This window comes from Neophocaena asiaeorientalis, unplaced genomic scaffold (assembly GCF_003031525.2).
Source record: "Neophocaena asiaeorientalis asiaeorientalis breed wild unplaced genomic scaffold, Neophocaena_asiaeorientalis_V1.1 scaffold204, whole genome shotgun sequence".
Classification (NCBI taxonomy): domain Eukaryota; kingdom Metazoa; phylum Chordata; class Mammalia; order Artiodactyla; family Phocoenidae; genus Neophocaena; species Neophocaena asiaeorientalis.
The window spans coordinates 6,659,936-6,731,604 of record NW_020173922.1 but is presented as its reverse complement, the minus strand read 5'-3'; the positions used below and the strand labels follow the sequence as shown (position 1 = coordinate 6,731,604).

General features: G+C 42.2%; 2 protein-coding genes across 9 annotated transcripts; one reads left to right on the top strand and one right to left on the bottom strand.

The window, feature by feature from the left end:
- Positions 1-31,857: 31,857 nt before the first annotated feature.
- Positions 31,858-42,151, top strand: GNPDA1 (glucosamine-6-phosphate deaminase 1). Of its 3 annotated transcripts, none has more exons than XM_024752284.1 (7): positions 31,858-31,987; positions 32,861-32,990; positions 35,070-35,171; positions 36,381-36,563; positions 37,592-37,776; positions 39,582-39,756; positions 40,675-42,151. In XM_024752284.1, exons 2-7 carry the CDS (start codon positions 32,867-32,869, stop codon positions 40,773-40,775), a joined length of 870 nt encoding a protein of 289 aa, XP_024608052.1. In that variant the 5' UTR covers positions 31,858-31,987; positions 32,861-32,866; the 3' UTR covers positions 40,776-42,151. The 3 variants fall into 3 exon arrangements, with proteins under 3 accessions (XP_024608052.1, XP_024608053.1, XP_024608051.1); XM_024752285.1 differs by lacking the exon at positions 31,858-31,987 and adding an exon at positions 32,217-32,331; XM_024752283.1 differs by lacking the exon at positions 31,858-31,987 and adding an exon at positions 32,322-32,441.
- Positions 42,152-42,263: 112 nt separating this feature from the next.
- RNF14 (ring finger protein 14) lies at positions 42,264-70,731 on the bottom strand. Of its 6 annotated transcripts, XR_003004078.1 has the most exons (9): positions 70,307-70,545; positions 66,735-66,904; positions 65,524-65,675; positions 61,817-62,344; positions 60,652-60,880; positions 56,361-56,533; positions 55,262-55,392; positions 53,155-53,300; positions 42,264-42,352 (listed from the first exon to the last, which is right to left on the bottom strand). XR_003004078.1 is itself a non-coding variant. In XM_024752279.1 (8 exons), the coding sequence occupies exons 2-8, from the start codon at positions 66,886-66,888 to the stop codon at positions 53,243-53,245; spliced, it is 1,425 nt and encodes a 474-aa protein (XP_024608047.1). In that variant the 5' UTR covers positions 66,889-66,904; positions 70,638-70,731; the 3' UTR covers positions 52,781-53,242. The 6 variants fall into 6 exon arrangements, 5 of the variants coding, with proteins under 5 accessions (XP_024608047.1, XP_024608046.1, XP_024608048.1 ...); XM_024752279.1 differs by lacking the exons at positions 42,264-42,352; positions 70,307-70,545 and adding an exon at positions 70,638-70,731 and having other exon boundaries at positions 52,781-53,300; XM_024752278.1 differs by lacking the exon at positions 42,264-42,352 and having other exon boundaries at positions 52,781-53,300.
- Between the last annotated feature and the right edge of the window lie 938 nt (positions 70,732-71,669).

Genomic DNA, 71,669 nt, shown 5'->3' with positions numbered 1-71,669 from the left:
GCTTCATGTGTCATCCCTCTGGACAACACATTCGCAGTTTAAGAAAAGCTTCCCGGAGATACAATAATACATTATTCAGGACACGTCCACATTCAAAACATCTGAAGCAGAAAGAGGATTTATTTGCTTATGTAGCTGGGAAGATAGCAGAGCAGCTTACAGACTCTAAGGGGGTTACAGGAACCAAAGCTTCAGCTTCACGGTGAATCAGTAAATCTCTCTCTCTCTCTCTCTCTCTCTCTCTCTGTTTCATCACCCCCACCTTTCTGAACCTCCCTTTTGTTTCTTTGGTTCCCTCCTTCCGTGATACTCTCTCCATATCTCATCTCTGTAGCCTCAGCTTGGCCTCATTCCACAACAGGTTCTTTCCATGTACAAGAATGATGGCTGCCAGCAGTTCAGACTTACATCCTCCCAGCTTAGTAGCCCCCAGGGATAGTTTTAGATCTGAGGACAGGGCCCCTCTCTCTCCCAGCAATGTGTGTCATGCCCATCTGGATCAATCATGTGTCTAGGAAAATGAAGGCTAATGTTCGGTCTACACTAGCTACCACACCTACATCTGTGGCCGGATCAGAAGAAGGGGCATAGGTGGACTAGGATAGATGGTGAGAGGGACATGCTGAACAGCCAAAAATAATCACTGCCAAAGACCTTAATTCAAAGGGGAGGAGCTAGTGTTAGAAATTTCTGACATCATGGACATTCCAAAATCATAGGCAAATAGAAGGCCATTGTGGGGCAGGACAGCAACCCCAGAGCTTATTCTGTCTGTGTCTGGAGCCAGCCCTGGTCTGGACAGTCTCCTGGGGTAACAGAGGACACTGAGTCCCTGGAAAGCCAACAGGCACTTTTCAAATTATAGGGCAACACATATCACTGCAGCGCACGTGGGGACTGGAGCAGACCCACCACCTAACTTGATTACTGCCTCCTTAGTTATTTAATTCTGTTGCAGTTTTACTTTTTCCAAATGAGTGGAACGGAATCTTTCTTAGAAAATGGAGGAACAACTTCAGTAATTGAAAGCATTTTCTACTTTACTCTCGGTGGGTTCCAAAATCTGAAAAGGACTCTCAAGGGACTTCCAAAACTTCTCAAATAAGGTTAAATGGCTAGACAAAATGAGCTGAATCCTTAGATGTTAGAATTGGAAGACCCTGTGGGGACCACCTAGTCCCCCCACTCGTTTTACACAGGGAGCAATTGAGCCCCAGGGATGGAAGAGGCCTGTCTGGTCACACAAATAAGAAGTGGCAGAGCTACTAAATCCAGACTTCCCAGTCCATCATGCCCATTCTTCTTGACCAGGCCTCTTCTTGTCTGTACTCTCCCTTATGAGCACAAACTTAAATTAAAAAAAAAAAAAGTAAATACGGCTCCAGATACATAGTAAGGGCATAAGAAAGAGGGGCTGAATGGTTGCAAAGACTTTCCAGTTTAATTCACTCTTTGGGCATTGCAGGAACCCAACCTATGCCTGGGGGAGGATTTCTTGCTGAAATCAGCACTGCGGGTACCATAATCCAGCTGTGAGCCACAAACTGCAGAGGAAGCATTTTAATGAGATTTTTCTGAGTGAGAGAGGAGAGTCTTTACATGTGAGGAAGGGAAAGAGGTGCAGACAGTTTTGAAACTGCAATAAACAGCTGAAATCAACAGACTCCACCTGAGTACTTACCATGTATAATGTCCCGTGGGCAGAACAAAGACATTTCAGACACAATTCTCTCCTTGCACATTTACAGTCCAGTCTCCCAGGAGAGAAGACATGCTTCTGGGACGTGTTTTGGAGTGTGTGTGTGTGTGTGTGTGTGTGTGTGTGTGTGCGCGCTCTCACGCACATGAATTTGTAAGAGCTCTTAGTTCCTGTCTGTCTCAGAAGTTGCAAATATTTCTCTCCTGCTTTCATTTGTCCTTTAACTTGTTTTTCTCTTCTGAAGTATTTCCTTTTCATACACGATCATATCCATCAATCATTTCTTTTGTGTTGCCTAAGCTTTTGTGTCATGACTCAGTATCCTGCTCTACTTCAGTTTTCTTCTAATTTTTTTAAAATAAATTTATTTATTTATTTTTAATTTTGGCTGTGTTGGGTCTTTGTGGCTGCACACAGGCTTCCTCTAGTTGCGGTGAGGGGGGGCTACTCTTCTTCTCCCTTCACAGAGCAAATATCCCACATAAATGGATGGGGACCGATGGGGGGTGACTGGGGATGTGGATTATCAGCATGAACAATGCTCTGCTAGCCCCATCCCTTTTTCTAGACCTAACCTGAGAGCATGTCTGGTCTCTCTAACTCACCTAGTTAGCACGTGCCTTCTCACAGATATAGCTTTCCCATCCTTGTTCCAAATATCTCCTCCTTGGGAACCCAACAGCTCTCCCTCTGCCCCAGAGGAACGAGACAATGGGGAAAAGACAGTCTTCTCAGCAAGTGGTGTTGGGAAAGCTGAACAGCTGCGTGCAAATCAATGAAGTTAGAACACACCCTCACACCGTACACAAAAATAAACTCAAAATGGCTTAAAGACTTACCTATAAGACATAACAACATAAAGCTCCTAGAAAAGAACATAGGCAAAACATTCTCTGACATAAATCGTACCAATGTTTTCTTAGGTCAGTCTCCCAAGGCAATAGAAATAAAAGCAAAAAAAAAAAAAACAAATGGGACCTAATAAAACTTTATAAGCTTTTGCATAGCAAAGGAAACCATAAATAAAGTGAAAAGACAACCCATAGAATGGGAGAAAATACTTGCAAACGATGAGACCGACAAGGGTTTAATTTCCAAAATATACAAACAGCTCATACACTCAATGACAAAAAAACAAACAACCCAATCGAAAAATGGGCAGAAGACCTAAACAGACATTTCTGCAAAGACATACAGATGGCCAATAGACATATGAAAAGATGTTCATCATTGCTAATTATTAGAGAAATGCAAATTAAAACTACAATGAGTTACCACCTCACACCGGTCAGAACGGCCATCATTAAAAAGTCTACAAATAACAAATGCTGGAGAGGGTGTGGAGAAAAGGGAACCCTCCTACCCTGTTGGGGGGAATGTAAGTTGGTGCAGTCACTATGGAAAACAGTACGGTGGTTCCTCAAAAAACTAAAAACAGAGCTGCCATATGATCCAGCAATCCCATTCCTGGACATACATCTGGAGAAAATATACATGCACCCCTGTGTTCATAGCAGCACTATTTACAATAGCCAAGACAAGGAAACAACCTAAATGTCCATTGCCAGAGGAATGGATAAAGAAGATGTGGCACATATATACAATGGAATACTACTCAGCCATTAAAAGAACAAAGTAATGCCATTTGCAGCAACATAGATGCAACTAGAGATTATCATACTAAGTGAAGTAAGTCAGAAAGAGAAAGACAAATCCATAGGATATTACTTATATGTGGAATCTAAAATACAACACAAATGAACATATCTATGAAACAGAAACAGACTCACAGAAATAGAGAACAGACTTGTGGTTGCCAAGGTGGTGGTGGAGGGGGAGGCTGGGGAAGGGAAGGATTGGGAGCTTGGGATTAGCAGATGCAAACTATTATATATAGGATGGATAAACGATAAAGTCCTACTGTATAGCACAGGGGACTATATTCAATATCCTGTGATAAACCATAATGGAAAAGAATATGAAATAGAATACATATATATGTATAACTGAAGCACTTTGCTGTACAGCAGAAACGAACACAACATTGTAAATCAGCTATACCTCAATTTTTTTAAAAAAAAAGAATATGGGGATTTATTAAATTATGGCACATCCATAAAATAGAACATTATTTACCTTGTAAAACTGTGCTGCTGTAGATGAATACTCATAGACATGGACAGATGGGTACAGTACAATAAACTGTTAGAAAAAAATATAATTGTAGTATGATGCCATTTTTGCCAGTATACATACAGATAAATGTACAGATGGATATACGTATTTCAAGTGTTAACAGCAGTTGACTTGAAATGGTGGGTATGTTTATTATCTTCATTTTGCCTAAGTGTAGGTTCTACATATCTTCTAGGGGTCACCTTTAGAGGTGGTATTGAAGAAAAAGGAACATGAGGAAGATTTCTGGCGTGCTGGGAATGTTCTAAATCAGTGCTATCCAAAAGAAATATAATGTAAGCTGCATATGTAAATTAAAATTTACAGGTGAAATTAATTTTAAGGATATATTTGTATTTAATATAATATATCCAAAATATTGTCATTTGGGTATTTAATTACTATAAACAAACCACCAATGACATATGTTCCCTTTTATTGTACTAAGTTGTTGCAAGTGTATCTTACACTCACAGCACATCTCAATTCCAACTAGCCAGACTTGAACTGCTTAGTAGACAGAGTGGCTAGTAGTTACTGTATCGAATAGTGCAAGCCTGTATCTTGATTTGAGTGGTGGCTTCATGGATATTTATATAAAAATTCATCATGCTATACATTTAAGATATAAGCGTTGGGGACTTCCCCGGTGGTGCAGTGGTTAAGAATCCGCCTGCCAATGCAGGGGAGCCGGGTTCCAGCCCTGGAACGGGAAGATCCCACATGCCGCGGAGCAACTAAGCCCGTGCGCCACAACTACTGAGCCTGCGCGTCTGGAGCCTGTGCTCCGCAACAAGAAAAGCCACCGCAATGAGAAGCCTGCGCACCACAACGAAGAGTAGCCCCCCTCGCCACAACTAGAGAAAGCCCACGCGCAGCAACAAAGAGCCAACGCAGCCAAAAATAAATAAAATAAAGACTTGACCTTTAAAAAAAAAAATCTTAAAAAAAAAGGTATAGGGCTTCCCTGGTGGCGCAGTGGTTGAGAATCTGCCTGCCAATGCAGGGCACACGGGTTCGAGCTCTGATCTGGGAAGATCCCACATGCCACGGAACAGCTGGGCCCGTGAGGCCCAACTACTTAGCCTGCGCGTCTGGAGCCTGTACTCCGCAACTTGAGAGGCCGTGACAGTTAGAGGCCTTCGCACCGCGATTAAGAGTGGCCCCCGCTGGCCGCGACTAGAGAAAACCCTCACACAGAAACGAAGACCCAACACAGCCAAAAATAAATAAATAAAAAATTTAAAAAGGTATAAGCGTTGTATCAATACTTCAATAAAATAAATTTTTAAAAATTTAAATGAACCTGTAAAAAAGAGGGTTAGGAGACATATCAAGCGAAGAAAAGCAGCCTCTGGAGACTCAGCAGAACTGAGCATCCCTCTCTGGGACCGAGGACACCATTCAGAGTTCCAGGGTCAGCCCCCTCAAGTCAGCTGATTTGCCTACACAACAGAGGCTCAGCCCAGGGCCAGGCAAAACAGGGCAAATCAGCTCCACTAAGAGAAGGAAGAACAGAAACTTGGGGAGAATGCCCTAATGCTAGTAGGAGTGTGGAGTGATTCTAAAGGTTTACACACAGCACCTTCTAGCTGCCTTTGCCCCCCCAGAGATGAAGAGAATGTTCTGGGACTCATGTAGAGAAGAGGCGGGTGAGATCCCAACCCACTGGCCAGGAAGGCTCCCACGGCCACAGCTGACCCGTGCTCCATGCAAGCCTGAGAGAATCTACCTCCATTCTGCTCTGAGCACTGCAGGTTAGGTCAGTGCTCCTGAGGTAGGGTACATGCACCCGATAATTTTAGTGGTATGTCGGAAAATTTTTTAAATTGTTATGTATTTATTTAAAATTGTGTGTGTGTGTGTGTAAGTACATGCGTGTATAATGGAACATAAAATCCATAACTTCATAGATAACAATTGGTTAGGGTAATGCTAAAGTTAAAAAAATGACCATAGGGAGTCCCCTGGTGGTCCAGCGGTTAGGACTCTGTGCTTCCACTGCAGGGGGCCCGGGTTCGATCCCTGGTCAGGGAACTGAGATCCCACAAGCTGCATAGAGCAGCCAAGAAATAAAATAATAAAATAAAATAAAATAAATGAATAAAATAAAAGGTGACTGTAAATAAAAATATTAAGTATGTAACAACACAGATGGTACATGGATATAGCAGCAACAGCAACAAATTATAAAGTGGTAGGCAAATCTTTGAATTTTTGATAAACCACTGTCCCTCCATGAAATGATCCTGGAGACCCAGGCTTTTTGGGGTGGGGCAGGGGGAGGTACTTAAGGGACTGGTCTATGCAGGTGAATCAGGAGGAAAAGAAGAGCAACAGTTAGTTCAGAATCTCTTCAAGAGGCATCAGAAATTGGCTGGTTGGAAGTCAAGAGACCATTTGCTAGAAAAAGCAAGACCTTGAAGGAAACACAGTGCAGGTTTCTCCAAAGGGACTTATATTGCGGCCACAGTAGAGATTCTTCTTCTTTGTTCCCCTGGGGCAAAGGGGAAAGGCCCCCACTCCTCACCCATGCGGCATCCCAGAGCCATGCACTCCTGGGTCAGCAGATCTCCCAAGGGGGCACTTCCTGTCTGTGGGGTTCACAGGCAAGTGGCTGCCTGCAGGGCTGACCAAGGGCCGGGACAGCTGCCAGGATGAAGGACTGACAGAGAGGAAAGCCGTGGGGAAGTGCACATCCGTGAATACTGAATTTGTTGAACAAAAAAAGATAATGGACCAGTTCCCTAACTCTGGGTGGCGCTCTCTTTCTTAGGTCTATGAGTAGATCTGTTTTGGGAATTTGTCTTTCCTATCAATATCCCCAAAGTCCTTTCTTTCTTTCCTTTTTACCTGTTTCTGACCAGAATGCTTCCCAACTTGGATAGAACTACCTTTGGACGCCAGAGCTAAGGGTCAGGGTCCTGCCAGCAGAGCAGGAAGTAAGGGCTTTGTCTGCTCTTGAGTTCCTGGGGGCCCCAGGGCCCACTGAAGAGAAGCCACACACACACCCATTCAGCAAGCATGTGGGTTTCCCACTATTTCTTTTGGGTCCTTTGAGCCTAAAGCCTGTGTGTGGCACCTGTGGAGCGGACACAAAGATTTCACCATCTTGTTCTTAATGTACTCCGTCCATCTGGGAGTAGAGAGGAGCAAAAGCATTAAAAAGGTAGAAGGAAGCCAAGAAGGAGGGATGCCTAGGAGTGCACTGAGGAAGAAACAAGCCAGGCTCACAGAATGGGGTGGGGGGGGAATTATAACCCTCCTCAGAGCTCCCAGCCATATGGATGGGCCCATGATGGTAATAATTGTTTCTACTTATGGACAGCTGACAACGTGCCAGGACTGTGCTGAGCTCTCTCCATGTGTTACCCCACTTAGCAGAGTGGCTGACAGCACAGGCTTTGGAGTTATTCAGTCAGCACATTTTATTAAGAGCCTACTATGTGCCAGGAGCTGTTCTAGGTACTGGAGAAACAGCAGTGCCAAGTCCAAGTCCCTACGCTAAGAAGTTACCTAAGCCAGAGGCTTCACTTGGACCAGATGCGGGTTTTAAACCTACCTTTCACTAGATGATCGACCAGTAGTCCCTGTGGGCCTTAGTTTCTGCAGCTACGAAATTTAAAAGGAATTTACCTTAAGGGTTTGTGTGAGGATTAAATGAAACAAAACGTGTCAAGTTCTTAGAGCAGTGCACAGGACCCAGTAAAGGCTCAGTAAATACTGGCCGTTATTTGTAATCCTTCAGGTAGGTACCCTTATTGTCCCCATTCTTTCTTTTTTTGCTGTGGTGGTAAAATATACATAACATAAAATTTATCATTTTTACCATTTTAGAGTATATAGTTCAATGGCATTAAGTACATTCACGTTAGTGGGCAACTATCACCACCATCCATATCCAGAATTTTTTCCACCTTCCCAAACTGAAATTTCATACCCATTAAAAATAACTCCCCATTTCTCCCTTCCTCTGGTCCCTGGCAACCACCATACTACTTTCTATGAATTTGACTACTGTTAAGTACCTAATATAAATGGAATCATACAATATTTATCCTTTTGTGGCTGGCTTATTTCACTTAGCATAATATCCTCAAGGATCATCCATGTTGTAGCATGTGTCAGAATTTCCTTCCTTTTGTTTTTTTCTATTTCTATTTTTTTAAACATCTTTATTGGAGTATAATTGCTTTACATTGTTGTGCTAGTTTCTGCTGTATAACAAAGTGGATCACCTATACATATACACATATCCCCATATCCCCTCCCTCTTGCCTCTCCCTCCCACCCTCCCTATCCCACCCCTCTAGGTGGTCACAAAGCACTGAGCTGATCTCCCTGTGCTATGTGGTTGCTTCCCACTAGCTATTTTACACTTGGTAGCGTATGTATGTCAATGCTACTCTCTCACTTCGTCCCAGCTTACCCTTCCCCCTCAGCGAGTCCTCAAGCCCATTGTCTGCATCTTTATTCCTGTCCTGCTCCCAGGTTCTTCGTGACTTTTTTTTTTTTTGATTCCATATATATGTGTTAGCATACGGTATTTATCTTTCTCTTTCTGACTTACTTCACTCTGTATGACAGACTCTAGGTCCATCCACCTCACTACAAATAACTCAATTTCATTTCCTTTTATGGCTGAGTAATATTCCATTGTATATATGTGCCACATCTTCTTTATCCATTCATCTGTCAGTGGACACTTAGGTTGCTTCCATGTCCTGGTTATTGTAAATAGAGCTGCAATGAACATTGTGGTACATGACTCTTTTTGAACTATGGTTTTCTCAGGGTATATGCCCAGTAGTGGGATTGCTGGGTCATATGGTAGCTCTATTTTTAGTTTCTTAAGGAACCTCCATACTGTTCTCCATAGTGGCTGTATCAATTTACATTCCCACCAACAGTGCAAGAGGGTTCCCTTTTCTCCACCCCCTCTCCAGCATTTATTGCTTGTAGATGTTTTGATGATGGCCATTCTGACTGGTGTGAGGTGATACCTCATTGTAGTTTTGATTTGCATTTCTCTAATGATTAGTGATGTTGAGCATCCTTTCATGTGTTTGTTGGCAACCTGTATATCTTCTTTGGAGAAATGTCTATTTAGGTCTTCTGCCCATTTTTGGATTGGGTTGTTTGTTTTTTTGATATTGAGCTGCATGAGTTGCTTGTATATTTCAAAGATTAATCCTTTGTCAGTTGCTTCATTTGCAAATATTTTCTCCCATTCTGAGGGTTGTCTTTTCATCTTGCTTATGGTTTCCTTTGCTGTGCAAAAGCTTTTAAGTTTCATTATGTCCCATTTATTTATTTTTGTTATTTCCAATTCTCTAGGAGGTTGGTCAAAAAGGATCTTGCTGTGATTTATGTCATAGAGTGTTCTGCCTATATTTTCCTCTAAGACCTTTATGGTGTCTGGCCTTACATTTAGGTCTTTAATCCATTTTGAGCTTATTTTTGTGTATGGTGTTAGGGAGTGTTCTAATTTCATTCTTTTACATGTAGCTGTCCAGTTTTCCCAGCACCACTTATTGAAGAGGCTATCTTTTCTCCATTGTATACTCTTTCCACCTTTATCAAAGATAAGGTGGCCATATGTGCATGGGTTTATCTCTTGGCTTTCTATCCTGTTCCATTGATCTATATTTCTGTTTTTGTGCCAGTACCATACTGTATTGATTACTGTAGCTTTGTAGTATAAAGTCAGGGAGACTGATTCCTCCAGCTCCGTGTTTCTTTCTCAAGATTGCTTTGGCTATTCAGGGTCTTTTGTGTTTCCATACAAATTGTGAAATTTTTTTGTTCTAGTTCTGTGGAAAATGCCATTGGTGGTTTGATAGGGATTGCGCTGACTGCTTTGGGTAGTACAGTCATTTTCACAATGCTGATTCTTCCAATCCAAGAACATGGTATATCTCTCCATGTGTTTCTATTACCTTTAATTTCTTTCATCAGTGTCCTATAGTTTTCTGCATACAGGTCTTTTCCTCCTTAGGTAGGTTTATTCCTAGATGTTTTATTCTTCTTGTTGCAATGGTAAATGGGAGTGTTTCCTTAATTTCTTTTTCAGATTTTTCATCATTAGTGTACAGAAATGCAAGAGATTTCTGTGCATTAATTTTGTATCCTGCTACTTTACCAAATTCATTGATTAGCTCTAGTAGTTTTCTGGTTTTTTCTTAAATTTACCAAGGCTTGATTTGTGACCCAAGGTATGATCTATCCTGGAGAATGTTCCACGAGCACTTGAGAAGAAAGTGTATTCTGTTGTTTTTGGATGGAATGTCCTATAAATATCAATCAAGTCCATCTTGTTTAATGTGCCATTTAAAGCTTGTGTTTCCTTATTTATTTTCATTTTGGTTGGTCTGTCCATTGGTGAAAGTGGGGTGTTAAAGTCTCCTACTATGATTGTGTTACTGTCGATTTTCCCTTTTATGGCTGTTAGCATTTGCCTTATGTATTGAGGTGCTCCTATGCTGGGGTCATAAATGTTTACAATTGTTATATCTTCTTCTTGGATTGATCCCTTGATCATTATGTAGTGTCCTTCTTTGTCTCTTGTAATAGTCTTTAAAGTGTATTTTGTCTGATATGAGAATTGCTACTCCAGCTTTCTTTCGATTTCCATTTGCATGGAATATCTTTTTCCATCCCCTCACTTCCAGTCTGTATGTGTCCCTAGGTCTGAAATGCACCTCTTGTAGACAGCATATGTACAGGTTTTGTTTTTGTATCCATTCAGCCAGTCTTTGTCTTTTGGTTGGAGCACTTAATCCATTTACATTTAAGGTTATTATCAATATGTATATTCCTGTTATCATTTTCTTAATTGTTTTGGGTTTGTTATTGTAGACCTTTTCCTTCTCTTGTGTTTCCTGCCTAGAGAAGTTCCTTTAGCATTTGTTGTAAAGCTGGTTTGGTGGTGATGAATTCTCTTAGCTTTTGCTTGTCTGTAAAGGTTTTAATTTCTCTGTGGAACCTGAATGAAATCCTTGCTGGGTAGAGTAATCTTGGTTGTAGGTTTTTCCCTTTCACCACTTTAAATATGTCCTACCACTCCCTTCTGGCTTGCAGAGTTTCTGCTGAAAGATCAGCTGTTAACCTTATGGGGATTCCCTTGTTGTTGTTTTTTTTACCTTGTATGTTATTTGTTGCTTTTCCCTTGCTGCTTTTAATATTTTTTCTTTATATTTAATTTTTGATTGTTTGATTAATATGTTTTGGCGTGTTTCTCCTTGGATTTATCCTGTATGGGACTCTCTGAGCTTCCTGGACTTGATTGACTATTTCCTTTCCCATATTAGGGAACTTTTCAACTATAATCTCTTCAAATATTTTCTCAGTCCCTTCTTTTTTTTTTTCTCTTCTTCTTCTAGGATCCCTATCATTTGAATGTTGTTGCGCTTAATGTTGTCCCAGAGGTCTCTGAGACTGTCCTCAATTCTTTTCATTCTTTTCTCTTTACTCTGCTCTGCAGTAGTTTTTTCCACTATTTTATCTTCCAGGTCACTTATCCGTTCTTCTGCCTCAGTTATTCTACTATTGATTCTGTCTAGAGAATTTTAAATTTCATTTATTGTGCTGTTCATCATTGTTTGTTTGCTCTTTAGTTCTTCGAGGTCCTTGTTCAACGTTTCTTGTATTTTTTCCATTCTATTTCCAAGATTTTGGATCATCTTTACTATCATTACTCTGAATTCTTTTTCAGGTAGACTGCCTGTTTCCTCTTCATTTGTTTGGTCTGGTGGGTTTTTACCTTGCTCCTTCATCTGCTGCATATTTCTCTGTCTTCTCATTTTGGTTAACTTACTGTTTTTGGTGTCTCCTTTTCACTGGCTGCAGTTTCATAGTTCCCATTATTTTTGGTGTCTGTCCCCAGTGATTAAGGTTGGTTCAGTGGGTTGTGTAGGCTTACTGGTAGAGGGGACTGGTGCCTGTGTTCTGGTGGATGAAGCTGGATCTTGTCTTTCTGGTGGGCAGGACTGTGTCCAGTGGTGTATTTTGGGATGTCTGCGAACTTATTATGATTTTAGGCAGCTTCTCTGCTAACGGGTGGGGTTGTGTTCCTGTCTTGCTAGTTGTTTGGCATGGGGTGTCCAGCACTGGAGCTTGCTGGTCGTTGAGTGCAGCTGGGTCTTAACGTTGAGACAGAGATCTGTGGCAGATCTCTCATCAATTGACATTACGCTGGGTCAGGAGGTCTCGGCAGGCGGACTCTCAACCACTGCGCCACCAGGGAAGCCCCCTCCTTCCTTTTTAAGGTTGAATAATATGCCATTATATGTATATACCATATTTTGTTTATCCATGGACACTTGGGTAGTTTCTACCTTTTGACCATTGTGAATAATGCTGCTATGAACATGGGTGAACAACTATCATTTCGAATCCTTGCGTTTGGATATACACCCAGAAGTGGAATTGCTAGTTCATACAGTAATTCCATTTTTTATTTTTTGAGGAACTGCCATACTGCATTTCCACAGCAATGCACCATTTCACATTCCCACCACAAGAGTTCTAATTTCTCCACATCCTCACCAACACTTATTATCAGTTTTCTTTTTTTTATAATAGCCATCCTAATGGGTGTGAAGTGGTATCTCATTGTAGTATTTATTTATTTACTTACTTACTTAGTTATTTATTTAGCTGCACTGGGTCTTAGTTGCAGCACGCGGGGTCTTCATTGTGGCATGTAGGCTCTTTAGCTGCAGCATGCGGGCTCTTAGTTGTGGCACCCAGGATCTAGTTTCCTGACCAGGGATTGAAGCCGGGGCCCCTGCATTGGGAGCACAGAGTCTTAACCACTGGACCACCAGAGAAGTCCCCTCATTGTGGTTTTGATTTGCATTTTCCTACTGGTCAGTGATGTTGAACATCTTTTCAGGTGCTTCTTGGCTATTTGCATACCTTCCTTGGAGAAATGTGTATCTAAGTCATCTTTGAATTTGAGCTGTTTGTGCTGTTGTTGAGTACAGCAAGGTGTTTTACACGAGTTTAGTCCTTTCTTCCCACAATGCTACCAGAGCCTCCTCTTTATTTATTTAGTTATTTATGGCTGTGTTGTGTCTTCGTTTCTGTGCGAGGGCTTTCTGTAGTTGTGGCAAGCGGGGGTCACTCTTCATCGCGGTGCGCGGGCCTCTCGCTATCGCGGCCTCACTTGTTGCGGTGCACAGGCTCCAGACGCGCAGGCTCAGTAATTGTGGCTCATGGGCCCAGCTGCTCTGTGGCATGTGGGATCTTCCCGGACCAGGGCTCGAACCCGTGTCCCCTGCATTGGCAGGCAGATTCTCAACCACTGCGCCACCAGGGAAGCCCCAGAGCCTCCTCTTAATGCCCCCGCCAGGCATAGACTCAGGCCCCGCCTCCTCTGCTGGCCTCCCAAGGCACCTCAGCCTGATAAATGAAACCTGCAACAGCAGCTAGACAAGAAATAACCAAATGCAGAAAGGAGGGAGGGGAAGGCCAACTAAGAGGATAAACAAATAGCCTCCAATTCTCTCAATCCGGTCCTTACTAAGTTGGGCACAAAATTTCAGTGCCTCAAATCCAAATGTGAAGTGATTCATATGAATTTCACCTTTGAACTTCACAAAGGGAATGTGTCTTTGCACATTCTAGGAGCATCCTCCCTGCATCCCCTCACAATGGAACGGCAGCAGCAAGGACCAGAAGACATAAGAAAAAGAGGGGCCTGGAAGGATTGTAGGTCCTGTGCAAGCAGCCTTTGGGGAGCAGAAACGTGTCTGGGGGAAGAAGCAGGAAGAGTGATTGCTCCCCCAGCACATTCTCCAGAGGTGGAATTTTAGAACAATAGTGTAATAAGTAAGTTGATGTTAAAAAGGCAACTGCAGCCATGATGAAAAGTTGTGTAGGGAAGACACGTGAGAAGCAAAATCAGGAGCCCTCCTAAAATGGCAGCCATCCATGAGCCACTTTTTAAGCATACTTGCTCCTCTGACAGTGACCCCAGCCCCATCCCAGGTTCCTTCCCCTAGACATTAGAATAAGACTATAGCTCTTCACCAGGAAACACTACATGCAGGTTCCCAGGCGCCATCTCTGGAGATGTGCCCTCAGTGGGTCTGGGGCAGGGCCTGGGAACCTGAATTTTGGCCCCGCTGCCCACGATGATGGCAATGCTAATGGCTAGAGCCCATACCTTGAACCCCGCTGGCTACTCTCAGTGGCAGAGACTCCCCTGGTCTGTCCCCAGTCTGTGAGACAGCCACCATAGTCTCTACTCCCCCTTTCCCTTCCCCAATACTGGGAATGATTCCTGAGATGATAAACAGAAAAATTAGGGGTCAATGACTTATTACCCCAAGACAACAGGATTCTTCCCTCCCCAAAAGAATTTGCTAAGGGATGCTTTCACTTTTCAGGTGCTCGCTCTTAGGTGTTTGTTTGCCAGATTAAGAGTTTGAGAAGTTTGGCAGATGGCATTCAGGGGAGAGGTGGAGAGCATTTAAGATCCATGGCAAACTGAACATCACTGAGCAACGAAGATAAAATGAGAATCACAAGCTAAAGTTACAGAGAGATAGGATTTGGTTTTTATACTTGTCAAGAACACACCCATTTGTAACCATAATAATAATGGCTCATGAGCCAGGCCCTGTGCTAAGTGTTTTATTCATTAATTCATTTTAAAATATATTTACATAAGTAAACGTGTACAAAAATATAAACAGAGGCTGTATTTACAGATGGTTGCAAGTCAGTCAGGCAGTATAGCCTTCTGTTTTAGCACCTGAGTTCTAGACAGCCTCAGGTTCAAGTCCTGGCTCTGACCTTCATTAACTGTGTGGCCTTAGCAAGAAGGATATCCAGACCTCAGTGTGCTCATCTGAGGAATAAGGCAGCACGTACCCCACAGGACTGCTGATCTGATTCAAGGAGATGGTACATGCAAAGCCCTTAGCACCGTCCCCGGCATGCGGTAAAACAGCTTATGAGTGTTTCTAATGGTTGTTATTATCAGTGTTGCTGCCAGAGTAGAGTTTGAGTCCCCCATCCTAAAGCCGGGCAAGAGTTGGGTCTAAAGCCACTTCTGACTTCACACACTCCCACCAGGATACAGAGGAAATCCAGGGGATGCTTTCAGGCTAGTGCAGTTGCCTAGGTGGTACCAGAGCCAGAAACAACCTGCCACCAGCATTCATGCTGGATAACCCCTCCTGCACAGACAGTATGTCCTAGAAACTGCAGAGACCTGTAAGATAGATGGGAGGCCACTCTAAGAATTAAATGAGGTAGTAGAGAGCCTAGCACACAGCAAATATTCCATCATTATTAGGCACTGTTATTATCTATCATTTTGTATGATATCTGCTAGAGTGTCTCTAAAAACATGACTTCATTAATAATAATTCACATTAATTGAGTACTACTCCAAGAGCCATCTCGTGGGTCTGCATGCTCAATGCCTTCACCTTTTCCTGATGACAGCATCTCATTTACCTCTGGAGACCTTCCTCCCTCCATCACAGTCCTCTATTCCTGACAGTCAGTAATAAATCGTTCCAGCCTAACCAGCCAGAGGTGACCAAGAACAAGCCTGTGGTCTGCTGGAATCAGATTTCTTGGCTCCAAGCAGTGAGGTGGGGCACTCCAGAGGACCCACAGAAGGATGGCAGCTCTTTTGTAAGTTTTGGGTTCCAGCTCAAGGATTCCAAGGAGGGTCAAAGGGAAGCGGGAATCAGTTCTGGACTGGTTGCTGTTTTGGACTCAGGATTGAGAAAAGTAGAGATTAACTAGGGATGAAGTGCTGTCATGAGGTGAGGCCACAGAGCAGTTGGTTATCTGCAGTAAGAGATGAGAATAGCAAACGAGGCTTTTGCTTTTGTCTTTTGGCAAAAGTCAGAAAGCAGCAGTCACCCAAAGAGAGGTCCTAGTGGCATTTCACAGCTGCTGCCTGACTGTGGGAGAAACACAAAGCTGTGGCTTTGCAGCCGGCTTTATCTCCTCTGTCCTCCCAGCCGGCTTTTTTTCTTTTTCAGCCCAAGCTGATTTTCACTTTCAGTGCCAACTGAGACTTTGTACAAAGACACCCTTCCTCAAGACACTTGACTGTCATATGCTAGAAAATTGTCCTAATGAGAATTCAATCCTCTGACGACTGTGACATGAAGGAACCCCCTGGAGTGTGCAAAGCCCAAACTGCTGTGATAGGCAGAACCCTGCCACACCAGCAGAGGTTGGAGCTGGGTCATCCAAGACAGAGCCCCAGGGGGAGGCCGAGCTACAAGCCTCTGGTGCTGAGACGCCCATCACTTCCTGGCCTCTTTCCAGCCTCCCAGAGGACTGATTGTTTAGCTATTCTTTCCATTCTGGGAGCTATCCCAATCTTTATCCAGTAATCCTTGTTAAACCAAGCCACTGAGTTTCTATTGCTTGCCACTCCAGAATCCTAAATGACCTATCTCTGTAAGCCCTGTGTTGGCTGCTGGGGATAGAGGAATAAGATGCAGGCCCACCTGGATGTGCTCACTGACTACTTGTGACTAAAGGGAGTGATTATTCTCATGACAAAAAGACTCTTCCTTTTGTAAAGTAATTCACTCCTGGGTCCTCCCTTCCTCCTCCCACCCCTCATTTTGTAAACTTCACGATGGCTTACTCTATCCCCAGTGCCAGACCTGCAACAAGCCCTCAGCGGATTCATTGAATGAATGAATGGATGGATGGTGTGATCATCTCCATTTCTGCTGATAACTTATTAGCAGATGCTTTCAATAAGTGGTAGAGCAGAGATTCAAAACCAGGTCAGCTTGTGTCTTCCCTGCACTACAACACACTGTGTTTCTCTTATTCACCTGAAAAATGAGCTCTCCTTTTCTTGGATAGGAGAAAGCCAAGGTACCAAGGAGAGATTCTAATATCAAAACATCACATTCTGATTTGGCAGATCCTCTAAAAGTTAAACAGAATTCCCACATGACCCAGCAATCCATTCCTAGGTATACACCCAAAAAACTGAAAACAGGTACTCAAACAAGCACACATACACAAATGTTCACAGCTGTACTACAGCCACAAGGTGGAAACAGCCCCAAAGCCCATCAATGAATGGATGGATAAACAAATTGTGGCAGACGCATACAATGGAATGTTATTCAGCCATAACAAGAAACGAAGCACTGATGCATGTTATACTGTAGATAAACCTCAAACACACATGCTATGGGAAAGAAGCCAGACACAAAAGGTCACATATAGTATGATTCGATTTATATGAAATATCCAGAATACATAAATCCACAGAGACAGAACACATATTTGGTGGTTATCAGAGGTTGGGGGGAGGGGGAAATGGAGAGAAACTGCTTAACGGGTAGAGGGTTTCCTTTTGGGGTGATGAAAATGTTTTGGAACTAAATAGAGGTGATGATTATAAAACACTGTGAGTGCACTAAATGCCCCTGAATTGTTCACGTTAACAAGGTTAATTTTATGTTAGGTGAATTTCCCCTCAAATTTTTTTTTTTTTTTTTTTTTGCTGCACCCGGCATGCGAGATCTCAGTTCCCCGACCAGGGATTGAACCCATGCCCCCTACAGTGGAAGCGTGAAGTCTTAACCACTGGACGGCCAGGGAAGTCCCTCACCTCAATTTTTAAAAAACCACATTCCAGGAGCTGTGCTGGCACTCAGGAACACCAAATGTTTCCCATGGCACCTATGCTTAATGCTGTTAATTGGTTTTTAGGTTGTGCCAGAGAAGCCCTCTTTTGGAGGCAGTATGGTCAAATGGCTGGAGTACAGACAGCCTTGGTTCAAACCCCAGATCAACTACATACGTGACCTTGGGTGAATTTCTAAACCTCTGGTTACCAGTTTTCTCATCAGTGAAACTGGAATAAGGGTATCTACCTCATAGGGTTGTTTTAAGGACTAAGTGAGAGTATAATGCATGCAAAGCACTTGGAACAGTCCCTAGGACACGATAAATGCTCAGTTAATATGAGCTGCTATAATTGTGATGATGATCCCCTATAGTGGGTTCACTGTTTCCAACTCCTCCATTTTCAAAAGTTCTTGTCATACTCTCTCTGTTATACATTTTACGCTGCAGAGATCTGTTTCTGCCAGGAAAGGAGCTGTTCTCCTCAAAGCAGACTGACTCCCCAATGAGGAGCCCTCCAGCGATGAAATTCCAAGGACGTTTGGAGGGACCCTTCCTGGTTTTTATCTCCATCAGCAGTGGAGAGCTCCCAGGAAGTGAACTCGACACAGGATCATTAGAGCGACCCCTGTTCCCTTTGGCTGCCCGTGCAATCTAGTGCACTTATTGTGAACTCTGTTTCTTGGTCATTTGCTGCGTGGGATGGCATTGTTCCCCTCCCAGCCCCAGGCTAGTTCCCGCGCTCTGTGGTGTGGAGACTCGGAGATGTGGGAAACATCCCACACAGCTGGTTAGCCAGCCTCAGAGGTCCACCCTTGTGCAGACGGGTCACTAGGCTCAAAAAACATCCTGTCCACACCCTTAGCCTATCAAACCTGTGCCTCTCACCCAAGCCCAGGTCATACATTCGATTTTTTAAAAAATCATTGTTTTAAAAATAATTAAAAGTGTTCCGTTTGCAAAAGGATATGCCCTGAAAAGGAAGCCTCTTCTGCTCCCTGCCCTTCAGCCTCCCAGCCTTTCAGTTCCCCTTCCCCAAGATCATCATGACTGTTTCTTGAATATCCTTCCACAGACAGTCGACACATATAGGAACATATATGTATTCCTCTCTCCATGACCCCCACACATATTCTAGCACAAATGATACCATACATGGAATTTGCATCTTGCTTTTTTTAAAATTAACTATCATGGTAGTATTCATATTAGTTCACAGAACTCCATCTCATTTTTAATGGATGCACACTGTATTCCATTTTACAGGTACCCAAAGCTCTATCCAACCAGTTCCCAACTGACGGACATTTAGGTTGTTTCCAGTATTTGCCTTTAACAAGCAGGCTACAATGAATGCCCTTCTAGAAGGAAATGAGAATTCAATTTCCTTCTGTTGAGGTGAGGCTTCCTTCTCTTCCCTTAGCACTTTGCTCATAGAGTTGCCTGTACATACAGGACATGTCCTATATTTTGTCCTGCGTCCTGTATTGACTGTCAGGACACCATGAATGTCTTGCATTCAGCTTTTTTCAATAAATTACTAAAATGCGTCAGAGCTATTTTTCCTCCACAGTAACTGGTGCTTAAATCACTTAAATGGCAACACCAGCTGAAAAGCGTAACTCCACAAATAAAAATTCAGCCTCTTATGATCTCCTGCAGGTTTAGCTGAGGGAAATAAAAGGGCAGACTGAGAATTAAAGGTACTTATTTTCATATTCAGGAAAGGAGAACACTGTTCTTTGGCCAAAGTCCCAAGCTGTGACCACTAACTGCGATGATGAGAAATCACTTACGATTTTTGTTCTGATAATCAGCCAATCAGCGATACTCTCACTTCAGTAACTATGCTTCTGGATGTGAACAAATCCACGACCAAGCCTCTGAAAGCCAGCCAGTCAGTGACAGTCCCCACGCTCCTAGACGACAGCCAATCAGCAAGCGTCTCATTCCCAGGACCGTGCTCGAAAGCCAGCCAGTCAAAGACAACCTTGCTCCAGGGAGCAGCTGAAAGTCCTTACATCCTTAACGCCTTTCTCTTCTGAAAGTCCACCAGCCCCTGCGCCCAGGCTTCCCAAAACCTTCCATAAAATCAGCTCTGGCTTTGCTGGGGAGACTGCCTTAAAAGTGCAGTCTCACTTTCAGGCAAACAGGAAGTTCACCTTTTTTTTTTTTTAATCAGATGTTAAACTCAATTTATGTTAGCTTGCAGTTTTGCAGCCCTTTCAAACTGGGTCAAGTTGGACCCAGTTTATAGTAAGTCAAGAGTTTGAACCTGTAAATGACAAATGCACTCTCACAGCTGTGAGATTATCAAATTCAATCTCTTTGATTCTTGAAGTGGTTTCTATTACTTTTTTTTAAACCTTCCTGCAATATTTTTTTTTATTGAGGTGTAACAGACACAACACTGTATTAGTTTCAGGTGAAGAAAAGATTTGATATTTGTAAATATTGCAAAATGGTCACCACAATAAGCCTAGGTTTCTATTACTTTTTTTTAAACCTTCCTGCAATATTTTTTTTTATTGAGGTGTAACAGACACAACACTGTATTAGTTTCAGGTGAAGAAAAGATTTGATATTTGTAAATACTGCAAAATGATCACCACAATAAGCCTAGTTAACACGACACCATACAGTTACAAAAATATTTTTTTTGTGATGAGGACTTTTCAGATCTACTCTCCTAGCAGCTTTCGAATCTGCAGTAAAGTTGAACTGTAGTCACCATTACATTATACCATTACATTACAGTCACATTACATCCCCATGATTTATTTACTTTATTGCTGGAAGGTTGTACCTGTTGGTCCTTTTCACCAATTTCTCCCACTCCTTACCCCCTCACCTGTGGCAACCACCAGTCTGTTCTCTGTATCTGTGAGCTTGGTTTTTTGATGTTGTTTTAAATTTCACATATAAGTGTAATCATAGGCTATTCTGCCTTTGTCTTATTTTGCTTAGCATAATGCCCTCAAGGCCCATCCATTTTGTTGCCAATGGCAAGATTTCATTCTTTTTGATGGCCGAATAGTATTCCATTGTGTAATATATACTGCATCTTCTTTTTTAAAAAATATTTATTTATTTATTTTCTTACTTGGCTGCACCTCATCTTAGTTGTGGTAGGCGGACTCCTTAGTTGTGGCACGCAAACTCTTAGTTGTGGCATGCATGTGGGATCTAGTTCCCTGATCAGGGATCGAACCGGGGCCCCCTGCATTGGGAACATGAGGTCCTATCCACTGTGCCACCAGGGAAGTCCCTATACTGCATCTTCTTTATCTATTCATCCATTGATGGACACATGGGTTGTTTCCATATCTTGGCTGTTGTAAGTAATGCTGCAGTGAACACAGTGTTGCATATATCTTTTTTTAAAAAATTTCTTTATTTGGCTGCTCCAGGTCTTAGTTGCTGCACGTGGGATCTTCGTTGTGGCATGTGGGAATCTTTTAGTTGCAGCATGTGAACTCTTAGTTGCAGCATGCATGTGGGATCTAGTTCCCTGACCAGGGATCGAACCCGGGGCCCCTGCTTTGGGAGCTCAGAGTCTTAGCCACCGGACCACCAGGGAAGTCCTAACATATATCTTTACGAATTAGTGTTTTCATTTTCTTCAGATAAATACCTAGGAGTGGAATTGCCGTATCGTGTGGTAGTTCTGTTTTTAATTTTCTAGGAACTTCCATACTGTTTTCTATAGTGGCTGCACCAATTTACATTCCCACCAACAGTGCACAAGGGTTCCCTTTTCTCCACATTCTCGTCCACACTTGTTATTTGTTGTCATTTTGGTAATAGCCATCCTGACAAGTATGAGATGATACCTCATTGTGGTTTTGATTTGCATTTCCTCATGATTAGTGATGTCGAGTATCTTTTCATGTACCTATTGGCCATCTGTATATCTTCTTTGGAAAATGCCTATTCAGATCCTCTACCTATTTTTAATTGGGATTGTTTGTTTTTTTGCTATTCAGTTGTATGAGTTCCTTATATATTTTGGATATTAACACTTTACCAGAAATCTATTTTTCTGTATATATGAACCCCCAAATATAAAAGAGCAAGCATAACTTGTGCTGAACTTTCTGAGCAGTGAACATTTATTAAACAAGACAGAAATCCCTTTTGAAAGTTTCTGCAGTATGCAGTTGTTCATTTAATAAAAGATGAAAAATCAGACATAAGCCAGCATATATTAACAACTAACCATAAGAGATGTATGATTTCCTTAACTAACACTAAGGAAAGTGATAAACAATTTTTTTTAGGAAAAATTCAGATTAAGCAGATAATACAATCACAGCAGAAATGTAATGGACTTCCACACCTGTATATCATCATCAGTCTTTCAGCTCAAGTAAGTGTTTGGATGTACTACCACCAGAAGTGTTTTCAGGTTCCAAAATTGCAAACAAATTTTCAAATGCTAGGATGAAATCTACTGCCATAATAATAATATAATAGTTCCATTTATTACTACAGAGATTATCAAAGATCTAAATGTCTCACCCTTTTATGGCATAGCCAAAATGCAAATAATCACAGTGCAGAAACAAATTTTCCTTTGTGCAATATTTTTCTTGTGAAAAAGTCTTTCATATAAGGCTATTGCAAGTAGAATGCCTTTCAGATGAGATTTCAGAAACAGTAAAAATTTTTGCAGACACTCTCTTATTGAGCTAAGAGTTATACACACACACACACACACACACACACACACACACACACACACGAAAACCAAAAACAAAGGGACGTGGGAAACTTTTGGAGGTGATGGATAAATCTATTACCTTGATTATGGCGATTGTTCCCCAGGGAATGCTTATGCCCATACTCATCAAATTATACACATTAAATATATGTAGTATTTTGTATATATTTTAAAAAGTTAGTAGTGCAAATCAAAGCCACAATGAGGGACTTCCCTGGTGGTCCAGTGGTTAAGAATCCACCTTCCAATGCAGGGGACACAGGTTCGATCCCTGATCAGGGAACTAAAATCCCACAAGCCATGGGGTAACTAAGCCCGTGCGCCACAACCACTGAGCCCGCACACTCTGGAGCCTGCGCTGCAACTGGAGAGAAGACCATGCGCCACAACAAAGAGCCCGAGTGCCGCTACGAAAGATCCCATGTGCCGCAACTAAGACCCAATGCAGCCAAATAAATTAATTAATTAAAAACTCCCCACCACAATGAGATATCACTTCACACCTGTCAGAATGGCTATTACCAAAAAGACAACAAATAACAAGTGTTGGCGAGAATGTGGAGAAAAGGGAACCCTCGTGCACTGTTGGTGGGAATGTAAATTAGTGCAGCCACTATGGAAAATAGTGGCTCAAAAAATTAAAAACAGAACTACCATACGATCCAGCAATTCCACTCCTAGGTATTTATCTGAAGAAAAAAAAAAGAAAAAAGAAAAACACTAATTCAAAAAGATGCACCCCGGGCTTCCCTGGTGGTGCAGTGGTTAAGAATCTGCCTGCCAATGCAGGGGACACGGGTTTGAGGCCTGGTCCGGGAAGATCCCACATGCCGTGGAGCAACTAAGCTCGTGCACCACAACTACTGAGCCTGCGCTCTAGAGCCCACAAGCCACAACTACTGAGCCTGCGTGCCTAGAGCCCGTGCTCCACAACAAGAGAAGCCACCGCAGTGAGAAGCCCGTGCACCGCAACGAAGAGTGGCCCCCGCTCGCCGCAACTAGAGAAAGCCCGCACACAGCAACGAAGACCCAACACAGCCAAAAATAAATAAATAAACAAATAATAAAAAATAAGATGCACCCCTACGTTCATTGCAGCATTATTTCCAAGATATGAAGGAACCTAAGTGCCCACTGATAGACGAATGGATAAAGAAGATGTGGTACCTATAATGGGATATTATTCAGCCGTAAGAAAAGAATGAAATCTTGCCATTGGTGACAACATGGATGGACCTGGAGGGCATTATGCTAAGTCAGATGGACAGAAATAAATACTGTATGATTTCGCTTATATGTGGAATCTAAAAGCAAAACAAATGAACAAACATAACAAAACAAACACCGAGAACAACAGGTGGTTGCCAGAGGCGAGAGGGGTGTGGGAATGAAAGAAATAGGCGAGGGAGATTAGGAGGTATAAACGTCCAGTTACAAAATAAGAGTCATGGGTCTGAAATGTATAGTGTGAGGAATACAGTCAATAATAATGTAATATTTTTATATGGTGGCAGACGGTAACTAGATTTATTGTGGTGATCATTTCGTAACGTATAGAAATATCGAATCACTATGTTGTATACCAGGAGCTAACACAGTGTTGTAGGTCAATTATACTTCAAAACCAAACAAACTCAACATATACACACTACTATGTATAAAATAGATAATCAACAAGGACCTACTGTATAGCACAGGGAACTCTACTCAATATTCTGTGATAACCTATATGAGAAAAGAATCTGAAAAAGAATAAATATATGTAGGGACTTCCCTGGCAGTCCAGTGGTTAAGACCCACACTTCTACTGCAGGGGTGTGGGTTCGGTCCCTGGTCAGGGAACTAAGATCCCACATGCAGCGCAGCCAAAAAATAAATAAATAGAATAAAAATAAAATTTTAAAAAAGTTTAAAAATACAAAATATCTTCCCTCCTAAAAAAAAAAAAAAGAAATTACATGTGCATCACAACCAATTCTAAGGTCATTGCTAATATCCTAATATGGTAAAAACATTTTTATCATGAAGCTGTGATTCACCAAAATATATATTTGTATTGAGACCACAGAAACAATTTTATCTTGAATGCTGGATATTTTAACTAAATTTATAATTGTGTTTACATTAATTTTGGATGTTTTACCTTTGGCAGAATGAACTTCTTAAAGCTTTATTTTGATTCCATGAATTGGTTGAAAAAAATCAAATCCCCACTGGAGTTAACTGACATACTTAAAACACTGGATGACATTGATATCAAACTGGCATTATTTAGCTGTTTGTAAGGTTGTTCTTTTGCCCATGGAGCCCACACATTAACAGTTATCACTTCTCTTTGGATATGTACAAGGAAACTTGGAATAAAAAATGAACAAGATTAAAACAAACTCACAGAAAAAGAGATGAGATTTGCAGTTACCAGAGGCACGGGGTGGAGCCAGGGGGAGTTGGCTGAAGGTGGTCAAAAGGTACAAACTTCCTTTTAAAAGATAAATAAGTTGGAAATGGTGGGGAGACAAAAATATACATGTGAAATAAACTCAGTATTTTAATACAAAAAAAAAAAAAAAAAAGATAAATAAGTACTAGGGATGTAGTGTACAACATGATTAATATAATTAACACTGCTGTACATTATGAATGAAAGATGTTGAGTAAATCCTAAGAGTGCTTATCATAGGTAAAAACATTTTTTTCTTTTATTTTGTATCTATGAGATGAAGGATGTTCACTAAACTTATTGTGGTAATCATTTCATGATGAATGTAAGTCAGATCATTATGCTGTACGCCTTAAACTTATACAGTGCTGTATGCCAATTATATCTTAATCAAACTGGAAGGAAAAATCTTTCCCAAATAAGTGCACCAAATACACATTTTGGCTGAATAACAACGTTTATATCAGTATTTGGCCAAAGTCAAGGTCAAAACGCAATACTACAATCACAGAATGAACTTCTTGGATATCAGAATAAAGTCGAAATTTTATTTTAAAAATAAAGAGTTAATGAGAAATTTTTACTATTTTTGTTGGAGGTAATACAAATACAACTTTTGGTGGATGTTTCCATAAAGGTACAAACAACGTTTATTCAAAATTGAAACAAAGCATGAATAATTCTATGGAAGGCGTTGGTGGTCCTGCCTGTGCTCTGCATAATGTGCTCAAGAGTACCTGATGTCGGGACTTCCCTGGTGGGCCAGTGGTTAAGACTCTGTGCTCCTAATGCAGGGAGCCTGGGTTTGATCCCTGGTCAGGGAACTAGATTCCGCATGCCGCAACAAAGATCCTGCAGTCCGCAACGAAGATCCCGCGTGCTGCAAATAAGACCCGGTGCAGTCAAATAAATAAGTTATTTATTTATTTATTAAAAAAAAAAAAAAAGAGTACCTGATGTCTTTTCTTTTGCGATTGAAGTAACTGTCATGCAATGTTCTCCTACTTCAGCATTTACACTATTCTAACTAAGCGATTTAAAGCTTTTTGTGATTTTTTTTGGCATTCAGTATTCTTTACTTCTCCACATTCAAAAACCACTGGCTCTCTAACAACTGCAGTTGAGAGAATCCTCCATTTATTTGAAGCACTGACATTATGCTTCAATTCTGAAGAAAAGGAGCCCAAAATTCTTGTTGGCTTTTTAAATAATGCACTGAATGAAGTTTGTTCCTAGTTTTCAGTATCAATTTAGCGATAGGATTATGCAAACTGAAAGAAGAACCAACAGTGTTACTGCAGTACTCCACTGCTTAAAGGAACTTGTTGAATGTGTTAAAGAAGAATTGATGGAAAAGGTATCCCTTTTATTACCAAAGCTGTTTTTAAAAGGGACAACATTATGTGAGCAGGAAAACAAATTTCAGCCCAAAGTGGATAATTATTGCAGCACTTGTTATGATTATCTTTTGAAATGGATTTCATCCATTGACAAATTCAATGCTTTTACATGGATGTTACTAAATACGCTTTTAGTGTGGAAACAGGTGGAATCATCAGGTGCAGTGTTGAAGCAAAAAAGAATAAACACTGACGACAATGCTCCTTTTTGTTTCTGCACATTTTAAAAAGTTGTTGATCAAAAGGTACAATGTAATCCTGAAGAGTGGAAAAGCAAGTTATGCTGTGAAAGACTGTATTATGGGCTTCAACCAATGAAATGTGAAGAGTAATTCTCAGAGTTGTTAACTTTATGACCAGCCAGTTCTATATACTGGCTCATAATGCTAACGCTGAGCACGATTTCTCATTAGTGAATGTTCAACGGCCAAGGACACAATAAGTTAGATGTGACCACTAAAGAAATCCTATCAAAATGTAAATGAAACACAGATTGTAACTTTGAGGAATTTTATAAGCAAATCCTGCAAAACAAAGATTAAGAGCTTCAGTAGTTATGGCACACAGGCTCTTTAGTGGCTCGCGGGCTCTAGGGCACAGGCTCAGTAGTTGTGGCGCATGGGCTTAGTTGCTCTGCGGCATGTGGGATCTTCTTGGACCAGGGATCGAATCCATGTCCCCTACACTGGCAGGCAGATTCTTAACCACTGCGCCACCAGGTAAATCCCCAAAATTTGCTTTCAGAATAAGTATGTCATGCGATATTTTTCTTTTATCTCAAAGTACATATGCACAGGCAAGTAGCCATAATTCAAATTTAACTGGGTATCCTGTGTTTTTGTTTCTTAACTCTGGAAACAGTATTCCCCCAGCCTCAGTCCATTCCTGCCTCTGATCATCCCTGTCTGTAATGCCACCCTCCTCCTCTTCAGCGACCAAACCCTGATTCTCTTTCAAGGACCATCTCAAAACCCTAGTAATAATAATGATCCCTTAGTGACAGCTAACTCCATGCCAGGCACTGTTCTAAGTGCCTTACATGTATTAAATCATTTATTCCTCCCCTGAGGTAACTACTCTTGGCAATAATAGTCCATACAATAAGGTAGGTGTTATTTTTCCTATTTCACGGACGAAGCAATTAGTCAGAGAGAAATTGACTTCCCAGAAGTTAACCAATCGGTAAGTGGTAGAGCTGGAATTCAAAGCCAGTGTGGCTCTGGCATCCATTCCTGGATATGCCACCCAAGTCTGTCCGGCTCTGACCGATGTGGCTCTCTTGGGGCCGTGACCTGCTTCCCCATTTAACACTTGAACAACACAATCATGCAGTTTATTACATTGTCTTCCCCTTGTGAAGGAGCCTGAAATTACTAAATTTGTTCATATTTCCCCATTTAAAAGGAGTTCTGCAATAGCCAAGAGGTAGAAGCAACCTTAGTATCCATGGACAGATGAATGGATAAAATAATATAGTATGTACGTATGTATGTGTGTGTATGTATCTATGTATGTATGTGAGAACACTGTGCTAACTGAAGTAAGTCAGTTGCAAAAGTCAAATACCACATGATTCCACATGTATGAGGGAACTAGAGTAATCGAATTCATAGAGACAGAAAGTAGAACAGTGGCTGCAGGGACTCGGGGCAGGAGGAAATGGGGAAGTTGTTGTCTAATGGGTTTAGAGTTTCAGTTTGCCAAGAGGAAAGAGTCGTGGAGATTGGTTGTACAACATGAATGTACTTAACACTGTTGAGCTGGATGCTTAAAAATGGTTAAGATGGTAAACTTTGTATGTTTTTACCATAATTAAAATTTTTTTAAAAGAAAGAAGGAATTTCACCTTTGCCTTCTCAGCCTCTCCCCTCTCTTCTGCTCTCTAGGAAGCCAGTTTTGGGCAGTATCATGTCTAGGTTTTTGCAATGAGAGAGAGGAAAAGAGAGACACCTGGGAAGCCAAACCCAGGTGTCTGCATCAAAAAAGAGAAATTTACTGTGAGGAAAAGAATGGAGGTAAGTTGAAGGATGGGCAAGGTAGTCACCTACTTTGGCTGGTTATGTGGGATGGGGTGTTGGGGCAGAGATTTTTTTAGTTAGGAGTTTAGAATGAGCAGTGGAAAAGGTTTCCTGGTAACAGTAAAAAGAATGAGGCAAGGAGAATTTTAAGAGGTGCTCTGAGTTCTGATTTGGATTGTCTTTAACATTCTTCTAGAGACATTACCAACAATTGTAATTGTTTTGGGTTGCCGGACTGCTTCTTCGAATATAACTCTGGTGAAAGGATAGAAATAATAATATGAGATTAAACTATGTGAAATTGCCAATATTTCGTTTTTTGACCCAGAACAATGACAATTTTTGTATGATTCAATCTAATAAGTGATATTTATGGAGCAGCTGCCACGTGTCAGGCATAGTTTCAAATGCTTTCCACGTGACAATGTATTTTAATGCTCAAAACAACCCTATGAAGTAGCTACCATTACTCTCCCTATTTTACAGTTGAGGAAACTGAGGCACAGAGATTAAGAAAGTACCCCAGCTAATAAGTGGTTGATCTAGCATCTGAACCCAATGGGCTCCAGAGCCAATGCTCTGAAACATGTGGGGCTTTGGCTTTTATGTGCAAGGTAGTGAGCTAGGTGGTATGGGAAATGCAAAGGTCAGTGAGAAACAGCTACAGGGAATGAAGGTAAGACATGGCCTCAGATAATTAGAAAACAGCAAGTAAACAGGAAGAAAGGCTCAGCAGAAGCCTTGGCCGGGGATTCCACAAACATGGCGGAGGGCAGCACAACGCGGGAATGTGTGGTCCGAGGAATGGAGTCTCTGGTGGGTCAGATGACACACCTCCATGCACAGGGGAGAGAGACAGGGGTTGAATCCCCTGCTTAACACCTACCCCACCTGTGGAATTTTCCTGAGTGTGTTGAGTTATCTACTGCAGCATAACAAATGACTTTATAATTTAGCAGCTTAAAACAACAAATGTTTATTATCTCACAGCTTCTGTGGGTCAGGAATTCAGGACTGACTTAGCTGAGTGATTCTGGGTCAGGGTCTCTCATGAGATTTCACTCAATACACTGATCAGAGTGGCACACTTGTTGCAAGTGACAAACCTATACATTATAATCACCCAAAGTCCATAGTTTACATCAGAGTTCACGCTTGTACGTTCCAGGGTTCAGACAAAAGTATAACCACATGTATCCACCATTACAGTGTCATACAGGATAGTTTCACTACCCTATAACCTCTGTGCTCTACCTATTCATCCCACCCTCCCTGCTAACTCCTGGCAACCATCTTTTTATTGTCTCCATAGTTCTGCCTTTTCCAGAATGTCATAGGGTTGGAATATTACAGTATGTAGCCTTTTCAGTAACACACATTTATGTTTCCTCCAGGTCTTTTCATGGCTTGACAGCGCATTTCTTTTTAGCCCTTATTGTAATTATTGCTTTCAGCCATTAAGTTTTGGGGTGATCTGTTATGCAGCAATAGATAACTCAATATTCTCCCAGAGTTTCCCCTCACTAGCCTCAGGGAAGAAAAGATATTATTTTTATACTCCCTCGTTCATTCACCCAACTTAAACCCAACAGAGTATATTTGGCTTTGGACATGGCTAGATCTAGGCAGCTCAAATGATGTCACAGGGCTTTGTATCTCTTTTCTATTGTTTCTACTTTCCTCACTGGCAGCTCTAAGCTTTCCTGGATTTCACAGCTCAAAATTCCTGTAGAAGAAAGGTATCTCCCCACAATACCAACATAAACCCCAAGGAAGACCTGAGTCATCTGCTGTAACAGTGAGTCATGTTTTTAATCTCAAGACACAGAAAACTCTACCAGCAGTGGCTTAAATAAATACCACACGGATATTTGTTATTTCCTTAGAGGAAGTCCAGAAGTAGAGGCCTAGCACTTGTCAAACATCAAGGACTTAAGTTCCTTCTATCCTCCACTCTACCTTCATGCTTATTGCCTCATAGTTATAATATGGCTTCCCCAGCTCCAGGCATCACATCTGCCTTCACCACAGGAAGGAAGGAAAAGGAACAGAGACTGCATAGATGAACTCACAAGCAAAAAACCTGGGGTGGGGAGGGACTCACAGTTCTTTTAGTTAGCCAACTTTAGTTCCAAAACAAGAGGATGGAAGGATGGGTATGGGTAACAGTTTAAACCCAGGCATGGAGTGGGAGGAGCCTGAGGAGGGCAGAAGGTTAGGGTAGAGAGTATTTCAGGGTTAGAGAGAGAGAGCTGTAAGGAGGGTAGGAGGAAATAAGGGGTATTGGTAACATGGCTAGCCATGCTATGATATGCTAACACAGTCAGCCATCAGTTTCCCCAGGAAATTGGTTCCAGGATCCCCACAAATACCAAAATCCATGCATGCTCAAATCTCTTACATAAAATGACACAGTATTTGCATATAATCTACATACATCTTCCCATATACTTTAAATCACCTCTAGACTACTTATAACACCTAATACAACGTAAATGCTATGTAAACAGTTGCCAGGCACAGAGCAAATTCAAGTTTTGCTTTTTGAGAACTTTCAGGAATTATTTTTTGAATATTTTCCATCTGAAGTTGGTTGAATCGGTGCATTTGGAACCACAGATATGGAAGGCCCACTGGTTTTCATTTAATGCTTACAACAGCTACATGAGGTCACTATTACGTAATTTCCACTCAATTCCCAAGTTCCAGATAAGAAAATGAAGAGCTGGAGAAGCTGAGTCATTGGCTTGAGTCACTCACTCAAGAAATGGATATTGGCAAGATCAGAATTTAAACCCAGGCCTTCCTGATTAGTCGGCATGCAAAATCAAGAGCCTCCAGGCTTAACAGACACCTGCATTGGTTCCCTACTGAAAGGGTAACTCTGGGGAAACAGACCCAATTAGGTCCCATGAAGTCACTTCCTGTACCATCTGAGGGCAAGTGCTGCAGACCTGGAGGTATCATCTGAAGTGTTTGGAGATTGGGATGGGAACCTCACTGTGAAACATCTGCAATCCTCAGGCTAAGATGAGATTTCTAACTGAATTTTAAAAAACAGAAAAACAAAAGACACCTACACCAACACTGAGGCCAAAGAACAAGTCCCTCTAACTGTGTTAGCTCCACCGCCCAGGCTCATCAGGCCCTCACCATTAGAAGCCCACTCTCTCAAGCTGCTCCGGAGTCGCAGCGAGGCCCAAGGAAGAGGCGAACCAAGTCACGGGAACTGCAGGATGTGGTCGCCCAGCTGACTGTGGACCACACGTGTGGTGTGTTCTCATTTCTGTAAAATACAATGTAAGGATATTCACGAAAAATCACTGAGGATGTAGTCTAACCTGTTAGCAATGATTACCTTAGGGTGGGAAGTAGAGGAGACCAGGGACCTACATTTTTCTCTAGTTCATACTGCTGCAAAGATGGATTTTTTTTTTAAGGTAGAAAAAATCCAATTATATTTAAAACAAAAAAGCAGTAATAACTAGGTAAATAAATGATATCTAAAAAAATAAACTGAAGGCAGAGCCAAGCCCAGCCCTAGAGGAAGCGATTCTGCTCTTCCTTCCGCGCCCCACCCCCAGCACTGAAAACCCTGCCCCAGCCCCCGGCCTTGGGGACTGCATCCCTGGGAGCGACCTGGGACCCCCCAAGTCTCCCTCCTCCACCAAACCAGTCTCCAAGCCCCGCCCCCCCACGGCTTTTCCGGGGCCTACACAGCCCCTGTGCTAAGAAAATGGGAGCCCCTGGCCCGCCGGGCAGAGCCCTCCCTGGAGCCGCAGCCCCTAGAAGTCAGCCCCGCGGCCAGAGCGCGGCACCGCGTGACCTGCAGCCACATGACCCACGCGGGGCGGGGCCGCCAGCGCAGTCGCTGCATCAGCCGCGGGAAGCGTCCGCGTAAGTGGGGAGCGGGGTCCGCGGGGACCGCGGGGACCCTCCTCGCGGGCGGGGGTCCGGGCGCTGCCCAGCCTCCGGCAACCTGGGGCCGGGACCCCTAGCGATCCGTTCGGGTCCCTCCCCGGGAGGGGCGATGGGATCGCCATTGGGGTGGGGGAAAAACTCCTGTACCCCACGGACCGCGGATCCGGCCACCTCAGCCTTGGCCTTCCCACTCTGATTTGACCGCAGTGCGGAGGGGAGGACTAAACGCCCTCCTTCCAGAGCGATTACCTTTGCCGCGTGTTCTTTCGGGGAAACAGGATCTGCAAAGCAAGGCAGGCCGCTGGGAGCGCCCCTCTCTGGTACTGAAAGAACACACCTCTCCAGGCCTCCACCTGCTCTAGTGAGCCAAGATGATCCCATGACCTCTCTATTTACTGAGGAAGAGTTCAACAGTAGAGTATCTAGCCAGGTGGGGGTTGTCGAGGGGTGGGGAAGGGGGGCCTGGGTCGAGCTGCAAGATGATAGCCAACATGTTATATTGAATACTATGTGGTTTACATGCATCTTCTCATTTCACGTTCACCATCGTGAAATTTGTCAGGTAGGTGCTGTTGTCCCCATTTTCCCGTAAGAGAAAACAAGCTCAAAGAACTTGGGTCCTTAACCAAGGTCCTGCAGTTAGTTGATCAATGGAGGAACCGAAATTGGAACCCAGGTCTGTCCCACAGCAGCGCCTCCCGGTGGGTAGTGGAGGCACTTGGCCCAACCTGTCAATGCTCTGTGAACTTCCCCTTCTGGGCTCAGACAGCATGGAGAGAAGGGCTTCTCCCCTCCACCCCTTTCTCCTTACCCCTTACCACTGATTCCTTTTGTCACCTACCCCCACAGGACAAGATGAAGCTCATCATCCTGGACCACTATTCTCAGGCCAGTGAGTGGGCAGCCAAATATATCAGGAACCGCATCATCCAGTTTAACCCAGGGCCAGACAAGTACTTCACCCTGGGGCTCCCTACTGGTGCGTTGTGGGATGGGGAGGGTGGGCGAGGGCATTATGGGCTTCTAAGGGGCCAGGTAGGTAGGCCCATTCAGCCAAGGGACTGCAAGGAGGGCTCTGAGGTACTGGCCCTATGAGTGAACGACTCCCCTGACCCCGGACATACGAAGGAGAGGACCCAGCTTCCTCTGGGCTGGTTTGTTGCTGCCTGCTCCTGAAGAGTCCTGGAGTAGAAGGGATCTTGGTTAGGCAGGAAAAACTTTGATTTTTAGGCTATATCCTAAGCCAGCCCTGTCAGTCAAGTCTCCTTAACAGAATTAAGTCCTAATACCTTAAGGCATACGTTTTATGTAATGAATTAACTTCTCTGCATCTAGAGTGCTACTAACTAAGCGCCATCCTTGGGAGAATTGAGAAGATAGTCACTCAACGCATTTTCTGTAAGGCTTAATTAAACACAGGACCTAAGTGAAAAACAGTCCTAGTTTCTTTGGGGAAAAAATCAGAATGTTGCCTTTATGGGAGGATATTTTAAAGGCATATTTTTTCAAGGGGATATTTTTTCAAGGCAACTGTTCTGATTATTTCTTTCAGAAGTGGGGTGGATTTGCCTCAGTGACCAATCCACTATTGCAGGAGTCTTCAAGCTTTTTCTGTATACGGCCAAATAATAAATATTTTACACTTCACTGGTCATACACTCCTGAAGAGTCCTGGAGTAGAAGGGATCTTGGTTAGGCAGGAAAAACTTTGATTTTTAGGCTATATCCTAAGCCAGCCCTGTCAGTCAAGTTACAGTGTTGGAGATGGGGGCAGGGAAGGTCTCTCTGAGAAAGTGACATTTGAGTAAAGGCCTAAAGAGGTGAGTTAGCTATGCAGATACCTGAAGGAGAGCATTGCTGGCAAAGGGAACAAACACCATGTGCAAAGGCCCTGAGGTAGAATTGCTTGAAGCAGGATTCCTAGCTGGGGAGAGAGTTAGCCAGGGGCCAGTTTATATAGAGCCTTTGTTAGGACTGATTATAACTCAGAGTGAAATGAAAAGCCATTAGTGGGTTATGAAAAGAATGATCTGATTTGGGTGGGGCTTTTTTCTTTCCATCTTTTTATTTTTAAAAGTTTCATGCATTCAGAAAAGCTGAAAGAATAGTACAGTACCATCTACCTAGATTCACCAATTGTCAACCTTTTGCCACATTTGCTTTCATCTCGTGGCTCATGTTCTGTCTGTACACACACACATACACGCACACATTTCTTATAAGCCACTGGAAAGCAAGGTCCAGAGATCCTGACACTTTACCTCTAAATCCTTTAGTACATATCTACTCAGAATAAGGACATTCTCTTATATAACCACAATACTATTGTAATACCTACGAAAATTAAAAATCATTTCATAATATCATCTAATATATAGACTATATTAAATTTTTTCCCCTAATGGTCCACATTTATTTTTTAGAGTTTTTAAAAAAAATTAATCCCAGTGTCCAGTCAGGCTTCATGCATATTTAGTTTCTTAATCGACAGCAGTCCTCTTGCCTTTTGATGGGTTTTATGACTGACTTTTTAATGAGACTCAGCTCGGGTTTGCTGCTCCGAGGGGAAGTCTTCCCCAAACCCACAGGCTAGCCTGTACCACAGCCGACATTACTGCTTCGTGTCCCCACTCCTAAACAGTGAGCTCTTCCAGGGTGGCTGCTGTGTCTCTCACTTCTCTGCATCCCCATCCCGTACCTCTCACGTACTGGTTGTTCAGGGAATGTCATGTCAGTAATTAAGTCTGACATTCACTTAGGTGCTAATCACAGTCATTTCAATCATCAGTGTGCTGAATGCTAGGGATTCAGCCATGAACAAGACAAGACACAGCCCTTCCCTCCTGGAGCTTACAGTCTAGGGGGGAAATAGGCATTAAACCAGCACTTAACGGATGGCAGTTGGGATTGAGCATTGGGTAGGACTTCAGATCTGATTTGTTTCTGTCAGGTCTGACAGGTTCTCCTGGTGGAGCATCCCTGATTCGTTCCCGGGCGCCCTCTGGGCTTCCAGGAGCTGGGGGCTGAAGGGGGTTCATGGCTGTGGCCTCTCTTGCAGGGAGCACCCCACTCGGCTGCTACAAGAAGCTGATTGAATACTACAAGAATGGAGACCTGTCCTTCAAATATGTGAAGACTTTCAACATGGACGAGTATGTGGGTGAGTCTTGGGAGAATCGTACTCCTCCCCTCACAGGATCGGCCCAGGAGAGGGCGGGGGAGGTCTCAGGGAACCAGTGGCATTTGGGGGTAGGCTCAATTGGTGATACCGTATCTTCCAGGCCTTGGTTCACTCAGCTATGACATGAGGCTAATAAAGCTGACCTCATGGGCTGAAAGCATTAAGTGATATAACAGGTGTGGAAGCTTTTGATCAGAGCAAGCGCTTAATGAATTCCAGCATATCTCCTCCCCTGCCTCCTCCCCAACTCCATGCCGTTTCTTTCTGGAACAAATGGCTGCAAAGGGGATCTGGGGTCCCATGGCTGGGGTGTGTGCCCCCCCTCACACCAGTGTCTGTGTCTGGACTTTCTCTCTACTGTTCATCTTCCAGTCCCCTTCCTGCCAAGTATACTGGGAAGGGAGCTGAGACTGGTGTCCTTTCCACTGATGAAAAGTGGCACCTTGGGCTTCTGTCACCCTCTCCACCTCCACCACCATTTTGCAATGGTTTCGCCTTAAAGGTTCTTTTTTGTTTTAATTGTGGTAAACTACACGTAACGTAGAATTTACCATTTTAACCATTTTTATGTGTACAGTTCAGTGTTGCGTGGATTCACACTGTTGTGCAACCAATCTCCAGAACTCTTCTCGTCTTGCAAAACTGGAGCTATCCATTAAAAGTCACCCGCCCGCTTCCCTGCTCCTCAGGCCCCTGAAACATGCACTTTAAACACTGCTTTTCTTCTTAACTGAAAAAAATCTTTTTTGGGAAGCTCTGAGATAATTCTCTCCAACCACTTGGTGTTCCACTTGGGGTTCAGGCTGAGCAGGGTGTAATGGGGGGGGTGTGAATGGTGAGGTGGGAGGCACAGGGTAAGGGGTGTTCTTGCTTCCCTTCCTGATGGGCCCAGCCCTCCCCCGCAGAGGCTAGCCCACCTCCAGAGGTCCAGACTGATCCTGGCTGGCCCCCAGCCATTCTCTTGTGAAAAGGAGATCAGAATGAGGGCCCAGGCCCATAGTCATGGTCATGGGCACAAGGACACCAGCTCAGCTTACTCCGAGTGGCTGGGGGTGAGAGGGCTACTGCCCAAGGCTCCCCGATGGGCTCTTCCCTGAAAGTGTCTCTGGGGTCTGGGAGTATCCTGCCATCCTTGGGAGGGCGCCCTTGCTCAGCCTGGCATGACTGAGTGCAGCCATGGCCCCACAGGCCTTCGTCGAGACCACCCGGAGAGCTACCACTCCTTCATGTGGAACAACTTCTTCAAGCACATTGACATCCACCCAGAAAACACCCACATTCTGGATGGGAATGCAGCTGACCTGCAGGCTGAGTGTGATGCCTTTGAGGAGAAGATCAAGGCTGCGGGTGGGATCGAGCTGTTTGTCGGAGGTGAGCTCGACAGGTGTCCAGGGCAAACGCAGCGTGGCTGGAACATATGAGAAGGGGACAAGACCCATGCCTGTCTGCAAACAGCTCCCTCTCTCTGCACCAGTGACAGTGGGGTCACTCATTAGCCTGAGGCAGCAGGGAAGGCACAGAGTGGGAGCCCTGGTGCCCTGCCCTGCCTCTGCCGCTCAGAAACTTTGTGATCTGGGGCATCTCCTCTTTCTGCAATTTGATGCCTTGTCTGTAAATTGAGGTATTTGGATTTGGACTCCAAGATTCTCTCTATTCCTCAGACAAGGTTTTATGGATCAGTCATGGGACTTAAACATAATCACAGACTCATGTAGTTCCAGAAGATTCCACCATCAGCCCCTGCATGCTAAAAATAGCAATTGAACCCCAGAGAAGTTTTGTGACTTGCCCAGGGTCAGCCAGCCAGAGCAGTGGAGAGAGGGTGGGGACCTAGGGTATCCCGCTCTCAGGTTTATGCCTGTCCCTGCCCTGAGTTGCCCTCTTACACTTCCATCTGTCAAGGCCTCTGGAGTCCCCCATGGGGGGTGGGGGTGGGAGGCTGAAGTTGAACAGTCTTTGACTGCTCCAGATTTAACCCTTCTTTACTTCAAGGTGGAGAGGGAATGGCTAGGAGTGCTCATGTTCTGAGATCTTATAAACTTGGCAGCCCCTTTCCAGGCCCTGTGTATGTTTTCTTCGGTGTGACTCCATCCCAGCAGGGATAGAGAAGTGGCAGGAGAGAGAGAAGTTACACTTGGATGATCTGGGGGGCAGAAGCTTTTGGGATTGCTCCCTACTTAGCTTTCTGAGGGTGGCAGCAAGTTAACAATGTCTTTGTGTGCCTCAGCTAGAAATGAGAGGGGAAGATCATATGCTTAAAGTGTACCTTTAAATGAATGAGGTGAGAGACATGGTTTTCCAGGATTTTTTTCAGACCCCAGGTGGGGAAGGAGAGATTGTCCGTTCTTGAAATCTTGGATCCCTGGGACTGACAGGGCTGCCTTGTCTCTTCTGGGCAGGCATTGGCCCTGACGGACACATCGCCTTCAACGAGCCGGGATCCAGTCTGGTGTCCAGGACCCGTGTGAAGACGCTGGCCATGGACACCATCCTGGCAAATGCTAGGTTCTTTGATGGAGATCTCGCCAAGGTGCCCACCATGGCCCTGACGGTGGGTGTGGGCACTGTCATGGATGCTAGAGAGGTAAGGGCACAAGGGGGGCTGGACTTGGCTTTTTGCTGTTAATTTCAACCATACAGGTACCACCTGAATCCATTTTATTAAAAATGAAGACATTGGAAATAAGGCTAAAATCCCAGCTGACCCTATCACTGCTGTCCTTCCTCTCTGGAAGTAACCATTCTTCCCAGTGTGAGGTGAAACCTTTTCAGCACTGACTGCCCAGGAGGCCCCAGGCTCCTGGTCTCTGTCTACCCAGTGCCACTAATATCAGAATATGAATTTGTATCTGTCCAGGTACTGAGAGGGGCCCTCTGGTTCCCTGCAGTTGGTGGAGGCCAATGCTTGAAGGGAGCTCCCCCTGCAACCGCAGGGTGCTTGTGGTTATAGCCCTGTGCTCAGGGATTCATAAATGTGGAGAAGTGTGATTGAAATAGTGTCTTGAACTGAATTGAGTCTTTCTATAGAAATTTGGGTATCATTTGAATTTTTTGTAGTTCCAATTTCCTTACTTTCATTAGAAGCATTTTCTCTTCCTTTCTGATATATTCAGTGGGAAGCAGCTACAGACATTTTAGCTTTAAGTTTCTTTGCCCAAGTCTGTAAACAAACATGTAAATCACTGAAAAAGTTTCCCTGTCTAAAGTGATTTTTTGTGAAATGAGCGATGGCAGCAGATTTCTGTTGGGTAACCTTGAATCAGTACCTAGGGAGGTCATTCTGCTGTTTTTGGCCTTGCAGCTTATAAACACTACAGTTTGAGGGCTCTTCCTGTGGTGTGCAGAAAGGACCTGGGGATGGAAATCTGGAAATTCTTTTTTTTAAAACGAGTTCTGGGGTCCTGAACAAAGAGTCACATTCTTTCTATGCCTCTGTTTTCTCATTTCAAGAAAGGAACGGTAAATCCTGCTCACAACTCCATGGCAGAAGTGAATTACAATGAAAGGATATCTGGAATGCTGAGTTCTTTATAATCACTTTCTGGCACTTAACATTCTTTTTTTTTTTTTTTTAATTAAAAAAATTATTTTATTTATTTACTTTTGGCTGTGCCTCACGGCTTGCAGGATCTTAGTACCCTGACCAGGGATTGAACCCAGGCCCTCGGCAGTGAAAGCAAGGAGTCCTGACCACTAGATTGCCAGGGAATTCCCACACTGAACATTCTCGATATTTTAAGTGTTGTGGGGAGTCTGTGCCTCTTTTACTTAAACAAAAAGCATTACTCCAAGTCACGTGAGCAGGTCTAATACTCTGAACTGAAAGTGACCAGATTAAGGGGCAGCTTTATTGGGATTCAACCTTAGCAGCCACACAGATAACTCTCACCATTGCTTCCAAGGCCTCCCTGGAGGCGCAAATCAGGACCCGTCTTTTTCCAGTTTGTCACCGTGGAAACTCACCCAACCTAGCGGCCCCGGGACCCAGTGTCAGAACTGTCGGGATAAGGCGTGGGCCTCTGTATGTATGGCACACCTGTTCCCAGGGCACTTTCACGGTCATCATCAAAGGTGCCAGGAGGCACCATCGTGTGGTGGTCAAGAGCATGGACTCTGGGTTAGAAATGACCTGCGGCAAGTTACTGAAACCCCCATCACAGAGTCCACTCCCTTATCCTAGAATGTAGGGATAACAGTGCTCCCCATCTCAGGCTACTTGTGTGACAGAGCACACAGAGCGTGGAGCAGTGTGCCACGTGCTAACGACGTACAATGACACATAACAACAGTCCTTACGATTGTCCTGGGTGGCCACTAGGATTCAGGTGTCTAGACTCCCCGTTCCGCTGCTCCTTCTCCTCCATCACAGGCTCGTTTTCTGATCCCCAGGTGATGATCCTCATCACGGGTGCTCACAAGGCGTTTGCTCTATACAAGGCCATCGAGGAGGGAGTGAACCACATGTGGACTGTGTCTGCCTTCCAGCAGCATCCCCGCACGGTGTTTGTGTGCGACGAGGATGCCACCCTGGAGTTGAAAGTGAAGACCGTCAAGTATTTCAAAGGTGAGGGTGGGGTGGGTCAGGGAGTAGGTTGCCAAGTTCAGGTGTGCCAGGAGTGAGGAGTGGATCTAGCTTGCATGCTCTGGCCACTTTGACAACTATGATTTTAATAAAATCAAACCCTCCTCTCAGAATACAGTTTTCTCTTCCATCCATGACTATTTAAGGGTCCATTTCTAGAGACCTGTTTGCTCTGAGGAGGAGGAAAGAAAATGAAATGAAAGTGGTAGTTCAAGGGCAGTTTGGTAATCTCCTTGCAGCGATATTGAGCCTTAGGTTTTTTATCTTTCCGGATCTTGTACAGGCCTTTTCCTTGTAGTCAAGGCACTGAACTGCCATGCACATCTTTTTTTCTTCTACTTAAAGCGGACACTCACTGCTTTAAATAAACTTATGGGAAAATCCTCATTTACTGAGCAGGCAAATTAGAAATTTGTTCTTTGATGAAAAGATTAACTTTTTTTTTTCTTTTTTTTTTTTTTGCGGTACACGGGCCTCTCACTGTTGTGGCCTCTCCCGTTGCGGAGCACAGGCTCCGGACGCACAGGCTCAGGGGCCATGGCTCACGGGCCCAGCCGCTCCGTGGTATGTGGGATCCTCCCGGACCGGGGCACAAACCCGTGTCCCCTGCATTGGCAAGCGGACTCTCAACCACTGCGCCACCAGGGAAGCCCAAGATTAACCTCACAATGGCCAACTCTCCTAGAGACTGAATTTATAACAGTCCCATGGATTCTAGCATTCATTAGGAATAACAAATTCTTTTCCTATTCTTAGGGTGTTTATCGTTCGGGCCCACAGACGAAAGATGATGAGTATCAGTTCTAGGACAAAATTTGAGAGCTCCTGGATGTTACTGTTGATAATCATGGAACTCTGCCTCTACCTGCATTAATGACTTTTGTTTTTAATTTTTTGTAGGTTTAATGCTTGTTCATAACAAGTTGGTGGATCCCTTGTACAGTATCAAAGAGAAAGAAACAGAGAAAAGCCAGTCTTCTAAGAAACCATACAGTGATTAGCCTGTGCTAATCCTAGCGTCAAGTACCTCATTGGGACAGGCAGGTCTTTCTGGAAATTGTCTTTAGGAGGACAGAATTGTATTTCTTTAATCTAGTACGGTTACTCCAGATAAGTGGGTGAACTTATTATTCTTGGCTATGCAGCGTGGAGTCCAGTCATGGAGTTTAGCTACTTGGTTGTAACTTACTGTTAATCAGAAAAAAAAAAAAAAAAATCACCCCATAATTTTGATGTTGGCCCGACTAGGGGTTTTTAACTTTTTGTTCTGTCTCTGACACTGTTTACGTGTACAATACACTCCTGCTAGTAAGTTCTATCATTATGTGCACTGATTCTCAATTGGGAGGGAGTTAGGGGCTTATGTATATGGGACAAAACCTCTTTGGAGAGTCCTGAGAGCCCCTCTTGAGCAGGCCTGCCCCTTATTTGGGAATCACTGTTTTAGATTAAGGAACAAACACTCTCAATGTCTAGAATCAGTATAAGGAAGCGGTCCCTCCGGTCAGTAACAAGTGCCATGGGAAGGAAACTATCCCTTACTTTCTTTCCCCAGTTTTTACTGCTCTTTCAGTTGGCCTTTCTGTGAACTCAGAGGACTCCTTGAGGGAGGATTTGGGTGGGTAGGACTAAGAAGAAGGCTTTTGCTGATAAACTCAGAGGCTCAAGGGGCCCAGCCACGTCAAACTCTCCTCCATCAGGGACCTTCCAGCACCAGGAGGAAGGCGGAAACGCTTTTCCCACCAGAGCCCTGTGTTTTGTTCCAAGGTCTCACTGTGGCACCTCTCATACGTGCTCTTTCATAAGTCCACAGGGCCAGCAGATACTGTCAAGTTCAGCGTTGTGTTCAGTCAAGGTGATGGAGCCAGGGCAAGCAGCTTAGTTGAGTTAGAAACAACACACGAGTGACATGTTCTACATCCCTAAGAGCTGAGTGCCAAGAAACATACCAACTGTTTCTAAAGTTGCCTAATGTCCTTTCCCCACTGAAAATACCCTGCCCTTCTAACCCTCCCAGGTTCGTGTGGCATGGTCTGATGTTCCCAGAACATCAGGAAATAGAGTGCTTTTGCTCCTTTATCCTTCACCCCTTGTTCACAAGCTGTCCACTGCTCTGCCTTCTTTTACTCCTCTGCCTTGATGGTTTGGATGCTGCCTCCTCCTCCCTATTTCTGTGCCCATGTGAAGCTGCTGCTGCCTCTATTTCTGGGAAAGACCTTTCGGAGCCTGGCTCAGGCCTCTCTTTAAGTGCTGTGTTTGGTACCAGCATTTCATCTTTAGCTTTTATACGTGATTGTGCTGTCATTCTGTCTTAAGCTAATGGATCAGTGGACTTGTTTACAATATTTTCTATTAAATCCAGTATTTTCAAGTAAAATGTCTTGTTTGTGGACTTCCACCCCCAAAGGTCAGAAGCTGGTTTGGGTTGATATTTATATATTTTGAGAATAGCTAGCGAGCAAAGCTTCATACTCACTCCTCACAGCAGCTCGGCAGGAAGCCACAGTCATAGCAACTGTTGATCTTCTTCAATCACCCGAGGGGAAAATAATCAAAATATTTCATAAAAATGAAGTGCCTGTGTGAAAAAATGGTAGGAATGAACAGATAAGCAATAAAGTGTCCGATTCTGGCTCTACTTGGCGTCCACATGAAGATATGACTGTTAACTAGAATAAGGCAGATGTGTGACCAGGAGGGATGTATCAACTGCAAGGTATGGAAGGCAGGTTTAAGGTTTTTTTTTTTAGTTAAAAAAGTCAATATAATGGAACATCTTGGGTCAACGTAACCAACTGAGGTATAAGTAGAAGTTGAAAGAAGGGTTTACTTTTTTAAGAACTGTATTAAGATAATTTACATTCCCACAGAATTCACCTGTTTTAAATATACATTCAATGATTGTTATTAAGTTTATGGAGTTGTACAATTCCTCACCACAGTCCCTCTCTATCATCCCCAAAGCTCCCTACTCCTACCCCAGCCCAGGTGCCACTCATCTACTTTGTCCCTATAGATTTACCTTTGCTGGACATTTCATATATAAATGGAATCATACAGCAGATATCTTTTGGATCTTCTCTGGCTTCTTTCACTAAGCATAATGTTTTTGAGGCTTACCCATATGACATGTAGCAAGCATCCATTCCTTCTTATTGCTGAAGAATATTCCATTGTATGGATATACCACGTTTTGTTTATCCGGTAAAGAAGGGATTACATTTTAAGTACATATGTTAATAGGAAAAAAATCATATTAGAACGAAATGAGAAAGGATTTACTGATGACAGCTAAGCTGGAGATGTCTGTATGAACTCAGGACCTTAAAAAGATCTGTCATGGGAAAAGAACCTTAAAAAGAGTGGATATATGTATATAACTGATTCACTTCACTGTACAGCAGAAAGTAACAACATTAAATCACCTATACGCCAATAAAAATTAAAATAATAATAATGATTAAAAAAAAAAAAATCTGTCTTTCCCAGGCCAGTTTCCCTGGTGGCCCAACAGCTGTGTCGTCCTGCTACAACCAGCTCTTATGCAGATCAAGTGGGATGTATACTCCTGGGCCAGACTGGGCCTCTGATACCACTCAGGGCTTCTTGGAGAGGAGAAATTATATGTTTTGGGGGCAGGGATCACAGTGGGCCTGGAATATCTTGTTCCCAGAAAACAAGGATGCTTTCAAAAATGTCCGAGGCAGTACTGAGAGGACAAAGCAGCCTGTTTAATGAGACTCCTATTGGCCAGGTTGTGACAGTTTGATCAATAAAGAAATATTAAATACAGCTAAATGAAAGAAGACATACAGATGGCCAAAAAGCACATGTAAAGATGCTCACCACCACTAATTATCAGAGAAATGCAAATCAAAACTACAATATCACCTCACACCAGTCAGAATGGTCATCATCAAGAAGTCTACAAACAGGACTTCCCTGGTGGCGCAGTGGTTAAGAATCTGCCTGCCAATGCAGGGGGCACGGGTTCGAGCTCTGGTCTGGGAAGATCCCACGTGCCGTGGAGCAACTAAGCCCGTGCACCACAACTACTGAGCCTGAGCTCTAGAGCCTGTAAGCCACAACTACTGAGCCCACAAGCCACAACTACTGAAGCCTGCGACCCTAGAGCCCGTGCTCCGCAACAAGAGAAGCCACCACAATGAGAAGCCCGCACACCACACGAAGAGTAGCCCCTGCTCACTGCAACTAGAGAAAGCCCACGCACAGCAACAAAGACCCAATGCAGCCAAAAATAAATAAAACTAATTTTTTAAAAAAAGTACAAACAATAAATGCTGGAGATGCTGTGGAGAAAAGAGAACCCTCCTACACTGTTGGTGGGAATGTCAATTGGTACAACCACTATAAAGAACAGTATGGAGGTTCCTTAAACTAAAAATAGAACTACCGTATGATCCAGCAGTCCCACTCCTGGGCATAATATCTGGAGAAAACCATAATTCGAAAAGATACATGCTCCCCAGTGTTCATTGCAGCACTATTTCCAATGGCCAAGACATGGAAGCAACCTAAATGTCCATCGACAGGAATGGATAAAGAAGATGTGTTACATATATACAGTGGAATATTACTCAGCCATAAAAGAACAAAATAATGCCATTTTGCAGCAACATGGATGGACCTAGAGATTATCATACCAAGTGAAGTAAGTCAGACAGAGAAAGACAAATATCAAGATATCACTCATATGTGGAATCTAATTTTTAAAAATGATATAAATGAACTTATTTACAAAACAGAAACAGACTCACAGATTTCAAAACCAAACATTATTATCAAAGGAGAAATGTTGGGGGGAGGGATAAATTAGGAGCTTGGGATTAACATACACACAGTACTATATATAAAATAGATAACTAACAAAGGACCTACTACATAGCACAGGGAACTCTACTCAATATTCTATAATAACCTATATGGGAAAAGCATCTGAAGAAGAACGAATATATGTATATGTATTGATAAAACTGAATCACATCGCTACACACCTGAAACTAACACAACATTGTAAATAAATCAACTATACTCCAACAAAATTTTAAAAAAATAAATAAATACAGCTAAGTGGAACAAATTGAATCTATCTGTAAAACCCCAAGTGTGACACTCAAAAAGGAAATGGTAACATTAAGTATACATGGAGTTGTATTTCAGGAAGGGTGGATGGAATGTGCTTAAATTTTCATTACATTTAATAAAAACAAGCAGCATGTTGACATAAATGGGTGTCACCTCTCCTATTAAATACGTCTGTTTATAAAGAACAGATGGATACAAGAGTCTAGCCCACTATCTACCCGCCCCTATCTATGGCTTACTCCCTTACTTCCTCAGGTCTTTGCTCAAATGTCATTTATCAGAGAGATCTTCCCTGACCCTCCAATATAAAGTAGCAATCCTGATTCTCTATCCCTCTCTGGGATAGTTTCTGATGCCTCCTTCCTGGGAACTAAAATCCCTACTGTGATGAGATGCTAGTGAAGCATGCATAAGTTTCCAGTAAGACATATTGTGATAGAATCCTGGGTTATGAAATAATGGGTAAATAAAACAACATAGTAATTTGGATCTCAAGGGTGCCCTTAACACCCACGATTTTCCCCTAGTCCATTCGGTCTACTTAGAGAGACCTAATTCATAGTGTCTCAAGACTCTAATCCCTTTTCCTCCAGTTCTTCTCTGAGCTGATGACCTTGAAAATAGAAGCAATCGGAAAGAACTTCCACAAGTTCCCACCATCACATACACCCGCCTGCCAGCCCTGCCCTCATTGTTTGCCCTTTTCTTGTCACCCTCTGTGCACTAGATCCCATATTCCCTTGCCTCCTTGAGGGCATTGCTCCAGCAAGACTCTCCTCTCGCACCTACAGCATCAAACTCCTTCTTTCCTGGATCACCCCTATCAGAATACAAAGGAAGCTTTAAAAACAAAACTCTTTACCCTGTTTGTCCCCTCCTATAATAGCTTCATTCTCTGATACGCTTTTCAATAAGCAAAATTTCTGGAATTACCTGTACTCCGGCTCCAATCTCTCTCCCCCAGTTCTCTCTTTATTCTGGTATTCCCATTATGCACGTTACACACCTTTTGCAATTCTCACAGTTCTTAGATATTCTGTACCTATTTTTCTTTCATTCCTTTTTCTCTTTAAATTTCAGTTTGGGACATTTCAAGATATTGACATACCTTCAAGTGCAAGATTCTTTTCTCAGCTGTGTTCAGTCTACTGATGAGCCCATCAGAAGCATTCATTTCTGTTACAATGTTTTTATTTCTAGCATTTCTTTCAATTCTTAGAGTTTCTTTTGCTTACTCATCTGTTCTTGCATGTTGTCCACTTTTTCTGAGACCTTATATTAATCTGGGTTATTTTAAATTCCCATTATGATAACTCGAAAATCTCTGCCATGTCCGAGTTTGGTTCTGATGCTTGCTTTATCTCCTCAGATTATTTTTTTCCGCCTCTTAGCATCCTTGTAATTTTTTATTGAAAGTTGGACACGAGGTACTGGGTAATAGAAACTGAGATAAATGGGCCATTAATGTGAGGTTTTATGTTTATCTGGCTAGCAGCTAGGCTGTGTTTTAATGTCTCCTGTAGGTGTCAGATGCTTCACTTTTCTTCAGTGTCTTTTGTTTTTGTCTCCCCTGTTGTCTTTGGGTTTCCCTAGAAACTCCTTAAAATAGAGGCTGAGTCTTGCAACTCTTTCAAGAGCTGTAATCCACTGTTATAACACTGGAGCCCTATAGATGATATAGTATTAGGGAGAAGCATTCTATAATCTTATGGTTAAATCTGCTTTATTTTACTGGGCTAGAATCTCTGGGCTGAGACCTACAGAAGTTCCTTAGCCTTTTTTTCCTCCCCACTTACGTGAGCAAGGAAGGCTAGAGAGGGCTCACACCATCCAAATGCCCTTCCCCTAGATCACAGAAGACTCCAGCAAAGTAATTTTCCTTGAGGGCAGGCTTCTGCCATGGAAGCAAAGCTCTGGGTGTATTTCCAAATGGTTACTCCTCCCACCCCACCCCCATCCCCCGAGGCCGCCCCCTCCCCCAACAAGAGGGGATTCCTCTGCCATCTTCACAGTGGGAACATGATCCAGCTCCTGGAGGTAAAACCCACAGAAGCGTGGGGGGTCCCCTAAGGAAAACTCCCAGGAGTTGTCTTGCTCCTGTTTCAAGTTGTAATAATTTGATACTTGTTACAAATTGCTCCCCAGAGTTTTAAACTCTCAAACGAATCCACACTCAGCGCCCTAGCAATTCATTTAAATCCTAATTTTTGCCTCAAGCAACTTCGACTTTGGGTGAGCTGATCTGTATTTTCTGCATTTTCCTGTCTTTCTAGTTTTTGTGGAAGTTTGCCCTGTGACCTCAGTTCTCTGATGGATCGAAGAAAAGCTGATTTTCAGTTTGTTCAGCTTATTTTATTGTGAAGATACCCCATTCTTTCTCAAACACACTCCAGATTTTCACCTCCCCTCCAGTGAAACAGCACTCGTCAAGGCCACCAATGACCTCTACACTGATTGCCAAGTCAATGCTCAGAGCTCGTATTATTTGATCCATTTGCAGTACCTGACAAAGCCGACCCCTCCTTCCTTCAAATTTGACATGGCTTCCAGGACATCACACTGTGCTGGTTTTCTTACCTTACTGGCCACTCTCAGTCTCCTTTGCTGGTTCCTCCTCATCACCCTGAATTCTTAGCATTTGCAGTGTCCCAGGGCTCAGTCTTTGGACCTCTTCTCTCTTAAAACTCACTCTCTTGGTAATTTCATCCAGTCTCATGGCTTTAAATACAATCTATACATTGACTCCCATATTTATATCTCCAGCCCGAATCTCTCCCTTGAACCCTGGACTAGAACATCCAACTGCCTACCGAACATCTCCACTGAAATAACTATCAGACATCTCAAACTCATCTGTCCACGACTCAAGTCCTGATCTTCACTGGCAAACCTCTGCTACCTATAGGTTTCTCCATCTCAACTATTCAAAAAGACCTAGAAAGCGACTCTGATGCCTCACCTTCTCACATTGTATATCCAATCTATCAGCAAATCCTATTAGTTTTACCTTCAAGGAAGTACAGAATCTGAACATTTGTCAAGACTCCCAAGTGCTGGTACACTTGTCCAAGCCATCTGTACTTCTCACCTGAGTCACTGCAGTAGTCTCCTAATTGGTCTGTTTCTGTCCCTGCTCACCCTGCTCCCCTGAAAGGTTAAGTCAGACCCTATCACACTTTGCTCAAAGTCCTCCAACGGCTCCCATCGCAGAGTAGAAGCCAAAGTTCACCCAAGGCCCTATGCAGTCTGTAGCACCACCCACTCCCATCCCACCTCTTAAAATTCTCCCTTCCTCAGCCTGCTTAAGTCCTTACTGGCTACCACACTGTGCCTGGAGCCCTCTAACATGCTCCTATCCCAAGGGCCTTTGCCCCTGCTGTTCCCTCTGCCTCGACTCTCTTCTCACAGGTGTCCACAAGGTTCACTCCCACACTGCCAAGCCTTTGTTCAAGTGCTATGTTGATGAACTCCTCTCTAAGATTCCAACATCACTCTGCTTCCCCTAACACCTTATTCCTTCTCCCAACTTCTCTCTGTGGTGCTTATTTTCTGATAAACCATATGGTTTGCTTAGCGTCTGTCTCCTTCCACCAGAACTTAAGTTCTACAAGGGCAGGGAGATTTATACCTGCTTTAATCACTGTTACATTCTCAGCACCTAGAAACATAGTAAGGCCCACTGTGAGGTGTTCAATAAATATTCGTTAAAAGAGTAAATGAATACTAGGAAACACAACAGGTTACAAGAAGTGGAACGGGATCGAAAATAAGATACACAATCACCTTTTAAATTTATATGCATTTAGGTTATATTAATATTAGTTTAGTTTGTTGATTCAATGAAAAAAGTTAAAAAGAGCCAAGGAAAAGAAATAACTGTGCTGACTTTATACTTAGCAACGGTGGCATCAGAATCTCACTAAATTTTCAATGGGCACAGTATTCTCCAGAGCAACCCCTGGCTCTGAGAAACGTGGGACTACTTGGAGTGGTAAATCTTTGGGCTACCTGAATAATTGTGCAAAGAATAGACTATGGGTGCTGAAAGTTGATATTACCATAAACAGCTTTCTGACGACAAACTCTCAACCTGGCCTGCGGGCCGATGTTTTTTTTAATGAGCCAAAGTTCAGGGAACGGACAATTTGGCTACTCTTACCAGTATGAGAGGGCACCACAGTGTTACAATTCCTTGTCTTACTTAGCAGCTTCAGCTATAACTTAATTTCTTTACTTCAGTGGTTGCAGGCAAGTGCTACTATCAGGAGTGACACTTTAATGTCACATCACAATTGGATGTCAACTATGGTTCAAATAGTTTTAAGCGGCCTTACAGTTTTTGGTAATACTGCTATTCCTGCCTTGCTTGTCTCATTTGATGCTATTCTACCTACCAAGGTGTGTAACAGACTATAATGAAACACAACGAGGAAAATTAAAATCCCAGAAATAAACCTGCTTCTATAACAAAGTACACTCCTGTCATAACCAGTTATTGCATTTATAACATGGGAACTGTTGCCACCTGCTGGTGGTGCTTATGATAAAATTAATACTTGGTGGGCTCTCCAAAATTCCAGTCAAAATTTTAAAATCCCCTTCTAAAGCAGGCAACCACATGAATGGCTTTATGATTATCATATTTGATTAACTCCAATTTTTTTTCTCTGAACAAAAAAGTAGTAAGTATATTAATGAAATTCTAATGTAAACGAGAACCCTCTACTACTAAAAATTGACTTTGCTGACAATGCTACAGGTCTGGGAGTACGGCTGCCAAGTGTGTTCTCCTCCCTTACCCATCTCCTCAACAGGAAGGGATGTAGCCACTAGATGCTCACTCGTTGGATTCAGTATTGAGCTGAGGTGGCAGGCTAATCCTCTCACACTAGTGCAGAGCCTCCGTGAGTCCAGATGACCCACAAGTCTGATCAACTTGTCCAGTGTTTAATGATTTCCTCATGAAGCTGAGCAGAAAAATGACCAAAACAGGCACACAGCCTAAAACTCCAGAGACAGCCAGTGTTCTCAAAAAAACCTGATTCAAAGCTACAAAAAGACCTCAATCAAAAAAGAATCTCAGGGACTTCCCTGGTGGCACAGTGCTTAAGAATCCAACTGCCAATGCAGGGGACATGGGTTCGAGCCCTGGCGCAGGAAGATCTCACATGCCGCGTAACAGCTAAGCTCGTGTGCCACAACTACTAAGCCTGCACTCTAGAGCCTGCAAGTCACAACTACTGAGCCTACGTGCCACAACTACCGAAGCCCGCCCGCCTAGAGCCTGTGCTCCGCAACAAGAGAAGTCGCTGCAATGAGAAGCCCACACACTGCAACGAAGAGTAGCCCCCGCTCGCCACAACTAGAGAAAGCCCACGCGCAGCAACGAAGACCCAACGCAGCCAAAAATAAATAAATAAATAACTTTTTAAAAATTCAAAGGAAATTAACAGCAATTCATAGAATGAAATTTCAAATTTCCAAAAATTATACTCATTAGTGATTAATGTGTGCAAAAAATTTAATTGTGTGCCATTTTGCCCTATCAGATTGGCAAAAATAAGTTAATTTTAAAATAAAACAATAATTTTAAATGCTGGGAGGAAAAAAAGGCCTTCATGAAATGAAGCTAGATACACAAAACTCTTTGTTCTCTCATATATTTTCTTGATAATACCAACATTCCACAAACCTATTTATTTCACAGGTCATATAAGGGGTTACCTCAACCTTCCATTTTACTCAGAGACAGAAGTACTCTACCCAAAACTATACCATCTTAAAATTAGCTCTTAGCTCATGCCTCAAAAATAAGCCCTATTGTCTTTGTGAAAATTAAGGGGTGAAGATTTTGTACCTAAGGAAGAAACACTCAGTTGAACAAACAAATCTTTAAGACTAACGACCTGTTGTGTTATTTATTTATTTATTTTATTTATTTATTTTTGGCTGCGTTGGGTCTTCGTTGCTGCACGCAATCTTTCTCTAGTTGCGGCCAGCGGGGGCTACTCTTCGTTGCGGTGCGCGGGCTTCTCATTGCGGTGGCTTCTCTTGTTGCAGAGCATGGGCTCTAGGTGCACGGGCTTCAGTAGTTGTGGTGAGTGGGCTCAGTAGTTGTGGCTCATGGGCTCTAGGCTGCAGGCTCAGTAGTTGTGGCTCATGGGCTTAGTTGCTCCGTGGCATGTGGGATCTTCCCGGACCAAGGCTCAAACCCATATCCCCTGCATTGGCAGGTGGATTCTTAACCACTGTGCCACCAGCGAAGCCCACGTGTTTTTTAAAATCATGGAGAAAAACCACGCCATTTGTTTCACGAAACTAAGGCTTCTTTCCTACTTCCAATACATCATCAACATAATGTACAACAGCCTAAAATAAAATAATCTCTAGCAACATCAACTAGCCCATGAACTAATAAAGAGCTTCTGAGTGGCTAGTAGTGAAAGATGAATTGAACTCCTATCCAGTCACTGAGAAGAAGCACTCTTCTCAAGTATGTATTGTATAATTAGTTGTTTTAATTTCCATTTCTTATCTTCAACTTATTCTTTAAGTTAACTTTCGTTCTTATATTAAATGTGCTGAATCGAAGTCCATGTAGTTCAAACAAAATATGGGTTCTAAAATCTAAGTTCAGTCACAAGCGGAGGTGCTGTACTATGACTTTCTTCTGCTCATTTTAAGAATATGTGTTATATACCATATAGTTTTTAAATGTGACCAGTTGCCTTGGTGACAGAACACAGAGCAGCAACTCTGCTTTAATTATAAGACAATTTTTAAATAATTTTTATTTTTAAGATTAAGCATCCTCATCGACAATCCAGAAACAGTCCGTGCTCTTTGGATACACACACTTAAAATGGTTAAAAGTGATTCACCAATTTTCAATGACAAGGTATGAAAAAAGAACATGTTCACAGCTGCAGAAGAATTCCTCTGTCCTTTTTTTCCAAAAATCTTATTTTGCTACCAAGCCACTCACCAAACCACAAGGAAAGACAATTTTTCAAAAAGCCAGCAAAACCCAGAAACAAGGATCTAGGTATCAAGCCAAAATTATCCCCTGAAACAACGCTGTTGCCAAAAAAAAAAAAAAAAAAGGATAGGAAGACAAATTTCCATAGCTCATTAGAGAAGCCCTTTAAAAAGAATTCAGAAAGTTAGGACTGGAACTATGGTGGTACAGTGTTCAAAACGCAGATAATTAAAGTTCAGCTTGTGGGCTTCCCTGGTGGCGCAGTGGTTGATAGTCCACCTGCCGATGCAGAAGACACGGGTTCGTGCCCCGGTCTGGGAAGATCCCACATGCCTCGGAGCGGCTGGGCCCGTGAGCCATGGCTGCTGAGCCTGCGCTTCCGGAGCCTGTGCTCCGCAATGGGAGAGGCCACAACAGTGAGAGGCCCGTATACCGCAAAAAAAAAAAAGTTCAGCTTGTTCGTCTTGGGAACATATTAGGCTTTCTCCTATCCCAGCAGAGAAAACAGAAATATGAGCTGCTGGAGCTAATATTAAAATTGTCCTTACCAATGAAAAGCAGGGCAAGAGTCAACAGAAAGAATGCAGAACAGAAGACAAGTCGTTCTGAATCTAGGCTCTACTGCCTAGAAGAAACTGGAAAGTTGAATAGGGCTGAAATTCTTCTGAGCCAGTATCAATAAATTCTAGACTTGGCTCAAAACCAGTGGACTATAGACCACTAATAAATATATCAGGTGACCCACAGTGTTTGTGGTATCAAAAAATATTTTTAAAATTATCTATAAATTTCTATTCTGAAAATCAGATCAAAATGACACTGGGCCATCCAATCAGTTATAGAGTAAAGGGCTTCCTCCAAAGAAAATTTAGCAGAAATTCAGGTTGGAAAGAATGTAACATGGAGTAAATAACATCAGGCTCTCGGTACAATTTTAATAAGGCTTCTACCCGCCCCAGTTGTAAGCAGTACTACTGAGGGAGCTCCCACAGAATGTCTTAGAGGGATGTTTCTCAGAGATAAAAAGGACTGTAAGCTTAACTCTTGACCCCTCCCTCTCTCCTTACCTAAAGCTTGGAGAAGAAAATAAATATTTAATTTTTAACTACTCAAAGCTTTGGGCACATTGTAATACTAATATTTTCTAGTTTTCATTTTCGGAACCTTTGGCTTAATATTTCCTCAATCATGTTGCAATGAAAAATGTCTGAATGTGCCTTAATCAGTAGTACCACATGAAAATATCAAACTTGTTCTTCCATATCTTCTACATAGGAAGAGGGAATCAATGGTACCCTAAATATCCTGCGAAGTTACTCTGTATACTTGACAAAAGATTAGGGCAAACCATTCCACTTCCATATCTTGAGCAGCAGAAGTTAACTAGTCTTCAAACTCATCTTCCCAAATATCTCCATTAGCATCCACAGCATGGAACAACCTGGAAGCATAAAATAAGGTACATTTTAATACACCTGATAGAAACTGAATATAATTTCTTTCCTTTTCTCAAATATACTTTCTGTACTCTTCTGATAACATCTTTGTATATCTTTTCCTCTCCTTTAATCATTCCACTGGCGAGGGCTGAAATATGGGTCCCTTAAAGTTTATAGGAACAGGCCTTTTAAGGATCCAGACAACTCTCTAGGACCAAGCATAAACAATAATGGGAGATGGGTATCACAAAACTGATACTAAATGTGTACAATATGTGGAATAAGCCAAGACTGGAAAATTCAGGTAGTCTAGAAGCTGAACTCATTCAAAACACTATAACTTTATTACACGCTAATCACTCCATCCTCTCCATCTTCACTGTCCTTGCACTCTCCATCTATAGAGTATTTTTCAGTTGCCAATTTCTTTTCCTCCCCTTATGCTACTTAAAATTTATGCAATTTTCAACACTATATTTCCAATGGTTCATGGGAAGAGACTGTTTCTTCAACTTATCTTATAGTTTCATAACACCAATGATTGATTGTAGGTATTCCACAAATGTCTATTAACAAAGATTATCAGCTGATGCTGAAATTGGAGCTGGTGGAGAACAAGATATTCACATTGTGCCAAGGAATCACCCCACAGATCACTTACTAATAACAAAAAGAGAAACCTTACCTTTACAGTGGAACAAATGATAGAACTGAGCATCATACTAACAGTGAGACAGCCTGACTTTATGGATCTGATGTGGTACAACGTGAAGTACATCACCCCTTATTAAGTATTCTTGTCAAAAATGTTACTCTAAATCTAGTCAAACTCCAGTCTAGAGCTAACTTCCACTTTACAGGCAATAGAGAGGATAGAGAAACAAACTCAAAGGTACCATGGAGAAACAAAACTCCAGAAGGTAAGAAGTTATACAGGACAACAGCCTGGACTCCTCAAAAAGTCAATGCTCCCCTCAACGCAAACAAACAAACAAAAAGAAGGTGGGCAAAACTTTTCTCCATTAAGAAACTAAAGAGACAGAACCAAATAAAGTGATTGAACTTGATTAGATCCTGGTATAATAAAACAGCTTCAAGAGATATTTTTAGGGATAGTTGATAAGTCTTAAATATTTTATTATATGATAGTAGGCCATTGTCGTTAAATTTTTTGCAGTACTGTCGTTATATAGAAGACTTTTCTTATCGTAGGAAAGACATGTGAAAGCATATAGAGGGACTTCCCTGGTGGCACGGTGGTTAAGAATCCACCTGCCGATGCAGGGGACACGGGTTTGAGCCTTGGTCCAGGAAGATCCCACATGCCGCGGAGCAACTAAGTCTGTGTGCCACATCTACTGGGCCTGAGCTCTAGAGCCCGTGAGCCACAACTACTGAGCCCACGCGCCACAACTACTGAAGCATATGTGCCTAGAGCCTATACTCCGCAACAAGAGAAGCCACCGCAATGAGAAGCCCACGCACCGCGACCAAGAGTAGTCCCCGCTCACTGCAACTACAGAAAGCCTGCGCGCAGAAATGAAGACCCAACGCAGCCAAAGATAAATAAATTAATTAATTAAAGAAAAAAAAGCATATAGACATGAAGCATCATACTTCCAACTTAGGGTCAAGTAGTTCAGCAATAAATTTAGAAAACAAATATGGCAAAATATTACCAATTGTTCATTTTGGTGGAAGGTATCCTTCCTATTAATCATAGTCCTATCTTTTCTGTATGTTTGAAAATTTTCACTAAAAAATTGAGGAGGATAATAAATAAAAGAAAATCCCCAGATAGTATATTTTCATCATAAAACTCATTTTCAAGAAAATTCATACATGGGGGAAAATATATGAGAATTCTCTAAATAAGCAAAGTACTGAAGTAAAACTTTCTGGGATTATGGTCCGCAAACCAAGTACCCAAAACTGCTGAGACTAGGAGTCTGTGTGTACGTACCGGTTAAAACATGGGGAAACAGGATCAGTGAAATGTTTATAAGGGTTTGCTCTGGAGAGAGAACCCATGCAAATCCAGCAGAAATACTGCATACAGCCGGTACATGTCATCTTGTTACATCCATCTAATTTCTGGTGGGAAAGACAGAGAAAAATATCAAGGCTACAAAAGCAAAAGAGAAATGCACATGACAAAATGATTTGGTACAACATTCTCCTTGTCTTCTCCCTTTTCTAATGCAGGGTGGAGATATACAGGTAACACACAATGATAACTATGAATGCCTAACTCGCTTGCATTACAAGTAAAATACAGAAAACACTTAGCAGGTGTTCCTACAATTAGATACTTAGCAAAACCTCTTCTGATAAACAGTAAATACAAACCAAACATATATAAGTGAAACATACAGTTAGATTAATATTAAAATGTTTGGATTTAATATGTGGGATTTAAACTTTTTACATAAATCTAAGTAAACATTTGGTACCAAGTCCCCCATTCTATAAGAGCTGAGGCATGTCAGAAGTGGTTAACTAGAAGGCCAGTTTCCTTAATGGAGTAACTGGGGCATCACCACAAGGGTCAGCTCAGATATGATGGACTGGAACAACAGAATCAAATGCAAAGACATATTTCAATTTTGAAACATATTAAGATTTTGTCAAGAAGCAGTAGATGTATCTATCTATCTTGACTCAGATGTCTCCATTTCATAAGCAGGCACTTGTAAAACAGCTATTAAATTCCAGGGTATATAGTTCGGAGGAGAAGTCAGGCTTGATTCTTTTTTAGTCACGTAGATGAGTTAAGAGTTGACTGTAGCTCGAGTATGGCCTCTTTATAACCCACTCAATTTTGAGGTGGATATAATGTGAGAACAACTGTCACCGTATGAAAGCACTTTGAAATGGGAAGCCTACATACATTTTAGGTCAATAACAATATTTAGTAGTAAATTTACATCTTCCAAGTTAAGAAAGTTTAATAAATACCAAAATGTGTTTTCTTAATTAGGCACAAAATTAAAAGGCTTCTTGAGGAAATCGTAACATGCTTGCAATTAGGTTTGCCGCCATGTCTGTCCCCAAACCTTTACCTCAATGGGAGTCCCACAACATGGGCAGCTCTTTGAGTTCTTTTCTAGCCACTCCTTACTTTCCATCTCTTCCAGTGCCTTCTGAATCACCCTCTTACCATACCTCTGTTCCAAAAATCTTTTATTGGCCTCATCTGCTTGCAGGTACTCATTTCGTAAGTCCATTAATTTCTCTAGAAAGTGAAATGGAAAATTAACTTTTATACAACTTGTAATGCTGATTAAAAACCATTAAAATTGGCCATAACCTTTGACTACTCAATAATGCTATTCCTGGGATTTTATCATAAGGAATTAATCCAAAGTAAAGTTACATATAAAAATGGCAAACGAATTAAATGTCCAAGGGAATAATTATGTGTGGAGCCACTTAAGATATAATATTTAGTTATTAAAACTTATAATTAGGATGGCTACAACTCAGTTAAAATACTCATTATGGAATTCAGAAAAAAGCATATTTAGGTTGTAACTAGGTAAAAATTACACGTGCATGAAAGACAAAGAACAGACAGGAATCCTCCAAGTAGAAAAGCTGGACTTGTTAAAGGTGACAGAATAACAGCTTATCTTTTTCCTTTGCTTTTAAGTTATTAATGTTGACATTTTTGTGCAACTAGTACAACTAGTAGTACAGTTTAAGACTGACTTATCTAAATGACACAAAGGTTGAAACAGATGCTGATTTTCTACTAAATCAGCATCATTCACCATTTGATAACAACAGGCCTACCAAATTAAACAAGAGCACCATGGCAAAGACCAGCTATTCAATTCTGTATATGAAAAGAAGCCAGTGAATAAAGTTTACCACCCACAGGAAATGAAAAGTCCCTCCTGTCAACTTTTCCCCTTAATACTCTTCAGTCTGGTCTCTACTGCTTTATCACTTAACTCAAATGGAATGGGCAGCCATTCCCAAAGGCTTTAGTTGTATACAAGGCTTTTGCTCACAATTCTATTACCTTAATTTTTCAACACAATTAATTAAAGACCTCTCTCAACAATGTTCTAGCTATGTTATTAATTTACTTTCCTCACATTATTTAGAGGTGGACATCTTCCCTCTAAATGCAGTGGACATCTTCAGGGGCAGAATTCTATCTGCACTTTTGCTTCACTTGTGAATCCTTTCTCCGTGTTGTTCATTCCCATGACTCCGTCACTTCTACTTAGATGTAGCAGACATGTATTTTTTTATCCTGTCACTTTTATCTCCTCTACTAATTCAAAACGTCTTTGTGTTCCTAGACATCTTAAGGACAAAGGTTACTGCTCTGATGTTCTCAAAATAATAAAATTATTAGTATATCATATATTTTGTATGGTAACATCAAATATATAGATATAGAGACTGAGAAAGAGATTCCTAATTTTGCTGAAGCCCCCAAGCCTATCTTTGATTTCTTCCCCAAACACTGTGAAACACCCGAAATGTACTTCAGCCTCTCAATGATAAGGATGCAGAAGTCTAAAGTAAAGGCTAACATTATATTCTGGTGAGTTCTCCATCCCATCTGCCTATAAACACTACAAAACTCTGCAATAGGCAACTGGAAGTACTGTATTTACTCATTCTCCGCTCGGAGTCCTTTCTTAGAGATAATGACACTGATAATTAATTAATAACTAATTAATTAATAACAATTAATAACTATAGTAATACTGGCATTACTAGTTACCATTTTGTGGTTTAAGACTTAAATATAAGACATAACACCATAAAACCTCTAGAAGAGAACACAGGCAAAACATTTCCTGACCAAGGCAATGGAAATAAAAGCAAAAATAAACAAATGTGACCTAATCTAACTTACAGGCTTCTGTACAGCAAAGGAAACCGTAAACAAAATGAAAAGACAACCTATAGGCTGGGAGAAAACATTTGCAAATGATGTAACCGACAAGGTCTAAATTTCCAAAATATACAAACAGCTCATACAACTCAACAAAAAACAAACAAACAACTCAATGGAAAAATGGGCAAAACAACTAAATAGACATTTCTTCAAAGAAGACATCCAGATAACCGAAAGACATATAAAAAGAGGCTCATCACTGCTAACTTTGCAGCAAGAGAAGCCACCGCAATGAGAAGCCCGTGTACCGCGACGAAGAGTAGCCCCCGCTCGCCACAACTAGAGAAAGCCCACGTGCAGCAACAAAGACCCAACACAGCCAAAAATAAATAAATTTATACAAATAAATAAATAAATAAAAATAAAAACTAAACTTTAAAAGAAAAAAAGAGTCTACAGGGGAGTTCCCTGGCAGTCCAGTGGTTAAGGTTCCATGCTCCCAATGCAGGGGGCACGGGATCAATCCCTGGCCAGGGAACCAAGATCCCACATGCCACACATCAAGGCCAAAAAAACCCCAACAGAATAACACACAAGTCTACAAATAACAAATGCTGGAGGGGGTGTGGAGAAAAGGGAACCTTCCTACATTGTTGGTGGGAATGTAAATTGGTGTAGCCACTATGGAAAACTGTATGGAGATTCCTCAAAAAACTAAAAATAAGAGTTGCCATATGATCTAGCAATCCCACTCCTGGGCATGTATCCAGACAAAACTATAATTCAAAAAGATACCTATGTTCACAGCAGCACTATTTACAATAGCCAAGACATGGAAACAACCTAAATGTCCATCGCCAGAGGAATGGATAAAGAAGATGTGGTATGTATATAGATACAACAGAATATTACTCAGCCATAAAAAAGAATGAAATAAGGCCATTTGCAGCAACATGGATGGACTTTGAGATTATCATACTAAGTGAACTAAGTCATAAAGACCAATACCATATAATATCACTTACATGTGGAATCTAAAATATGACACAAATGAACCTATCTACAAAACAAAAACAGACTCACAGACATACAAAACAGACTTGTGGTTGCCAAGGGGGAGGGGGCCTGGGGAGATTGGGAGATTGGGGTTACCAGATGCAAACTATTGTATTTATATAGAATGGATAAACGACAAGGTCCTACTGTATAGCACAGGGAACTATATTCAATATCCTGTGATAAACCACAATGGAAAAGAGTATGAAAAAGAATGTATACATATGTATAACTTAATCACTTTGCTGTGCAGCAGAAATTAACACATTTTAAATCAACTATATTTCAATAATTTAAATAAATAAATACACAAACTAAAAAAGAAATAGTTATCATTTTGCATTTTCCATACATTAGCCCATTCTCAAACTATGGTTAAGTACCAGTTTTTTTCCCTCACTCTGTCAAGGACCAGTACTTTTGCAAAATATAATCAAATGAATTATTAGAAAAATGAGGGTAAAAAGACAAAAAATATAAGCCTAAATTTTTATTAGGTCTGACTGCCATAAAATTTAGTCAGTGAATAGCGATAGCAAAATCGTTATTATAGTTTCAAACACTGACTCTCAATTTCTGTATTTACCTTGTCACAGACCAGTATAACAACTATTACAACTTTAAGTAGCACTACAATAGGTCATTTCAAACTTACAAGAACCTTATGAAGTAGCTATTATCATCAGCCCTTTTAGTTTGAGAAAGACTAAGTCACCAAAGTCTAGCCAAACTGATGTCCAGGGCCTGATTCCTCAAACCTTAATCTAGATCAGAAATGGCTAACAGGTTTTACCTCCTGTGACTACCTCAATAGAGGGTGGCCTTCTGAAGCACTGTGCTGAGGAAGATTCTGAGGCCTCCCTGGGCTCACTGAGAAAGCACTTGATGACTGATCAAACATGTGTACAGTGGAAACAAGAGTGATGGCTTAGATGCTCTGCATCTGCCGACCAGGATCTACATTATTCCATATTCATAGACAGAAATTACCCTGTCATTCCTTCCCTGGAATGCTCCCCCCGATATCTGCGTGGCTTGTTTCCTTACTTCCTTCAAGTCTTTACTCAAACCACTTTGCCAGCCTCCCCTGGTTTTTTCTAAATAAAATCCAAAGCCCCTTCCCCTTCAAAACACTTCATAGCCTGTCCCTGCTTTATTTTTTTTTTCCCTCTTCAGCATTTACCACCATCGAATATTCTTATTTATTTTGTTTGCCTATCTCCCCCATTAGAATGTAAGTTCCATGAGGGCATTTGGTCACTGCTGTATCCCCAGAACCTAGGACAGTAACTGACTCAAAAGTATGTGTTGAACAAACACAGAAGAACACAATTCTTCCAAACTGAAGAATTGAAGTGATGTCTCTTTTTATTTCCGGTGAGTGGGGGGAGGCGGGTGGAGCGCTGGGAGACTGAGTTCACACAGTTACAACCTACCTGCAGTCACCTTACATGGAGAAACCCCATGGTAGGTCAATCTGCATAAAGTACAGAAGGCAAAATTGCAGCTGGAACAGATGCCCATCGTGCAGCCAGGCTCCTGCATCACAGGCAGCTGGCAGGATGGGCGGGGGCAGTACACCACATCTGCCATCAGGTCCAAGGTAGACTGGAGGAGAAGGCGGTCATAACGGGCAAATAACTCCGCTTCCACTAGCTCTTTGACCTGGAGGGAAATATAAAACATCATAGGTTTGATGATTTCCCAACCAGTTCTGATCCTTAGGAAGCTAGTGTAAACCAGAGGCACATAAACTAAAACTCTACCTTCAAAATCAAACCAAGTTATGGGAGGTCTACATCTTGACTGAGATGGTGGTTACATGGGTCTACACATGTGTAAAAACTAAGCAGACAGGGGGAAGGGTGAGCTGTGACAGGGCGAGAGAGAGTCATGGACATATACACACTAACAAACGTAAGGTAGATAGCTAGTGGGAAGCAGTCGCATGGCACAGGGATATGGCTCGGTGTTTGGTGACCTCCTGGAGGGGTGGGATAGGGAGGGTGGGAGGGAGGGAGACGCAAGAGGGAAGAGATATGGGAACATATGTATATGTATAACTGATTCACTTTGTTATAAAGTAGAAACTAACACACCATTGTAAAGCAATTATACCCCAATAAAGATGTTTAAAAAAAAAACAAAAAACGAAGCGACAGTACACTTTAAATGAGTACATTTATGCATTAATGGAGTTGACTGAAAAAAAAAAGGAAACCAAGCAGGCTGTCTTTAAAAGTCTGTAAAACATTTGGTTAACTATTCTAAGACATAACCCCTCCAGATCCCAACGTCACATAAAGACAGGGTAGAACTTCCCCCACCTAGCAGATATACAGAGTAAATCACCAGAATTACTTTACTTTTTTAACTGCTCATCCCTGCGGACGACCACACATTCCAAAGCCAGCAAAGGAAGCATTTACATTTGCTTAAACTAAGATCGTGGCATTCTTGATGGATACAATGAAACAACTTGTGGGCTGGCTCCCAGGCCTCAGACTGCCCTGATGAGCCCTATCAAGAAGTTCCTGAGAAAATGTCTCCCTTTGTGAGAGAGAATTAGGGGGCAGCTGTCAGCAGAGTAAAAGAGTTTACCTGACCAGGAGTGGCCACTGAAGGGCACTTGGGTTCTGGGCAGTTGAGGCACTGAACTTGGCCATCTCTGATCTGGATTTCAAAGTAGTCCTTGAGACAGGCTTTGCAGTACACATGCCTGCAGTCCAAGAAGTACATGCACTCACCACCCAGCTTCTCACAGAAGCAGATACTGCACAGGAACAATTTACTATTAAAGCATTTTATCTGTTGAGCCTGATCGAAGTCCAAGATTTCCTGGATCAGACTGGACAACGATTCCACATCCTGCACGGCTCTCTCGTCCACAACTTCCGCTTGGTCTACATCAGATCCAGCAGCTCCTCCAAAATCTAGCTCTGTGTTGGAAGAAGCTTGAGCCATCCTCCTCTGAACTTTTTTCTGAGAACCCATCTTGAGTTCAAAAGGAGAGACAATATTCAGATACGCTAAGGTCTCTTCTTTAAGAAACTGCATCCAGGCAAACAGGACCACACTGCCGCGGTGTTCTTCCCACAGGTTGTCTAAGTGCTTGCAGAGAGCAGACAGCTAGGGGAAAACACATGAGGATGCTGGTAAGTTTGGAAAGATGACGATGCTGTCAACTCCTGATTTCCCTTGAAATCTTTTGCGGTCAGGGTTTTCCACCTCCTAACGTGATTTTTCACTTCTGTGATGAACTGTGCTGCACAACAGCATCAGTGTTCTTATCGAAGCACTTCTTAAACTATTCGGCAACACGAGCCACAGTAGAACACAAGGTCAGAAGCTAAAAGAAGTATCATTAAAACAAGAGAAACAGCAAGACTCTACCAAATGCAGAACTAGGCTTACATACGAGCCACTGCAATGGGGGACTTTTTCTGTTCTTTATTTTTCTTCACGTTAGTATTGCTACCTCGTGTAGGAGAAGAGATCTAGTTCTAAAATGAACTATTTCTATTCCTTGGAGTCCTAGCCCTGTAGGTACCCTACAACAATGATTAGGAAAAGAACAGTTTAAAAATACCATCCAAACCTTAAAATTAATTCTTTCAGTCGTATCAAGAAGCCACCTCGTGCGAAAGAATCACTAACAGAATCTAACCTCAGAGTCCTTGGTATTCAGATTTACAAGCTGATTTCAACTAAGCAATCTGGGCTTACACCAGATCCTGGCTAATAGAGGGAGGCAGGCTGATATTGAATCCAGACATGATTATAAGCCCTTAACATGGTTTGGCTGCCATAGGCAAAGCTCACATTTCCTAACCTAAGCAACCAAAGTTTAAACTATTTTCACTTTTCCTCCTTAAAACGGGTCTGTTCATGGGCTTCCCTGGTGGCGCAGTGGTTGAGAGTCCGCCTGCCGATGCAGGGGACACAGGTTCGTGCCCCGGTCTGGGAAGATCCCACATGCCGCGGAGCGGCTAGGCCTGTGAGCCATGGCCGCTGAGCCTGCGCGTCCGGAGCCTGTGCTCTGCAATGGGAGAGGCCACAACAGTGAGAGGCCCGCGTACCGCAAAACAAAAAAAACCCAAAAAACTGGTCTGTTCAATTTGAAAGGCAAATATAAGAAGATTTTCCATTAGAAATGTAAAATATTTTAAAGTAGAGCTCAGGAATCATAAGCAGCTTTTCTTTTTAAGGTAAACATTAAAAAATAAGCCTTCCAGATATAAATGAATTTTGTAAATTTGAATACCAGGTGAAAAAGGACCACATTCTCTCTTCCTTACGCTGCGTAGTGCTATTCACTAAACCCTATACAGGCACAAAATGAAACACTTACTGACTACTTCAAGATTGGACAACTAATGCTTTTATACATTTGCATGAATATGCTTATATGATCAACCAGAAACCTGATGAAATCTTTAAAATGTAATAAATACTAAAAGGGAAGCCTTGTTCGTGAGTATTGTTTGGGCTACCAAGTCCAGTGGAGAAGCCATTCTCCTCCATCCTCTTTTCTTCTCTAGTCCCTTCTCAAAAGAGGCATCTGAGATGTACATAAATGTGAGGAATAAGGGAGGAAGAAAGAGAAGAGCATAAGAGAGACTGTGTATATATATTGGAAGAGGAATAATGGAAAATACTAGAAAACTAAACCCACTTCTATCTACCAACCAAATTCAGTGAGGGACAGGTCCATGAATCAACTTCACTATCAACAGGTGAAATTCATGATGCCAAGGAATCAGGGCCCAGTAACAAACAAGAACTGAAGAAGGACAAAACTTTGATAGAGAACCCTACTGTAATTTTAGCTGTGTAACATAAAATAATGAATAACCCTCTTCTCCCCACACCCTAAAAGCCAGCATTAAGTAGATGCTATTTGGCTGGAATCTGAAACTGTATATGTGCAAACATGCATGGACATAAAGTATCAAGAGCTCTCTAGAGAAATGGGACTATAAACCTCTAGATAATTCAGTCAACTCTCAGTGATCTAAATGTCAAACATCTTTGATATTCTTGGGCAAATCATCCACTGTCTTGCATGTGTTGCCTCTGACACAGATATTAAAATGTAAGGTAAAATTCCTTTTTATTCTACATGTATTATTCTTTCTTAAAGTTTAATTTTGTTTTTAAACTGTAAGTTCAACTTTACAAAAGCACTCTCATCTAAAGATTAGACTGGCGATGAGCAGGGGTGGGAATGAAAATTACATGATCAAAAAGGAAAAACTGACAGCTGTTCCTTGAGGTCAAGTAACTCTGACAGCTTTTGTCTTAATACATCAGCCTATCAATCTTCATCATGACTTCTAGAAAAATAACTGCTACTGATCCATTATCTACCCCAGAATACATTATATTAGCTTCAAGCCATATTTATGTCTCAATCAAGAGTTGAGGTTGTTACTAGAAAAAGATATACAACCCAGAGGAAATGAAGATCATAATATAAGATCTCAAGCCTTAATGAGATATCTACAGGAATCATACACATTTCTATTTGTGTGCATTCACACCTATGTGAGAGTAGTCAACAACTCTGTTATTAATATACAGACTTTTAAAAATAAAAGCACTCTTACGTTTTCTTAGGACATATTTATTATAACTACATTAGCTCAATTTTAGTCCTCCTAACTACAATTAAATCTTTCATTTAAGGAATGGATAAGAAACTAAAAAAAAATAAAAAGCAATACGAGGGCTTCCCTGGTGGCACAGTGGTTGAGAGTCCGCCTGCCAATGCAGGGGACACGGGTTCGTGCCCCGGTCTGGGAAGATCCCACATGCTGCGGAGCGGCTGGGCCCATGAGCCATGGCTGCTGAGCCTGCGCGTCCGGAGCCTGTGCTCCGCAGCAGGACAGGCCACAACAGTGAGAGGCCCACGTACAGCAAAAAAAAAAACAAAAAACAAAAAACAAAAACAAAAAAAAGCAATACCAACATCTAAGGAAAATGAGGAGGACCTTATAGTATCCATTACAATACAGATTAAATAGGAAAATAACAAGACAAAGAGAGAAACAATATACTTGATTAAAAATTACTCCTACTGCAATTCAAAATGATTAATCGTTCTAATTACACCATTCTTTTCTAAAACACCAAACATTTTCAATTTATTAACATTACAATTCATGAAGGCAAGGGAAAAAGAAATTACAAAATCAAACCCATTTGTTCTTCATGCACTGAATTCAAGATCATCAAGGTAGTGTTCAATTAAAGATGATTTTTAAGTTTCTAAAGATGGATAGGAGAAATTAAGTTTCGGGTCTAACCTGAGTTGGTGACAGCCATTTGCCACTAAGTGTGAATGAAGGTGGGGCGGAGGATGGATAATCTGGTGGCAGTTCAAAGTTCAGCACAAGTGGAGGCAGAAAGCAAATGGTGTATTCAAAGCCACTATTCTGGAGACACTCATTTGAATTGCCTGAACCAAAAACAAAGATTAGAAAGGATCAGTTGGTCAACACTTGAGTGTCCGTTACTGCTGAGCAATGCTCAAGAAAAACGTAATGCTTTGGTTCAGGGGATAAAAACCCTGCCCCAAAGCACCTTCTATTCCCTAAGGTTACTTCGTAGCCGCCACCTTAAAAAAAAAAGTCTTGTAAGCCCTTAAAAAAATCTACTAAGCATCATGAAATTTAAAATGAAGATACACAACTTATTCTTGTATACACTTTTGAGTATAATTCCTAACACTAATGACAAGTAATAACACAATGTTTTCTTTTGTTGTTGTTTTACAGTAGATGATTAAAGACACAATCTAGAGAAAAGGACGTTTATTTCTATCAAAGAGCCACGACCTACTTAGACCAGCATGTGCCAACTACCCATGAATCATAGTTGGGAGAATTTGTGCCAGTACAAGGATCTCTTGAGGGCAAGATACAACACACAACACTCTCACAATCGAAGCTTCATTTTCAGTTATCACACTTAATTTGTTTGCTCAAAGCCTTTATAGTAGAAACATTTTAAGAAAGTGTTCACAGATGACATCTCGTACATTGGTATCAAAAGTACCAGTTTTCAACTCTTTTCTGAAGCAGAAGGTCACAGAGTAGCAGCAAGTGTCATGTGTTTATGGTGGTTGAAAAGATTCTGGAAACCAAATAGTATTAACAACCGCCATGGTACTTTAAATCTTTCCAAGTGTTTTCACATATATTATTTCATTTTCTCTTTTATTATCCCTATTTAACAGCCAATGACTCATGGCTAATGAACTGCTAGTTAAGACGATTAGGATGCATGAAATATGCAGGATAATATCCTAATTCAGTGATCAAAAAGGCAGGATCAAATTCAAAACTGTTCAGCCCCAGCTCAATTTTCAATTAAAAGAGAAACAGGCATTAAATCTGTAATACTACCATATATCACTAATGCCTATAAATACAAGATAATAAATAATTTAGGGTACACTAAGAAACTGAGAATAACCTTTATTTAGAAAAATCTGTTTAAGAGAATATTAACTAACCGCTCACAAATATCTTGAAATTTTGTGGTAAGTCCAAATAGATCCTGGTTTCTCCACCTTGGACAGACTCTGCTTTTCTAAATTCATCTCCATCATAAATACTCGCCAGGGCCAGCAATTCATCCTCCTGAGCTTCTCGGTCTTCTGACGACATTTAATTTTCTGAGGAGCTGAAGACAATCATTCAAGTCAGTTAAGAACAGAAAAGGCACAGAGTTTGGAAAAGTCTAGCAGCACTGTCCACGGCCCCCCCGCACACCCCCCAAAAAGAAAGTTCCTCAAAAACAACTGCAAAGAATTAATCAATATTCTCACTTTTCTGTCAAACTAAAGATGACAGGCATATCTAATATTCCAGTAGCTCTGCAACAGTAACAGCCTTTTCCAAAAAGGAGAGTTGTGGTTCTTTTAATTGCTGACTTTATCAGTTAGGTATGATTTAAGAAAAAAAGCACAATCAAAAATATCACAAATTAGTTTGACTTGCCCACTGAACTTCCGAAAATGCCTTGCTCATAAAAGTAGTCAAAGTATACTTGATATGCTTAAAAATAAATGAATTTTTAAAATCCACAGCAATCTCTAGGACAGGTTTTCTCAAACTCCGCGCTACTGACATTTTGGAACAAACAATTGTTGTGGGAGGTTATCCTGTGCATTAGAGGATGTATATCAGCATCCCTGGCTTCAACCTACTAGATACCAATAGCATCCCTTTTCCTCAAGAGTTGTGACAGTCACAAATATCGCCAGACACAGCCAAATATCCCCCCCCTTGCATAGGGAAGGCGGAAGAAAATTGCTCCCAGTTGAGACCACCCTACTCTAGAGAATGTTACAGGGACAGATACTATGTAAGACAGATAACTGAGGAAGTAGCAAAATAACATTATATTTTTGAAACAATAATGAATTTTGTCAAATCAATTGTAACATTTATCATTAAGGTAACACCAACAGTGAAAATATGCTACAATTAAACTGTACAATGCTTTTTAATCACAGCAACTGAAAGATGCACCACACTATCAGATAATTTAAATGTGCAAAAAATATGTAGTGAGAATCTACAAAAATTACTTTAATAAAACAACCACCAAAAATTACCATTCTATCAATTAAAATATTGGACTATAACTGCATTTGCAAATATGCTCCCTCTTGGCTGAAATATTTTTCTAAACTGAAATGCACAGAATTGAAAAGTTAGGACATGGTTTTTCACATTATAAAAGGTGATACTACAAAACTTAGACAAATTCATTTAAAATGATTCCATTTTCAAAAAGTACGTTTTTCCAGCAGATGATAACAGTTCTGCTTGAGCTGTGTCCCTAAGACACAGTGACGTATTCTATTCGAGGTCAGTTAGTACCTGTTAATAACAACCAGAAGAAAAGGATATTAGCATTGCAGTCCGTATTTCAGCTCAGTTTGGAACTCAAGCAAATCTCATTTATTCTCCAGATGATGGAGATGAGACTGCTGAAGCTGGATAAGAGGCCAAGATGTGGAACTCATACTAGGTATACTACAGAAATCCTGCCAATTGCAGAAAAAAAATACAAAAGATGGTGTTAGGACCCTCTCCAAATTTAAATTCTGAATTTCCGTTACCATCACTTAAATCAAACACATCCTAACACACAGTCAATCCTAATCTACAGCTGCATATTACTCTCCTAGGTCAGCCTAACTGAGGCACGTGGTTGAACGGACATGTGCATGTCCCCAGTAATAAGAGCACCCTTCTTATCTGACTGCCTTCAGCCCCAGGAGGAGCTGAGGAGAAACACCGAGGTCATAGGAGAGGACAGTACAGCATGCTCCCATAACAAACGACTTCCTGCGGTTTTCTTGATTTTGTTTTTCCTTTCCTCTTCTGCTTCCTCTATTCCTTCACTTCCTATCCCCCTCCAGTTTGTCCTCTTGCCTGCTAATGAATTAATCCTGCCAGGGACACTCAACATTAGGTTAATTTAAGCAAGACAGTAGGATATTTAAAAACAAAACAATAAAAGCGCACACACACACACTTTTAAGTCCTATTCTAAATGCTTTACCAGGCTTCTTAACTGGGAATTAAGGAGAAGGGGAGAGTGGTCCATAGATGGGTTTTAGAGAATCCTATGAACATCCTAATATTATATGCAAAAAGTATGATATAAAACCATAATTTTAAAACCAGATTCTCAGATGTGTGACTCCCAAATAAGCTAAGAATGAAATTCAGGATTAATTTACATTTACTGAGTAGTATTACTATGTACTATACCGTCTTTTCACATTACTTAATTGTAAACAATTTTACCAGGTGTAGTACATGGTGATAATGTAATTAAGCTTTTTGTTTCTTCCTGTTCAAACATTATAAATGGGGTGAGATGAATTTATAGTTTCTGGTTTTAGATTAGTGTTCTCTACCTTGTCTGCATGGTAGAATCACCTGAGAAGCTACTTTTAAAATCCCAATACCCAGGCGATACCCCAGTGCAATTCAATCAGGCATCCGTAGCTATCCAAGCTCTCCACGTGATTCTAATGAGCAGCCAGGCTTAAGCTCTACTCCAAGCTGTTTCCCATCGGCAGCTCCTCATGACCTACCCCCCCAGACCCCAGCTTCTGAAGCTGCCACTGGGTCCCAGTCCCTTAATTCAGATCGCTGACCTAGATTTCCTTCTGATTCTATCCATTCAGCTTTCAAGACCCATATCCAAAGCCCCTATTCCACGTAAAATTTTCCAATTAGATATCATGTCTTTCTTTAAAAATCCAGCAAACTTTTCTACTGCAATTTTCCTGTGATATTGTCACAACCCACCTTGCACTACAGTTCTTCCTCCGAACTCGCGCTTCCTCTCCTACCAGACCGCATTAGCTCCTTAAGGGTGAGGATCAAGTCTTTTGCATCTGCGTATATTGTTCTCAGCATCTACCAGTGCCTTACATTAGACACTGGAAAAAGTGAGAACTGAATTGGGGTGAGACGCAGTGTGCTCTTATGGGGGACTAGAATCAAGGTTCAGTGACAGCGTTGCCACATCCCACTAGGAGCAGGTTGGGTCGGTCGTCACAATAACCGTAAGAACAGTCACTTAGGGAGCTCTTACCGTGTGTCAGGCATTGTACTGAGCCCTTTAAATGCATTAGCTCGTTACATTCCCACAGCCCCATGGAGCAAGTCCTGGCCCTACTTCCATTATACAGAGAAAAATGACATTTTAAGTCCTTGCTGGCCCAAAGTCACACAGCTAATACATAACTAAACCTGGATTCGGACCACCCTGTTTCCTCAGCCGTAACACGGGAACGAGAATAAACCCCGGTGCCACGACACAAGAGAGAATTCAAGTTTAATATTACTTTTGGCAAACCGGAAACCGCTACATCAGTGAGGGAAGGCCCCTCCTCCTCCGGGTTTCCCTTGGGCCTGGGAAAATCCTACTCATACTCCCAGGCCACACCGTGCGGGCTCCAGCCCTGGGGTCTGCCCTGGCTCCGGGCTCAGCACGCCGCTGCCGGTGTCTCCACCGCTCACCGCGGGGTGTGGAGTCCTTGTTTGTGAGACTCACCTACAACTTGGGGGCAGGCCCGAGCCCTGCTACCTGCCCCGGCGCTTGGACACGGAGGGCGCTGCACGGGTGTGGGCCGTCCCGGGGCGTCCCAAAGGAGCAGGGCCTGGTCCTTCCCCTTCCTCCTCTAAGCGCCCCGTGGGTCTTAGCCGGGCCGGGCTGTGGGCGCCCAGTCCCGGGTCTGGGGAGCTGAAGCCCGCTGAGCAGTCCCGGCCCGGCCGCCCTTCTCTGCCTCGCGCGCCCGGAGCGCAGTCCCCACCGTACCTTCCGGCTGCCCCGCCGTGCCGGGCCCGACAGTTCCGCCCTCCACCCTAGCTCCGGGTCCCCTCACCTCCACTCGCCGGCTCCGCCTGGAGACGCCCGGCTCAACCAGCGTACCGCCTCTTCAGTCTTCGGAGCTGTCAGCTGAGCGGCGCGGATCTGGCTGGGAGTCCTCCGCGTGAGAAGGGCTCTGCGCAGCCGCCTTGACCGCCCCGGCCCCTCGGCCGCCCCCCGCAGGTCAAAGGCGGCGCTGCAGGAGCGACCATCGTCACCCGTACCGCAGCCCTGCACACTTAATAAGTATGCCTCTGGAGAACTTGACACAAATGCAGATTCTGGGGCCCCCTACCCAGGGGGGTCCTTTTAGTACTTCTGTGACAGTGTCCGGAAATTAGAATTTTTACCAATCCCTACAGGTGATCATGAGGCAGCGATCTACCGGGGGCAGACGTTCCTATAACAATCCCAGACCTGCTCCCCCAGATAGACTACGCAAGCCTCTTCTCCCTCCTCGGATCCCGGTCTCAGAAATGGTGCCCATCTTTCTGACACCTCCACTATGAAGGCATTCACTCATTGTTCATAACAGTAATAACTACCATGTTTATTAAGCATAGGATGCTTCAGGCCCTGTGCTACGTGCTTTATGTAAATTTTCTCTTTATCTTCACTATAGCCTTATGATTTCGGTACCATCTGTTATTCCCACTTTAAGAGTGAGAAAACTGAAACTTAGAGAGGTTCAAGAATTTACCAAAGGGTACACGATTATTAACAGGCTGAGTGGGAGTTAAAATTACATGTCCCCTACCTCATGCCATATGCAAAAATTAACTCAAAATGGATCAAAGACCTAAATGTAAAAGGTGAAACTAAAAAACTCTTAAAAGAAAATGTTGGAATAAATCACGAACTTGGATTATGCAGTAGGTTCTTAGATACGAAAAAAAGCGCAAGAAACGAAAGAAAAAGTAGATAAATTGGGTTCATCAAAATTAAAAACTTTTTTGGCTTCCCTGGTGGCGCAGTGGTTGAGAATCTGCCTGCCAATGCAGGGGACAAGGGTTCGAGCCCTGGACTGGGAAGATCCCACATGCCACGG

What these genes read in the sequence shown, in the direction of transcription:
- GNPDA1 (XM_024752283.1), top strand. Translation starts at nt 32,391, where the DNA reads ATGACCTCTCTATTTACTGAGGAAGAGTTCAACAGTAGAGTATCTAGC. An exon ending in ACAGTAGAGTATCTAGCCAG is followed by an intron (nt 32,442 to 32,860) that starts GTGGGGGTTGTC and finishes CTACCCCCACAG; the next exon opens with GACAAGATGAAGCTCATCAT. An exon ending in CAACATGGACGAGTATGTGG is followed by an intron (nt 35,172 to 36,380) that starts GTGAGTCTTGGG and finishes ATGGCCCCACAG; the next exon opens with GCCTTCGTCGAGACCACCCG.
- RNF14 (XM_024752279.1), bottom strand. Translation starts at nt 66,888, where the DNA reads ATGTCGTCAGAAGACCGAGAAGCTCAGGAGGATGAATTGCTGGCCCTG. An exon ending in TTTCAAGATATTTGTGAGCG is followed by an intron (nt 65,676 to 66,734) that starts GTTAGTTAATAT and finishes TTTTTGGTTCAG; the next exon opens with GCAATTCAAATGAGTGTCTC. An exon ending in GTTTCCCCATGTTTTAACCG is followed by an intron (nt 53,301 to 55,261) that starts GTACGTACACAC and finishes TTATGCTTCCAG; the next exon opens with GTTGTTCCATGCTGTGGATG.